The sequence below is a fragment of the Pan paniscus genome, chromosome 1, assembly GCF_029289425.2.
Source record: "Pan paniscus chromosome 1, NHGRI_mPanPan1-v2.0_pri, whole genome shotgun sequence".
NCBI lineage: Eukaryota > Metazoa > Chordata > Mammalia > Primates > Hominidae > Pan > Pan paniscus.
In genome coordinates this window covers 194,887,513-194,953,468 of record NC_073249.2, presented here as the reverse complement: position 1 = coordinate 194,953,468, position 65,956 = coordinate 194,887,513, and the positions used below count along the sequence as shown (strand labels likewise).

Below are 65,956 nucleotides of genomic sequence, written 5' to 3'. Positions count from 1 at the left end.
TTTCAACATGAATTTTGAAGGGGACAAACATCCCAGTCATAGCAAATACTAAACAACAGAAATCTGTTGAAATTAAATAAAGTTGAAATGAGGTTACAGAAGAAAATAGACTTTAAAGCCAAAATCATTTCATAATGGGAGAGGTCATTTCATAATGATAAAAATTTAATTAGCCAGAAAAATATAACAATTCTAAATTGGCATGTACCTAATAACATGCTTTTTATTTTATTATTATTATTATTTGAGGCAGAGTTTCACTCTTGTTGCCCAGGCTGGAGTGCAATGGCACGATGTCGGCTCACTGCAACCTATGTCTACTGGGTTCAAGCGATTCTCCTGCCTCGGCCTCCAGAGTAGCTGAGATTGCCGCCTGCCACCACACTCGGCTAATTTTTTTGTATTTTTAGTAGAGACAGGGTTTCACCATGTTGCCCAGGCTAGTCTCGAACGCCTGACCTCAGGTGATCCACCCACCTCAGCCTCCCAAATTGTTGGGATTACAGGCTTGAACCTCCGCACCCAGCTACAACATGCTTTTTAAAAGATATAAAGTAAAAAATTAAAAATGGCAGAATGACAAAGGGAAACAGATAAATCCATAAATCCATAATCATAGCAGGAAATGTTAACATATCTCTCTCCATTAGTTGCTAAAACAAGTAGACAAAAACAATCAGTAAGAACACAGAGGATTTAATGATTAACTAGCCTGACCTAGTAGACGTCTATAGAACACAGTATGCAACCACTGCAGAATCCACGTTGCTTCAGCACTCATGAAGTATTTCTAGAAATCAAATACATCCTGTATCCTTGGCCATTAAGCAAATCTGAACAAATGTCAAAGTATTAAAATGATACAGAATATGTTTTCAGACCACAATGCATATATGCTATAAATTAATAAAGAAAAGGTAATCATAAAATCCCCATGTATTTGGAAATTAAGATGTTTCTAAATAATCCATGTTATTCATTGACTACATAAAATCAAAATAATAATATCTCTTGGGGGTTAAAAAAAAGAAAAAACACACAGCGACAATAGTATATAAGCTGGAGACTGGTTAATGAAGTTAAAGTGTTCTGAGGTTGTTGCATAGTTCAGGGAAAGAAAAGGCATTGATTAATTTTAGACTTTGATAAGTCAGGAAGCAAGTTGAAATTACTAGGATAACTACTACAAGAATAGAAACAGAAAAGAGATCTTTTGAACTAGAGGAAAAAGAGAACAAGACAAAATAACAGACCTCTCTCATAATTGATGGAAGCAGCAGACAAAAATCTAAGCAGGGATTTATAAGATTTGAATATATGTGGACTTCCACATAGATGTTAAAAAGGCCGCTTCCAGCTATAGCTGGGACTGGCTGAGACTGGCTTAGTGTGCTAAGGTTTAGTTCACTAGTGGAATCTGGGCCCCAGGAGCATTGGTCCCAGGGTGGAGCCCCCACCATATCCCTCAAACCTCATCACTTCAGTCTGTTTCACTGAACTTTCATCTTCCAGTTTCTGTATCTCATTACCTGAAGGCAATTTTTTTGGCTTTTTTTTTTTTTTTTTTTTTTTTTTGAGACAGAGGCTCATTCTGTTGCCCAGGCTGGAGTGCAATGGCACGATCTCGGCTCACTGCAACCTCTGCCTCCCGGGTTCAACCGATTCTTGTGCCTCAGCCTTCCCAGTATCTGGGATTACAGGCGCCCGCCACCATGCCTGGCTAATTTTTTGTATTTTTAGCAGAGGCAGGCTTTCACCATGTTGCCCAGGCTGGTCTCAAACTCCTGAGCTCAAGCAATCCGCCTACCTCAGCCTCCCAAAGTGCTAGGATTATAGGCATGAGCCGCTGCACCCGGCCAAAGCTTTTTTCATTTTACTTTATATTTTATTTTTATATATTTTTTTGAGACAGAGACTCATGCTCTGTTGCACAGGCGAAAGTGCAGTGGCATGATCTCTGCTCACTACAGCCTCGACCTCTTGGGCCCCCGTGATCCTCCCACCTCAGCCCCCCACATAGCTGGGACTATAGGCATGATGAATGATGAGCCACCATGCGCAGCTAATTTTTGTGTGTATATATGTGTGTGTGTGTGTGTGTGTGTGTGTGTGTGTGTGTGTGTGTGTATTTATATCTATATAGATAGGTAGATTTTTTTTTAGTAGAGATGCAGTTTTGCCATGTTGCCCAGGCTAGCCTTGAACTCCTAGACTCAAGCGATCCATCCACCTCGGCCTCCCAAAGTGTTGAGATTACAGGTGTGAGCCACCGCTCCCAGCAGGCTTTTTTCAGAGCTACAAAAGACCTCTCTACCTGGAGAATGAATGGCAGGATAGGTGTATAAATACCCCAGCTCCCTCGCCCATCTGGGAAGAGGACCCTGAGGCTTTCTTCGGCTTCCCCATGGACTTTAGCTCTAGTTGCCCAAAGTGGTCTCTGGTGTGATAATACGCCCTTTACTGGGAGCCTTCCCTTTCTTGTACACTTCTCAGTCCTCTACTGGTGTTTCCTTTACTTCCTGAATTACTGTGCACTGAAGTCCATGTCTCAGGGTCTGCTTCTGGGGGAAGCAGACTTTTATTGACATGTCTCCTGTGCCACTTCCCAGGACCTGTATTAAAGAGAGGCAGTTCCCCAAGTGTCTATTAGACACAAGAGCCACCCCTGAGTGGCTGCTGCTCCAAGGGCTGTGTGCTTATGAAGGCCACGGTCCTGGGCCATGGGAGAATCTTCTCTGTTTTGCAGAGAAGCACAAGACTCAGCATTGGGCTGGCCAGCATCTAGGCCTCAGCTGGCAAGAAAGTCTGTAGGACCCGGTATGTGTCTCTTGGGGCTGAGAAGACGGCAGGCAAACCAGCAGCTCAAGACCATGTGGCCTCAGGCTGGGGTAACCCAGATCAAAGCTCCTCTGACCAGTCTCCAGGGAAGACTTTGTATCTTTGTTGCCAAGTACACAAACTTTCTTAAGGGGAAATGAGTCCGGGACTTTTTGGCTCCATTTAGGTTTCAAAAGAGCTAGATAGGGGACCTTTCAGGCCCCTTGGCCACCAATCCTTCCCATTCTGTGGCTGCAGCAGCACAAAGGGAATTTAGCAAACCTTATTTCAATAGTTGGAACCCAGCACAATTTGGAGGAAAGAGGATGGATTTTAGAACCAGGAAGAGCTCCATTCAAATCCCAACGTTGCCACTTGCTAGCTGGAGAATGTTGACAAGTGACTCAGCCTCTCCAAATTGCACTTTCCTCACCTGTAAACCAGGTATAATAAGTGTATTACCTTATAGGATCACTGTGGGGATTAAATTAAATAATGCTTGTAAAAAACTTAGTACAGTATCTGGTACATAGGAAATAATAAATGGTACCATTGTTACCATGTTTGCCACAGCTTGATTATAATAACAAAAAATTGAAACAACTTAAATTCTATCGATAGGCAATTGGTTAAATGAAAGTGTTGGCTGGGCATTCTGGCTCACACCTATAACCTCAGCACTTTGAGAGGCCAAGGCAGGTGGATCATTTGAGGTCAGGAGTTCAAGACCAGCCTGGCCAACGTGGTGAAGCCCCGTATTTCTCTACTAAAAATACAAAAATTAACCAGGCATGGTGCCACGTGCCTGTAGTCCCAGATACTCAGGAGGCTGAGGCAGGAGAATCACTTAAGTCAGGGAGGCAGAGGTTGCAGTGAGCAATGATCACTCCAGCCTGGACGACAGAGCCAGACTCTGTCTCAAAAAAAAAAAAAAAGGTGTTACATCCCTATATGCAGTAGGATGCTGTGCAGCCATTAAAAATTATAATGCGGGTTTATACCTGTTGATGTGGACAACTGTTCATGTATTTATTATTTAGTAGGAAAAAGCAGGTTACATATCAATATATACAGTGTGAACTTATTTTATGTTTAAATGCAAGTTTGGGCTGGGCACGGTGGCTCACGGCTGTAATCCCAGCACTTTGGGTGGCCGAGGCAGGTAGACCACCTGAGGTCAGGGGTTCGAGACAAGCCTGGCCAGCATGGCGAAATCCTGTCTCTACTAAAAATACAAAAATTAGCCAGGTGTGGTGGCACACACCTATAGTCCCAGCTACTCATGAGGCTGAGGTGGGAGGATCGCCCCCCACCACCGGGAGTTGGAAGTTGCAGTGAACCGAGATCTCGCCACTGCACCCCAGCCTGGGCAACAGAGCGAGACTCCCTCTCAAAAAAGCAATAATAATAAATGCAAGTTTGTATATGTGTATATTGATGTATGTATAATTATAGGTATAAATGCCTAGAAAAATATTTGGAATAAGATATACCAAACCATTAATGGTGCTTATCACTGCAGGGTGGTACGTGGGTAGATTTTTTTTATTTCTGCTTATCTGTATTATAACTTTTTAAAATAATGACCATGTGTGACATGTGTAATAAAAATAATAATAAAACATACGCTGGGCGCAGTGGCTCACGCCTGTAATCCCAGCACTTTGGGAGGCCAAGGCGGATGGATCATGAGGTCAGGAGTTTGAGACCAGCCTGACCAACATGATGAAATCCCATCTCTACTAAAAATACAAAAATTAGCTGGGCACCTGTAATCCCAGCTACTCAGGAGGCTGAGGCAGAAGAATTGCTTGAACCCAGGAGGGAGAGGTTGCAGTGAGCTGAGACCCAACCACCGCACTCCAGCCTGGGCTACAGAGTGAGACTCCGTCTCAAAAAAAAAAAAAAAAAAAACATGAAAATGTGTGGTCGAGAGCAAGATAGAGCTCCAGAAGAGATCTGCCCAACACAACACCAGCTGTGTGGCACACCTCTAACCCCAGGCAAATTACTAAAAACCTCTCAGCCTCAGTTTTCCTCTCTGTAAATTGGGTCATTGTAGATTAACTGAGATAATGCACATCAAATCCTCAGCTTGGTGCCCAGCACACAGTGAGCCACTGATCTTCAACAAGGCATTTGACCCAGGACTCCCAAGTCCAAGTTCATTACTATTCTCAGCCCATGGAACTGCCTCCAGCTAAGGATAAGGGCTGTTTCCTCAGTCACAGTGCTCCCTGCCATGTGGTGGAGACCTTATGTCTCTTCAAAGGTAATGACTGGCAAGACTGTTGTCGAGAGAGAGGGGAGAAAGAGAGAGAGAGAGACAGTGGCAGGGAGAGAGGAGAGGGAAAGAGAACTGTTAGGCAGAGGTGGAGAGAGTCCATATTCTTCTGAACTGTTTGAAAAAAAAAACAGACTTGTTCATGAATTTCTTTTCGGGTTTAAAGATATGGGAATAAAATTCTTTTTAACACTTTGAATTAACAAACTATTGAGTTACTCCTTCAGCAGGAAGTTCTTTTCCTTCTGCAGAGCAAGTTCATTTCACAAAGTATAGTCTGAGGACCATCTATATTAGGATCCTGGGCCCCACTCCGCCACCTCCTGCTCCAATGAATTAGACTTTCTGGGGCAGCAGAAGAGTGGGGAGCCTGCTTAGCCTCACTTTAATTAGCTCCCCAGGTAATTCTTAAGGACATCAAAGTTTAAGAACTACGACTTTATGAATCCATTGGCATATCAAGCACTTAGAAATGCTATCTTCCCTGCAGTCTATGAGATTATATCACAGTTCAGTAAGTCAAGTGAATCCACCTGTGACTTTGCCATTATTTACTGTGCAAACTAAAATTATTCACCCCCGTAATCTCATGATCCTACTAATATCACTGGTCAAATGCTGCCTCAACTGGTTAAGAAATTATAATGCAATACTGTGTAAATATAGAACAAGAATGAGGAGGCTTTTTCCATTGTACTGTGGACTAAGCTCTGAGCTATGTAAAGTGAAAAAAAATCAGTGTTCAACAATGTGTTTGGTCTGCAAGCACTTGTGTAAAAAGAACGCCCCCCACACACACATATAAGATATACACATATATATTTGTATATGCAAATCTTTGTATATGCAAATATCTGGAAGACTATTTAAGGAACTGGGGGTGGGGAGGAGTTGTGGTTACCTCTGAGGACAAGGGGTGGCTGAGGACATGAGAAAGATTTTTCACAGTACTGTACACCCACCCTTGCTTTTGAATTTTGAACCATCTGAATGCATTCCTTTTTCAAAAATAAATTAAACTCAAATGTAAAAATATGCTGCCTGGGTGTGCTATCTTTGAGCTGCTCTGAATGCAGGAGCCTCCTTCTTAACTCATCCCTGTGGCTCTCTGATACTCAGACTGTCTTTTCATCTAAGGCGCCCCTTCTACTAGTCAATCACTGACCTTGTCCATCCACAGACATATTTTGATCGGACTATTAAGCCAGACAACTCCTCTTGCACTTAACATTCCAGTCCAGAGGCAGTGAGAGCACACTTGCAAAAGATTCCATGATTTTAGACTTTGGCAAGAAGCAAGAGGTCAGTGTGCTTATGTAAGTCAACATTGCTTCTCAAAGGCGACGTGCTCAGGAAGGTAACGTGCATTCTCAGCCTAGCTCAGTCCACAGCAGCAACAGCAAGACTTGCACAGGATGAGAGGCAGCTTGGAGGGAGACAAGAGGGAGAGAGCTGAGTCCCCATCCTGCTGAGGGACCTTGACAGTCCCAAATTGATTGGCTTAAGTAAAAAGGAGAAATCTGTGATTAAGAATAGCATAAGGGTAGCCCGGCCGCAGTGGCTCACGCCTGTAATCCCAGCACTTTTGGAGGCCGAGGCAGGCAGATCACGAAATCAGGAGTTCAAGACCAGCCTGACCAACACGGTGAAACCCCGTCTCTACTAAAAATACAAAAATTAGTTGGGCATGGTGGCGCATGCCTATAATCCCAGCTACTCAGGAGGCTGAGGTAGGAGAATCGCTTGAACCCAGGAGGCAGAGGTTGCAGTGAGCCAAGATCACGCCACTGCATTCCAGCCTGGGCGACAGAGCGAGACTCTGTCTCAAAAGAAAACAAAAAAGAATAAACTAAAGGTAACATATGGTCCAGCCATTCCACTCCTAGATTTTTACACAAGAGAAAAAGAAATACCTATGTCCATACAAAGACGTGCACACACGTGTTCATAGCAGCTTTATTTGTAAAAACCCCAATCTGGGAACAGTCCAAATGCCCACCAATAGATAAGTGGATAAACAAATTATGGCATACCATACAATGGAAGAATCCTCAACAATAGAAACAAATAAACTATTGTTACATGTAACAACATGGATGATTCTAAAAATAATGATGCTGAGTGAAAAAAGCCAAAGAAGAGTGCATACTGTATGACTCCGTTTATAGAAAACCCTAGAAAATGTATGGCTGGGCATGGTGGCTCATGCCTGTAATCCCAGCACTTTGGGAGGCTGAGGCAGGCAGATCACGAGGTCAGGAGATCAAGACCATCCTGGCTAACACGGTGAAACCCCGTCTCTACTAAAAATACAAATAAATTAGCCGGGTGTGGTGGCGGGCACCTGTAGTCCCAGCTACTTGGGAGGCTGAGGCAGGAGAATGGCGTGAACCCAGGAGGTGGAGCTTGCAGTGAGCCAAGATCGTGCCACTGCACTTCAGCCTGGGCAACAGAGTGAGACTCCATCTCAAAAAAAAAAAAGAAAAAGAAAAAGAAAAGAAAACCCTAGAAAATATAAGCTAACCTATAGTAACAGAAAACACATTCATGGGTGCTCAAGATGGGGGGGCAAATAGGGCTGGGAGGGAAAGATTACAAAGGGGCAGGAGGAAACTCTTGGAGATGATGGATATGTTCATAATCTTGGTTGTGGTGGTGGATTCACGGTGTAGTCACATGCCAAAACTCATCAAATTACACACTTTGAATATATGCAGTTTGTTGCATGTCAATTATACCACAATAAAGCTGTTTTTTGTTTGTTTGTTTTTAATCTTGGGTTATCCCATAGAACTCAAGAAATAGGTTATGCTTCCTGGATTGAAGGAAATGTCCTGTCTCTTGGCTGTGGTGGTAGTTACACAACTACACATTTGTTAAAGCTCTTCCAACTGTGTGCTTAAGATCAGTTTTTTGGGGTTTTGTTTTGTTTGTTTTTTTGAGACAGGGTCTTCCTCTGTCACCCATTCTGGAGTGCAAGTGGTGCAATCACAGCTCATTGCAGCCTCAACCTCTCGGGCTCAAGTGATCCTCCCACCTCAGCCTCCCCAGTAGGTGGGACTACAGGAACACGCCACCACACCTAGATAATGTTTGTATTTTTTGTAGAGATGGGATCTCTAATGTTGCCCAGGCTGGTCTCAAACTCCTGGGCTCAAGTGATCCTCCCACCTCAGCCTCCCAAAATGCTGAGATTAGAGGCCGGATCCACCACAACCAGCCCATGGGGAAGGATTCTGATCGGCCCATTTGGGGTTAGGTATTAGGCCTTCATTCATGTGTTCCAAAGATACTGAGCAGCACTGACCAGCATCCTGTTGGGCCCTGGGACACTGTGGAGAGTGAGACAAATGAAGTCTCTGCCCCATAGTGGCTTAGTCTGCTCCCACTTCAAATCAAGATAAGCACTTTCAACAACAAAAAACAGAGTTAGGGGACAGAAAGCAACTTTGGGAAGGCAGTGATCCAGATGAGGGGGTCAGGAATAGTCTCTAAGGTGACCTGGAACAGACAAAAGGGGCCCACTCAGCGAAGACCAGGCTGCAGGGAAGTGGGCTCCAGGCAGAAGGAGGAACAGGTATAAAGCCCCTGAGGCAGGAACAGTGGCATGAGAGGCCAGGGTGGCTGAGCTCAGTGGGAAGGAGTTTGGGAGATGAGGCCAGATCCTACAGGGCTTTGCAGGGCAGGGAGAGGAATTTGCATTTTATTCCCAGTGTCTTGGGAAAACTCTGGAGAGCTGAGGCAGAATGGCTTGATGTAACTTTTTTTTTTTTTTAGATGGAGTTCAGCTCTTGTTGCCCAGGCTGGAGTGCAATGGCGTGATCTCAGCTCATCACAACCTCCACCTCCCAGGTTCAAGTGATTCTCCTGCCTCAGCCTCCTGAGTAGCTGGGATTACAGGCACCTGCCACCATGCCCTGCTAATTTTGTATTTTTAGTAGAGACGGGGTTTCTCCATGTTGGTCAGGCTGGTCTCGAACTCCCGACCTCAGATGATCTGCCCGCCTCGGCCTCCCAAAGTGCTGCGATTACAGGCGTGAGCCACCGCGCCCAGCCATAAATTTTTTTTAAAGCTCCTCTGGCTGCCATGAGAATAGACTGTAGTGGGACAAGAGTGGAGCAGAGAATGAGGAGAAGCCTACTGTGGTCGGTCACATATTCGGAGGGACAGCCAACAGGACTTGCTAATGGATCAGGTGTTGGGAGGATGGAGGTGAGAGATGGGGAAGAAGAAGGCCCCCAAAAGAGAAATAAATTGGATAAATGCAGCAGGGCAGGCAGAGTCTGGGTTACTAACAAGGCATCTTCCAGCTGATCACAAGGCTGAAGGTGGGCCTGGGGTGAACAAGCAGTCACTGTCATAGCTGCCGATTTTAAATTCCCTCTCTAGGCCGGGCATGGTGGCTCAGGCCTGTAATTCCAGAGCTTTGGGAGGCTAAGACAGGAGGATAGCTTGAGGTCAGGAGTTCAAGACCATTCTGGGCAACAGAACAAGATCCCCCCGCCACCAGTCTCTACAAAAACTGTTTAAAATTAGCCGGGCATGGTGGCACACACCTGTAATCCCAGCTGCTCCGGAGGCTGTGATGGGAGAATCGCTTAAGCCCAGGAGTTCAAGGTTGCAGTGAGCTCTGGTCACACCACTGCACTCCAGCCTGGGTGACAGAGCAGAAGTGGAGAGAGTATGTATTCTCCAGAACCTATCTCTGAAAAAAAAAAAAAAAAAAATCCTCTCTGAATCTCTCAGGAAACTGGTCGGGAAAAGAAGAGGGTTGGAGTAGTCTCAGTGGTTCTCAGTGGGGGTGGAACCACTCACTACAGCATACTGACATTTAGAGGAGGGGACTAAGGATGCTAGACATCTGGAAACGTGGGAAATCCCACCCAATAAAGAATGGTCCCATGTCCCACTTCCAAATATCCCACTAAACATTTATGAAGATGAAAAGCCTGTACATGCAAGTATGGTTGTTTAAAAATACTTCCCATGGCTGGGAGTGGTGGCTCACGCCTGTAATCCCAGCACTTTGGGAGGCCAAGGCGGGTGGATCACCTGAGATCGGGAGTTCAAGACCAGCCTGGCCAACAAGGTGAAACCCCGTCTCTACTAAAAATACAAAAATTAGCCAGGTGTGGTGGTGCCCACCTGTAATCCCAGCTACTCAGGTAGCTGAGGCAGGAGAATTGCTTGAACCTGGGAGGCAGAGGCTGCAGTGGGCCGAGATCACACCACTGCACTCCAGCCTAGGCAATAGAGCATGTCACCAATAACAACACTCATGGCTTTTGAGGTGCAATATAGTCGAACCAATATGAATTTATAGCTGTGACATCTGGGGTGATTCTATGCATAGGTGCAAACATCTATTTCAGTGTCTTCCTAGGGTAATCATGCCTAGATATTTACAAATTTAAAGTGCATTTATTATAAATTACTTTCCTTCTATTTCTCCTCTTTTGTACAGTTCAATTATAAGCCTAAGCATATTTTATATTTATATACATACACATACATTTAATCCTCAGACAATTCTATGAGGCAACACTGTCATTAGCTCCATTTTATAGATGAAGAAACTGAGGCACAGAGTGGTGCCAGAGCCCACAAGGCTGGTGAGCAGCTGAACAGGCATTTGAACCCAGGAAGTTTACTCCAAAACTCATATTGTCTAAAGCACTGTATCATATAGACTTCAGGTAGATTATTTTATCTATGAATTTTATTTCAGAATAGTAAGCTATTTACTAAATACTGGTCCGATAAAAATGAGATGCAATGGTCTCAAAGCTCTCTAGGCCTCTCCTACCTCTAAAATCCTTTTATTCTCGCTGTGTTCCTAAACACTCTTCTCATTCAAGTTAACCTGGAAGCAAGAGAACTTTCCTGAAGAGGCACCGTGTTATATCAAATTAGCGAGGCCATTTTGCTTTGTTTATTTATTTATTTTATTTATTTTTTTGAGACAGTGTCTCACTCTGTCACCCAGGCTGGAGTACACTGGCACGATCTCAGCTCACTACAACCTCTGCCTCCTGGGTTCAAGCGATTCTCTTCCTCAGCCTCCTGAGTAGCTGGGATTACAGGCATGCGCCACCACTCCCGGCTAATTTTGTACTCTCAGTAGAGACGGGGTTTCTCCATGTTGGTCAGGCTGGTCTCGAACTCCCGACCTTAGGTGACCCGCCCGCCTCGGCCTCCCAAAGTGCTGGGATTACAGGCGTGAGCCACCATGCCTGGCTGCTTTGTTTTTTAACCACGATACTCAAGTCTAGCAAAGATGCAATACAGGTTCTTAAACATTCGTGGAGGGAAGGCAATGAATGATCCCTTCTCAACATAAATTCAGCAACACGCCCCAAGAATTTATAAAATGCTCACATTCTTTGACTCTGGCTTCACTTCCGAAAATCTTTCTTAAGGAAATATTTGTTATTGTGGTAGAATATACATAACATAAAATTTACCATTTTAACCATTTTAAAGTCTGTGATTCGGTGGCATTCAGTACATTCACAATAGTGTACAACCATTACCACTATCTAGTTCCAAAACATTTCATCACCCAAAAAGGAAACCCCATGTCCATTAAACAGCCACTCCCCATCCCGCCTCCCTCGGACTCTGGCAACCACTCATCTGCTTTCTGTCTCTATGAATTTGCCTATTCTAGATACTTCATATAAATGGAATCACACAATATGTGACCTTCTCTGTCTGCTTCTTTCACTTCAGCAAAATGTTTTCAAGGTTCACCCACATGGTAGCATGCATCAATACTTCATTCTTTTTTGTTTTTCTTTTATTGACATAAAATTCACATAACATAAAATTAAATATTTTAAAGTGTACAAATCCATGACGTTTAGTACCTTCACAGTGCCCTGCAACTACCACCCTACTTCCAAAACATTTTCATCAGCCCAAAATAAAACCCCATATACATTAAGCAATTAATCCCCATTTTCCCCTCCCCTCATCCCCTAGCAACCACCAATCTACTTTTGTTCCCCTATAAAGTTAACTCTTCTGGATATTACTTATATAAACAGAATCACACGTTATGTGACTCTGTCCGGCTTCTTTCATTTAACATTAGGTTTTTGAGGCTCATCCACATTCTGACATATATCAGGACTTCAGGACTGCACATCTTTTTATGGCTGAGTAATATTTCTTTTTTTTTTTTTTTTTTTTTTAGATGGAGCCTTGCTCTGTCACCCAGGTTGGAGGGCGGTGGCACGATCTTGGCTCACTGCAACCTCTGTCTCCCAGGTTCAAGTGATTCATTCTCCTGCCTCAGCCTCCTGAGTAGCTGGGATTACAGGCACCCGCCACCGTCCCTGGCCAATTTTTGTATTTTTAGTACAGACAGGGTTTCACCATGTTAGCCAGACTGGTCTCAAACTCCTGACCTCAAGTGATCCACCCACCTCGGCCTCCCAAAGTGTTGGGATTATAGGCGTGAGCCACCGCGCCCAGTCTGGCTGAGTAATATTTCATTGTGTAGAGATACCACATTTTCTTTGTCCATCCATGGGTGGTCATTTCCACTTTTGGATTATTGTGAATAATGTTGCTATGAAGATTTGTGTACAGTTTTTATTTGAACACTTGTTTTCTTTTTGTTTTTCTTTTTTTTTTTTTTTTTTTTTTTTTTTTTGAGACGGAGTTTTGCTCTTGTTGCCCAGGCTGGAGTGCAATGGTGTGATCTCGGTTCACCGCAACCTCCGCCTCCCAGGTTCAAGCGATTCTCTTTCCTCAGCCTCCTGAGTAGCTGGGATTATAGGCATGTGCCACTACACCCAGCTAATTTTGTATTGTTAGTAGAGATGGAGTTTCTCCATGTTGGTCAGGCTGGTCTCGAACTCCTGACCTCGGTGATCCTCCCGCATCAGCCTCCCAAAATGCTGGGATTACAAGCGTGAGCCACCAATTGAACACTTGTTTTCAATTCTTCTGAGTATATACCTAGAAGTGGAACTGCTGGGTCAGACAGTATTCTATGAATTCTATGTTTAGCTTATTGAGGTCCTGCCAAATTGTTTTCACGGCAGCTGCACCATTTTACATTCCCACCAGCAATGTTCCAATTTCTCCTTCTCCACATCCTCGCCAACACTTGTTACTTTTCTTATTATAACCATCCTAGTGGGTATGAAGTGGTATCTCATTGTAGTTTTATTTGCATTAATCTAGTGATTAATGACATTGAGCATCTTTTCATGTGCTTTTGGCCATTTATATATATTATTTGGAGAAATGTCTACTCAAGTCTTTGCCCATTTTTAAATTGGGTTGTTTGTCTTTTTGTTGTTGAGTTGTGCCTAAGGAAGTAATTTTAAATTTTAAAAAATATAGCCGGCGTGGTGGCTCACGCCTGTATTCCTAGCACTTTGAGTGGCCGAGATGGGTGGATTACCTGAGCTCAGGAGTTCAAGACCAGCCTGGCCAACATGGTGAAATCCCGTCTCTACTAAAAATACAAAAATTTGCCAGGTGTGGTGGCGGGCGCCTGTAATCCCAGCTACTACACAGGAGGCTGAGGCAGGAGAATCGCTTGAACCTGGGAGGCAGAGGTCGCAGTGAGCTGAGATTGCGCCATTACACTCCACCCTGGCCAACAGAGCAAAACTCCATCTCAAAAAAAAAAAAAGAAGAAGAAGAAGAATATGATCAGGGAACTACAAACAGTTTTCTGGGCTGTGGTATAAGGTTCAGTGCAGACAAGCAGGAAGGAGCTGGAACTAGAAGGATTTTTTATGCTAAACCTTTACCTGAAAGCCCAGGGAGCTTCAGAAGGAGGTGCCATGATCAACCTATGTGTTGGAAAGATCACTCTGACACCCCATGGAGGATGCACTATGGTGGGGCCAGACTAGGGTCTACTCAGGAGGCTGCTGTGAGCAAAAGGAACTAAGACAGTCGCGGTGGGGGGGACAGGAAGTAAGACATTAACAACTGCAGCCCCATTAGACTGTGAGCCACACAAGGTCAGAAAGCAGATATGATTCCTGTATCAGAGTTCCTGCCTGTTACGGATTGAACGCTGTCTTAGTCCATTTGGGCTGCTATAACAGGGTGGCTTATAAACAACAGAATTTGTTACTCATAGTTCTGGAGGCTGGGATGTCCAAGATCAAGGCCCTGACAGCCTCAGTGTCTGGTGAGGGCCCACTTCCTGGTTCACAGATAGTGCCTTCTTACTATGTCCTCACATAGTAGAAGGGCCAGGCTAGCTCTCTGGGGTCTCTTTATAAGGGCACTAATCCCAATCATGAGTGTTCTGCCTTCCCAAAGACCCCACCTCCTAATACCATCACCTTAGGAGTTAGGATTTCAACATATGAATTTGAGGGGAACACAAACATTCCAACTATAGCAGAGTATGTCCCTCCAAAACTGCTATGTTGAAGTCCTAACCCCCAGTACCTCAGAATGTGACCTTATTTGGAAATAGAGTCATTGTAGATGTAATTAGTTAAGAAGAGATCACACTAGAGTAGGGTGGACACTTAATTCACTATAACTGTTGTCCTTATAAGAAGACAGTCATCAAGAGTTTGAGATCAGCCTGGCCAACACGGTGAAACCCCGTCTCTACTAAAAATACAAAAATTAGATGGGTGTGGTGGCACACGCCTGTAATCCCAGCTATGTGGGAGGCTGAGGCAAGAGAATTGCTTGAACCCAGGAGACAGAAGTTGCAGTGAGCCAAGATCGCACCACTGCACTCCAGCCTGGATGACAGAGTGAGACTCTGTCAAAAATAAAAAAAAAAACCCTGAAACACAGAGTGGGCAAGCAAATTTCCCAAGGTTACAAAGCTAGTTAAATGGCAGAGCCAGGATCTGATGCCTGGCAGGCTGACTTCGGGCTCCAGTGCTCTTACCCAATGTACTATGCAGCTGTTCTATTAAATATTTGCTGGAAAGTTCAACAGATGGATAAATGAATGACTGGATCAATCTGGATTTGGTACCAGAGTAAAAAGTGAAGATGGGTGGGGTGTGGTGGCTCATGCCTGCAATCCCAGCACTTTGGGAGGCTAAGGTGGGAGGATTACTTGAGGCCAGGAGTTCAAGACCATCCTGGGCAACATGGCAAGGCCCCATCTCTATAAAAAATAAAACAATTAGCTGGGCATGATGCCCTGAACCTGTAGTCCCAGCTACTCGGGAGGCTGAGGTGGGCGGATCACTTGAGTCTGGAGGGATCGAGGCTGCATTGAACCAGGATCAGGACACTGCATGGTTTCGATGGCTCACGCCTGTAATCCCAACACTTTGGAAGGCCGAGATGGGTGGATTGCTTGAGTCCAGGAGCTCAAGACCAGCCTGGGCAACATGGAGAAACCCAATCTCTACAAAAATACAAAAATTAGCCGGGTGCTGGTGGTGTGTGCCTGTAGTCCCAGGTACTCGGGAGGCTGAGGTGGGAGGATCACTTGAGCCCAGAGGCAGAGGCTGCAGTAAGCTGAGACCTGTGCCGCAGCACTCCAGCCTAGGCAACAGAGTTAGACCCCACCTCAAAAAAAAAAAAAACAAAAAAGTAAGGATGACTCCCAGGTGTCTGGCTCAGATGACTTAGTAGGCAAGGTATCTCCATTTAGTGAGACAGGAAAAAGAGAGGCGACATCAGATTTGTGAGGTGGAGGTTGGAGTCTGGGGAAACAACAAATATGTTCTTAAAATGCTGAGTTTGAATTACCAAGAAGACAAACAAGTGATGTCCAATAGACTGCTGGACACATGGGTCTGGAACTCCAGAGAGGCGCGTGGGTTAGAATTATAGACTTGGGAGCCATCAGTATGCTTAATGTCAGGGTTTGAATGAGATCACCAAAGCACAGTGTATAGAAAGAGAAAGCAGATGACCCAAGACAGAGCCCTGAGGACACTGGAATTCACAGGGCAAGTGAAAGAAAAGGATCCTTTACTTCCTAGCAAAGGCTCTGTCGTGGAAACAACAAATCAGGTTGTGGTGGCTTGAGGAATGAATAGAAAATGAATCACAGGGAAAATGTATGTGTTACAGGTGAGAAAGTGACAGATGGATTGATGGGCTGTGGCAGAGAATCAGTGTGGAAATGACTGACTAGACACGGTGGTTTGTTGGTTGGAGCCAGCTTGCATCAAATGAGAGCTGATTATTAAATTTCAGAAATGTTGCAAGCTGGTTGTTAGATATAGCTTTTTTTGAGATGGAGTTTCGCTGTTGTTGCCCAGGCTGGCGTGCAATGGCGCGATCTCGGCTCACTGCAATCTCTGTCTCCCAGGTTCAAGCGATTCTCCTGCCTCAGCCTCCTGAGTAGCTGGGATTATAGGCATGCACCACCATGCCCAGCTAATTTTGTATTTTTAGTAGAAATGGGGTTTCTCCATGTTGGTCAGGCTGGTCTCGAACTCCCAACCTCAGGTGATCTGCCTGCCTTGGCCTCCCAAAATGTTAAGATTATAGGCGTGAGCCACTGTGCCCAGCCAATACAGTCATTATTAAAAAATTAGTTGAAGAGATTTACAATTAAATATAAATTAAATTAATAACAAAGGTCATAAATTCTTAAAACTCATCACTTCCTAGTTATTTTACTAGGCTTTATTATCCATGCTCTTATACTTACTGTATCTGTATGGTGGAAATGCCATAATGATGTGCCACTGCACCTCGTTTCCCAGCTCTGTGTTCAGTGATGTCAGTTGGTAGCTTGAAACTAACCATGGAAATTACCAAATGCTATAAGTCAGAACTTGATTTATTTATTGTTTTATTGATTGTTTAGACTTACGAAAGTAAAGGAGAAAATGTTAGTAATGCGGCTTTTACTTAAAAGTGTATCATGTCTGTAGCCATCACATTGTAAACAGAATTTTTAAAAACTGAAGAAATAGTCTTCCAGTATTCAAAAGCAATTATCTGGCCAGGTGCGGTGGCTCATTCCTATAATCCCAGCACTTTGGGAGACCAAGGCTGAAGAGTCATTTGAGACTGGAAGTTCAAGATCAGCTTAGGCAACATAGAGATGCTCTGTCTCTACAAATAAATTGGCCAGGCATTTGACACACGACTGTAGTCCTAGCTACTCAGAAGGCTGAGATGGGAGGATCCCTTAAGCTCAGGAGTTCGAGGGTACATTGAGCTATAATTGTGCCACTGTACTCCAGCCTGTGCAACAGAGCAAGACCCTGTCTGTAGATGAATGAATTAATAAAATAAAACTATTATCCAATTCCTCAAAGAAGTCACTCATATCACTAATGAATGAGTGAAGTTTTGACATATGTCTTCATTGTTTAACTTTCAAGTCCTTTACATAAAGGCAAATATCAACCAATATTTATGTTGGGTTTGTCAATTGTAACCACAGGTTGCCCAGGACATAAAAGTTTGGCAAAAATCAACAAAAGCAATCTGTGAAAATCAATTGTCTATATGGAATTTATAATACAATTTAATTATGTGTTACATATCCATTATGTCACTAAAATGTAAACTAATGTGTATGTATGTATATATGTACACATATACACATATATCTATGTATGTACACATATACACATATATCTATGTATATACACACACACAAATGTTTTTCCCCCCAGACATTATTCAACCTCCTGATGACGTAAGAGGCAGAACAGTCCCACTGCCATGGGAATAGGTCATTGGAGTTAAAGTAGTAAAGGCCTTCAGCACTGAGAGGGCTGGAAGAGGCACTGAATTCATGCAGGATAAAAGAATGACTAAGGGATGTGGGTCTGTAAGGCCCAAGAAACTCCACGCATTGAGTGACGAGAGAACTCCATGCATTGAGAGAACGGTAGCAATGAGGATGAGTAGTTGTAACAGCCTGACAATAACTATCTCAAGCTGGTACTACCCAAGAACAATGGTCTGGATGTGGCTGCAGGGGGCTGACTCCTTGGTTCTCACTGGCCTGTAGTATATGGAGAATGAGTAGTCCCCATTTATTAGGTTACAGAAAAATAAGTGTCCTCAGGAGACAACCTGGTTTCAGTTCATAATAATAGCTTCCATTTATTGAATGCACGGGGACCGTGGTACAGCGGTGTGATCAGAGCTTCTGAGTTAGACATTTCAGGTTAGAATTCAGGCTCAGCCACTTACTATACATGTGAGACTGGGCAGGCTACTTACCTTCTCTGAGCTTTCATGTCCTAGTGTGTAAAATGGAGAAAACGTCATTTACCATGCAAAAGATAGTACACTTAAAAAGTAAGCATACAAGGGCTGGGCACGGTGGCTCACGCCTGTAATCCCAGCACTTTGGGAGGCCGAGGTGGGCAGATCACAAGGTCAGGAGATCGAGACCATCCTGGCTGGCATGGTGAAACCCCGTCTCTACTAAAAATACAAAAAAATTAGCCAGGCGTGGTGGTGGGCGCCTGTAGTCCCAGCTATTCGGGAGGCTGAGGCAGGAGAATGGTGTGAACCCAGGAGGCAGAGCTTTCAGTGAGCAGAGATCGCACCACTGCACTCCAGCCTGGGTGACAGAGCGAGACTCCCTCTCTAAAAAAAAAAAAAAAAAAAGTAAGCATACAAGATAAAATAAAAGGCATCCAAATAGGAAAATTTCTAATTCCAAATAAGAAATTTCCTTTCTTTGCTGACAATATGATTTTATACCTAGAAAACCCTAAAGACTCCACCAAAAGGCTCCTGGAACTGACAACTTTAGTAAAGTTTCAGGATACAAAATCAATGTACAAAAATCAGTAGCATTTATATATACCAATAATGTTCAAGCTGAGAGTCAAATCAAGAACCCAATCCCAGTTACAATAGCCATGAAAAAATTGAAATGCCTAGGAAAACAGCTAACCAAAAAGGTGAAAGATCTCTAGAAAGAGAACTACGAAACATTGCTGAAAGAACTCAGGGACAACACAAATAAATGGAAAAATATTACATGCTCATGGATTGGAAGAATCAGTATCTTTAAAATGGCCATACTGCCCAAAGCAATTTACATATTTAACACTATTCCTATCAAACTACCAATGTCATTTTTCACAGAATCAGAAAAAACTATTCTAAAATTCACATACAACCAAAAAAGAGCCCAAATAGCCAAAACAATCCCAAGCAAAAAAAAAAAAAAAAAAAAAGCCAGAGACATCACACTATCTGACTTCAAACTATACTATAAGGCTAGAGTAAATAAAACAGTATGGTACTGGTACAAAAACAGACGCATAGACCAGTGGAACAGAATAGAGAACCCAGAAATAAAGCCATACACCTACAACCATCTGATCTTTGACAGAGTAGACAAAAACAAGCAATGGAGAATGGGCTCCCTATTCAATAAATGGTGCTTGGATCACTGGCTAGCCATATACAGAAGAATGAAACTGAAACCCCATCTTTCACCATATACAAAAATCAACTCAAGATAGATTAAAGATTTAAATGTAAGACCTCAAACTACAAAATCCTTGAAGAAAACCCAGGAAATATCCTTCTCAACATCAGCCTTGGCAAAGAATTTTTGGCTAAGTCCTCACAAGCAATTGCAACAAAAACAAAAATTGGCAAGTGGAACCTAATTAAACTAAGGAGGTTCTGCCCAGCAAAAGAAACTTACAACAGACAACTTACAAAATGGGAGAAAATATTCGCAAACTATGCATCCAACAAATATCCAGAATCTGTAAGGAACTTAACAAGCAAAAAACAAATAACCCCACTAAAAAAATGGGCAAAGGGGCCAGGCACAATGGCTCACACCTGTAATTTCATTACTTTGGGAGGCCAAAGTGGGAGGATTGCTTAAGACCAGGAGTTCAAGACTAGCCTGGGCAACAGGGCAAGGCTCTGTCTCTAGAAAACATTTAAAAATTAGCAGGGCATGGTGGTGTGCACCTGTGGTCCCAACTACTTGAGAGGCTGAGGCAGGAGGATCACTTGAGCCCAGGAGGTCAAGGCTGCAATAAGCCATGTTCATGCTACTGCACTCAAGCCTGGGTGAAAGAGTGAGACCCTGTCTCAAGAAAAAAAAAAAAAGAGGGGGGCAAAGGACATGAATAGGTACTTCTCAAAAGAAGACATACAAGTGGCCAACAAACATGAAAAATTGCTCATCACCACTAATCATCAGAGAAATGCAAATCAAAACCACAATGAGATACCATCTCACACCAGTCAGAATGGCTATTATTAAAAAGTCAAATAATAACAGATGCTGGTGAGGCTGCAGAGAAAAGGGAATGCTTATACACTATTGGTGAGAATCTAAATTAGTTCAGTCACTGTGAAAAGCAGTTTGGAGATTTCTCAGATAACTTAAAACAGAGCTGTCATTCAACCCAGCAATCCCATTTCTGGGTATATAGCCAAAAGAAAATAAATTATTCTACCAAAAAGACACATGCACTCACATGTTCATCACAGCACTGTTCACAATAGCAAAGACATGGAATCAACCTAGGTGCCCATCAACAGTGGATTGGATAAAGAAAGGTAGTACATAGAAACCATAGAATACTATGCAGCTATAAAAAAGAACAAAATCATGTCCTTTGCAGCAACATAGATACAGCTGGAGGCCAATATCCTAAGCAAATGAATGCAGGAAAAGGAAACCAAATACCACATGTTCTCGCTTATAAGTGGGAGCTAAATACTGAGTACTCATGAACATAAAGATGAGAACAGGCTGGGCACAGTGGTTCACGCTTGTAATCCCAGCACTTTGGGAGACCCAGGCAGGCGGAGCACCTGAGGTCAGGAGTTCGAGACCAGCCTGGCCAACATGGTGAAAACCCATGTCTACTAAAAATACAAAAAATTAGCTGAGCATGGTGGTGCACGCCTGTAGTCCCAACTACTTGGGAGGCTGAGACACGAGAATCACTTGAACCAGGAGGGCGGAGGTTGCAGTGAGCCCATATTGTGCCATCACACTCCAGCCTGGGTGACAAAGTGAGATTCTGTCTCAACAAAATATTTTTTTTAATAATAACAAAGACGAGAACAACAGGGTGGGTGCAGTGACTGACACCTGTAATCCCAGCACTTTGGGAGGCCTAGGCGGGCAGATCACAAGGTCAGGACTTTGAGACCAGCCTGGCCAACATGGTGAAACCCCGTCTCTACTAAAAATACAAAAATTAGCTGGGTGTAGTGGCGGGCACCTGTAGTCCCAGCTACTTGGGATGCTGAGGCATGAGAATCACTTGAACCCAGGAGGCGAAGGTTGCAGTGAGCCGATATCTCGCCACTGCACTCCAGCCTGGGTGACAGAGTGAGACTCCATCTCAAAAAGAAAAAACAAAATAGTGCTGTCTCCGAACATGAAATAATTAGAAAGTCTCCTGTAGTACAAACACACATAACACCTGGGCAAATTATTGCAAAAGGTAGAAAAAATACAAGTTTAGCCCATCCTTCATCACCGATAAAAAAAATTGGTAAGTTCAAAGGCCATCTCCTCTTCTCTATTTTCTGTCTCATCCCATGATTTTTAGATTTCAAGAGGACTTGTAGTAATGAATATAGGTGCTATAAATTAATCTAAACATGATTCAAATCTTTATGTATTCATGAAAATTTTACCTGTTCTCAATCTCAGGGTTCCAGGTGTTAATGGCAATTCTAAATGAAAGTCAAATATAATCATTTGCATAAAAGCATTAAAGATGATTAATTAGTATTTTCATGCAGCTGTGATCTATTCTGTGCTTTTAGAGCTGAAAATTTTTTACCAAAAACATTTACCTATGCTAATCTACAGGAAATTGCAGAACATTCTCTAGTTTTCTGTGTACTCAGCCACATTTATAGCATTTTCATAACTGGGATCATATTTCATATTTTCTGACTTTAAAAGGCATCAAAATTCTACACCCTTGAAAATTAGGTTGATTTCCACACCATTCCTTGAATATTTATGTGTTCAGTTCCAAAAGGATGATAGTGATTAAATGTACTCATGTTAACAAATTCCCATTTTTGTGTTTTGCATGATTTGGAGAATATATATATTCCAGTTTCAAGGGGCCTAAACTTGAGGTGCCCTTAAAACTCAGTCACAAGACTTAGGTAGAAAAGTGTTTTCAGAGAAATGATTTATCTGTGCTGAATAAAAGCTGTAGCACTGGCAGCTCAGATCCAGTTGCGATTGCTAAAGCATGTCCAGGCTGGTTATCTAATGCCTCTGCAGGAATTTAGGCCACACATTAATGCACTGAAGATAAAATCAATTTGAAAATTTCTTAAATCAAATGCCAATCCTGGCATAATACTCTATGTGCAGGAGAACCAGCCAACAATAATAGGAAGCCAATTATAGACTATAAACCACTCTGCTCAAACATCCTGGTTTGTTACTGACAGGGCCCATTACACACAGTTTGCGTAAGTTAAATCCACTGATGAGATAGAACTGCTATACACACACATGCATGGGTGCGTGTCCCCGCTGCACCTAACATAAAGATGCAACTCAATTAACAGGAATGCTTATCGAGTGCAAAACCTCACAGCAACATCCTGAACATGAGATCCCCAAGAAACACCTTCTCATTCCTCCACAGCAGTGCAACTGAGCAGCGAAGCACTGGTTTTAAAATCAGCCCTAGATTCTTTTTTCTTTTTTTCTTTTTCTTTTTTTTTGAGATGGAGTTTCGCTCTGTGGTCCAGGCTGGAGTGCAGTGTGGTAATCTCAGCTCACTGCAACCTCCGCTCCCAGGTTCAAGTGATTCTCCTGACTCAGCCCCCAGAGTAGCTGGGATTACAGGTGCCTGCCACCATGCCCAGATAATTTTTTGTATTTTTAGTACAGACAGGGTTTCATCATTTTGGCCAGGCTGGTCTCGAACTCCTGACCTTAGGTGATCCACCTGCCTCGGCCTCCCAAAGTGCTGAGATTACAGGTGTGAGCCACCGCGCCCGGCCCAGGCCCAGATTCTAATACTGCCCCTGCCACCAGCTTGCTATTACTTCACCTCCTGATTTTCTCATTTATAAAATGGGATTAGCAATGATGAAGCCTATGTAGTAGCCTATGAAGATTAAATTAGATCATGCACATGAAATTCTGAGCACAGTAGTACTCAACAGATGATGGCCAGTATCATCATTTTATTTCTCTATCTTCCTGACTGCCAGACCCCAAAACAGCAAAGGAAACAGAAGTAACATGGCTAATATCACACTTCTGTTAACCTGTTTGCGGTGGTTAGCAGTGTTGCAAGTAGTGAAGAGGATTCTATTTACTTTCATTTGCAAGTGTGATCTGTGGAGAAAATAAGAGGTAGGGGCGGTTTTACAAATCTTTCCCATGGCCAGATATCCCTGTAAATTAATCCTTTGAAATTAGCATGTAGGCCGGGTGCGGTGGCTCACTCCTGTAATCCCAGCACTTTGGGAGGCCGAGGCAGGCAGATCACGAGGTCAGGAGATCGAGACCACCCTGGCTAACATGGTGAAACCCAGTCTCTACTGAAAATACAAAAACTTAGCCGGGTGTGGTGGCAGGCGCCTGTAGTCTCAGCTACTTGGGAGGCTGAGGCAGGAGAATGGCGTGAACCCGGGAGGCAGAGCTTGCAGTGAGCCGAGATCGCGCCACTGCACTCCAGCCTGGGTGACAGAGCGAGACTCCGTCTCAAAAAAAAAAATAAAATAAAATAAAATAAATAAAAAAAAATAAAAAAAAAAAGAAACAAAGAAAGAAATTAGCATGTAGATATGCTGGATACCTTTTCATGTAGATCTGGGATCTGGTGGCTAAAAGGAAAGAATCTTCTATCCCATCCATCCGCTGCTCCCTTAGTTAAGGCCCCAAAACTTCTGTCCTGAACTGCTGCAACTATCATCCACCCACCATCCATAAATGTCTCTCAGCTTCTAGTCTCTCCAATTCATTCTCATTCATTCAGCTGATATTTGTTGCATGCATAGTACAAATCAGGAACTGGGTTTACATAACAGGTACGGTCTCTGATTTAAGGAGCTCCTTGAATAACTTTCTGAGCATAGATCTGACCACGTAGCTGCTGTGCTTACCAACCTTCATGGCTCCCCACCGCCCAAAGCGGATTCACAACTAGAGACTGATTCAGAATGATCTGGGTGGTACCTGGACGTGGACATTTTTAATAAACCACATAGTTGAATCTGATGTCTTCTCCAGATTGAGAAATGATCGATAAAGTTTCAAATTTCTTTCTTTCTGCCACCTCTGCCTCCTGGGCTCAGGCAATCCTCCCACCTCAGCCTCCCAAGTAGTTGGGACTACAGGTATGCACCACCATGCCGGGCTAATTTTTGTATTTTCTGTAGAGATGGGGTTTCACCATGTTAGCCAGGCTGGTCTCAAACTCCTGAGCTCAAGCGACCCACCCCGCGTCAGCCTCCCAAAGTGCTGGGATTACAGGTGTGAGCCACCGTGCCCGGCCTCAACTTTCTTAATATGATACATAAGTCTCTGCAATATGACCCCAACAACCTTCCCAGCCTCACCAAATCAACACAATTTGGTCTCTAAGTTTATTCTTCACTCCTCGCTATGCTCCAACCATAAAACCCTTCCTTGAACGCACCAAGCTTATTCTTTCAACTTTGCACATACTGCTACACATACTGCGTGGGAAGTGCCTCCAGTATCTTCTCATAGCATCTGCACACAGCAGGCTCCTTTACCTTCCACAGACTTTCCCCGACCGCTCCTGTCATGTATAACCCCAATCACTATCCCTTTACCTGCTTTATTTTCTTCCTATCTTTGTTGCACTGATCACTATCTGAAAATAGATTACTAATTTGTGTACCTGTTTATTCTCTGTCTTCTCCAGTAGAATGTAAGCCCTACCAGGGCAGAGCGTGTTTCTTGTTTCCCACTATATCCTCAGTGCCTAGAATAGTGTATAGGATGTAGCATAAATCACCAGTCTACCTATAGGAGCTTCAGTCACAGCATTTAACATGCTATTTGTATAATCCCTTCTAGTCAAGGCTGTCTTGGTTATTAAGAAACTGACTCAAGCTATTTTAAACAAGGGGCGAGGGAAGGGACAGAAACCATCGAAAGGACTTCAGGGGACGACGTGCAGCTGGGCTTTATGAAAAAGAACTCTGAATTCAGGGGCATTGCTCCCCTAATCCCAGGCCACAGTCTCTTCTCTCTGCTCCCCTGGGCTGCTTCTCCGTCCTCCTTCATCTGTCCTTTGTCTACTCGTCTCACATATGACCCAACATACACATGGCCCTACTGGCCCCTCACATCCAAGAGTCTACCTCAGTTGAAATTGAGAATCTGGGCTGGGCGCGGTGGCTCACGCCTGTAATCTCAGTACTCTAGGAGGCTGAGGCAGGTGGATCACTTGAGGTCAGGAGTTCGAGACCAGCCTGGCCAACATGGTGAAACTTCATCTCTACTAAAAATACAAAAATTACCCAGGCCTGGTGGCATACACCTGTAGTCCCAGCTACTTGGGAGGCTGAGGCAGGAGAATTGCTTGAACCTGGGAGGCAGAGGTTGCAGTGAGCAGAGATCACACCACTGCACTCCCGCCTGGGCAGCAGAGCAACACTACATCTCAAAAAAAAAAAAAATCGAGAATCTGCTGGCCAATGTCAGCAGTTGAGTCAACTGTCTATCCCTGATCCAATCATCTATGGCCTCGGGGGTAGACGGGGAGGTACAAGGAAGGGGTGTCTAGTACCTCTTCTACTCTGATGACAACCAAACCTGCCTAGCACAAATCCAAACCCTCCAGAGAGACCAAATCTTGCCCCTTCTCCCAAAAATACCATGCTCTTTCATACTTCCACTGCCTTGTATTATTTCCTCAACCTGAAATGTACTGTCCCCACATCAACCTTTTTTTGTAAGTGTACAACTTAGCAGCATTTAATGCAGTCACACTATTATGCAACCATCACCACTGTCTAATCCCAGAACACTTTTATCACCACAGAAAGAAACCCTGTCCCCACCCTAGCCCATGTAACCGTAATGTCTTCATTTCCCTTGTATATATGTAGAATTGAAAATTGTACATATTGGAATTGCTGGGTCATATGGCAAGTGTTTAACTTTTTGAGAAACTGCCAAACTGTTTTTCAAAAGTGACTGCACCATCGCTTTATATTATTACCAGCAATGTATAAAGGTTCCAATTTCTTCATACCCTTCCCAAGACTCGTTATGGTCCATCTTTTTTATGATAGCCATTCAGATGGATGGAACATGCTATCTCATTGTGTATCAACCTTTTCTATCTCATCCTTCAAAATCCAGCTCAAACATGCCCACTGCAGCATCTCCTGATGTGCTCCAGGGCAGTTTTAGTTACCCCCTAGTATCATAGTACCATAATTTGTCTATGTCTCTATCCATACCCATTCATTCAGTATCCACTGAGCACCTGCTGCATGCCAAGCTCTATTTGAGGTGCTGAAGATACGGTGAACGAAACACAAAACAAAAAACAGCTATGCCTTTGTTGAGCTTATATTTTGATGGGGGAAACAAATAATTAAAATGTCGAGGCCGGGTGCAGTGGCTCACACCTGTCTGCAATCCCAGCACTTTGGGAGGCCGAGGCAGGCGTATCACCTGAGGTTGGGAGTTTGAGACCGGCCTGATCAACATGGAGAAACCCTGTCTCTACTAAAAATACAAAATTAGCCAGACATGGTGGAACATGCCTGTAATCCCAGCTACTTGGGAGGCTGAGGCAGGAGAATTGCTTGAACCCAGGAGGCGGAGTTTGCAGTAAGCCGAGATTGCACCATCGCACTCCAGCCTGGGCAACAAGAGTGAAACTTTAAAAAAAAAAAAAAAAAAAAAAGAAGCTTGTGAGATGGTGGTAAGTATTACAGAGGACACTAAAGCTTAGTGGGACAAATAGGGTGGCCATGGAAAGCTTCACTCAAGCTAACATTTGAGCAAGAATTAAAGTTAAGTTTCCACTATGACACATCAGTGAGAGATGAGAGGGAGGTATTGGATATGGGTCTAGAATCCAGAGAATAGAGTCCAGAGAGATAGAACAGAAGTGTAGAAGCTAATGAGGAACCAGAAACCGAAACTGAGGTGTGGCAACTAAACTAGGTGAAAACTCAGGAGTGTGGTGTTCTAGAGGCAAAAACCTGTATTCGTTTTCTATTGGTGCTATAATAAATTATCACAAACATTGTGGCTGAAAACAACACAGATTTACCCTACAGTTCTGTAGAAATCCTACATGCAACCAAAATCAAGGTGTTAGCAGGCTAAGTTCCTTCTTGGAGGCTGTTGGGCGAATCTGTTTCCTTGCCTTCTCCAGGTTCAAGGCTGCCATCACTCCTTGGCTCCTGGCCCCTTCCCTCCACCTTCAAATAAATCTCTGATCCTTCTATCCTAGACACATCTCCCTCTGACCTCAGCTAGGAAAGGTTCTCTGCTTTTCGGATCCATGCTATTAGATCAGGCCTACCAAGATAATCCAAGATATTCTTCCCATCTCAAAATTCCGAACTTAATCACACCCACAAAGTCCCTTTGACATGTAGGATAACATTCACAGGTTCCAGGGACTTAGAACCTGGACATTTGAGGGGGGGTTAGGGGAGAAGGGCATTATTTTCCTACATGCAAATGAAGCATTTCAAAGCGGAAGTGGTCAACTGTACCATATGCTGACATGTCAAAGAAGTTATGAAGGTGGGCACAGTGGCTCATGCTCATCATCTCAGCGCTCTGGGAAGCGGAGGCAGGGGGATCATTTGAGACCAGGAGCTCAAGACCAGCCTGGGCAACATAAAAAGACTATGTTTTGGCCAGGCACGGTAGCTCATGCCTGTAATCCCAGCACTTTGGGAGGCCGAGGTGGAGGGATCACTTGAGGTCAGGAGTTCAAGACCAGCCTGGCCAACATGGTGAAACTCCATCTCTACTAAAAATACAAAAATTAGCTGGGCGTGGTGGCACGTGCCTGTAGTCCCAGCTACTTGGGAGGCTGAGGCAGGAGAATTGCTTAAACCCAGGAGGTAGAGATTGCAGTGAGCCGAGATCGCACCACTGCACTCCAGCCTGGGCCACAGAGCAAGACTCCATGTACAAAATAAATAAATAAATAAAGGCTATGAAGACTATGTCTCTCCAAAAAAAAAAAAAAAAAAATTTTTTTTTTTTTGAGACAGAGTTTCGCTCGTCACCCAGGCTGGAGTGCAATGGCACGATTCTCCTGCCTCAGCCTCCCGAGTAGCTGGGACTACAGGCATGCATCACCATGCCTGGCTAATTTTGTATTTTTAGAAGAGACGGGGTTTCGCCATGTTGGCCAGGCTGGTCTCGAACCCCTGGCCTCAGGTGATCCGCCCACCTCGGCCTCCCAAAGTGCTGGGATTACAGGTGTGAGCCACCACACCCAACCAAAAAATTTTAATTAGCTGGGCACAGTGACATGCACGTGTAGTCCTAGCTACTCAGGAGGCTGAGGTAGGATCGTTTGAGCCCGAGTTCAAGGTTACGGTGAGCTATGATCATGCCACTACACTCCAGCCTGGGTGACAAAACAAGACCCTCAAAAAAAAGTTATGAGAATTGACCATCGGGGTGATCTTTTTTTTTTTTTTTTTTTTTTGAGACAGTCTTACTCTGTTGACCAGGTAGGAGCACAGAAGCATAATTTTGGCTCACTGCAACCTCTGCCTCCCAGGTTCAAGCGATTCTCGTGCCTCAGCCACCCAGAGTAGCTGGGATTACAGGCGTGTGCCACCACATCCAGCTAATTTTGTATTTTCAGTAGAGACGGGGTTTCACCATGTTGGGAGGCTGGTCTTGAACTCCTGGCCTCATGTGATCTGTCTGCCTTGGCCTCCCAAAGTGCAGGCATGAGCCACTGCACCCAGCCTCTGGTGATCTTTAACACGGGCTGTTCTGTGGAGTCAAAATCCTCATTGGTGCAAGCTCAAAGGAGAGAAGTAGAGAGCATAGATAGATAACTCTCAACTTGTACTAGAGAAGAGCAAAGAAGCGGGATGACAGCTGAAGGGGCAGATGCGGGGTCAAACATTTTTTTAAAATATGGAATACTAGCATGTTTATAAGCTCATGGGAATGATCTAGTAGGGGGAAAAGTTAATGAGCAGGACAGAGAAGGAAAATGGCTACACCTCTGGGCCCTTTGAACAGGTTAAGGGATGGAATTTAGCACACAAGTGGAAAAGCTTGCCTTAAATAATAGGGCAAGGACAGGCCAGGCAGTGGCTCATGCCTGTAATCCCAGCACTTTGGGAGGCCAAGGTAGGCAGATCATGAGGTCAGGAGTTTGAGACCAGCCTGACCAATATGGTGAAACCCCGTCTCTACTAAAAATACAAAAATTAGCTGGGCTTGGTGGCATGTGCCTGTAATCCCTGCTACTCAGGATGCTGAGGCAGGAGAATCGCTTGCTCCCGGGAGGCGGAAGTTGCAGTGAGCTGAGATTGCGCCACTGTACTCCAGCCTGGGTGACAGAGCAAGACTCAGTCTCAAAAAAAAAAAAAAAAAAAAAATTGGGCAAGGACAGTCTGCCTATAGTAACTAAAAGAAAGACAGTAGCACAGATGCAGGTGGGTGAGTAGATGTGATGGAAGGAGCTTGTGAAAATTTTATAAGTTTTAAAAAGTCATAAGCTGAGAGGATGGCAAAGGTGTTAAAAATTTAAGAGAAAGTGTAAATGGGATAGAGAAATGTACTAGGATTGAGAGGTTTTGAGGCTCATGTGAGGTCATAGCTTTAGTTTTCAAGACAGGGTCTCACTATGTTGCCCAGGATGGAGTGCAGTGGCTGTTCACGGGCACAATCATTTCACAATGTAGCCTCAAAACTCCTGGGCTCAAGTGATTCTCTTGCCTCAGCCTCCTGACTGAGACTTAACAGGCGCGTACCACCTGGCCCGGGGAGGTCATGACCTTGGAGAGACTGAATCAGCATGTTCAGTTGTGTAAGTACTTAAGTGCACAGAAAGTGGAGTACTGAACTTAACCAAAAATGGATTTTAGCCAGGGAAGTACAATGAAACAAGAGATGGGGCAAGGCTGAAAAGCTGATTGTCACAGTGCATCACAGAACCTGAGCTAGGTAATGGACATGAAGAAGTGAAAAGAGGTGAAGAGAAGTGGCAGGATCAATGAATTCTGAGACTCGTCTCGCTGTCACCCAGGATGAAGTGCAGTGGCACAGTATCAGATCACTGCAACCTCAGCCTCCCATGTTCAAGCAATCCTCTCACTTCAGCCTCCCAAGTAGCTGGGACTGTAGTCCAGATGGTAGTGCGCCACGACACCCAGTTAGTTTTTGTATTTTTTGTCAAGTTGGGGTTTGGCCATGTTGCCCAGGCTGTGGATCAATGATCTATAAATAGTACTATAACCACCCACTGTAACTGTTTTATGTCTACATATCTGACACCCCCTCCAGACTGAGGTACTCCAAAGTGAAATGAGTGTCGTATCTTTCCCTAGTATCTGAGCATGTTGTTAGCTGGGTGGATGGATGCTTACCCATAGTGAAAGGGAAATTCCACACTCCCAAATCCTGATATATTAATACAGAGCTGTTATTTCCTCATTGTTCTTTAATACGAATTCAAGTACAAAGTTGCAATGCTTCACCAAAACCTATGGTATAAATAAGCTGGGTGCAGTGAGAGACTACTCAGAATGGCCATAGTATGCGATTATTGACTCTGTGAATAGCCACTGCACTCCAGCCTGGGAAGCACTGCACGACTCTGTCTCTAAAAAATAATAATCTATGGTATAAACCAAGCCTTTGACAAGATGCTGAATTCCTACAGGGTTGTATACAAGAACTGAACCAGAAAATGTACTAGATGTATCCCAGCTATGGTTAAGTTGGCTCTTACTGAACACCTCAGTGACATAAAATCTTTGAATTTCCAAGCCTCTATTTTACCTTCTTGCAGTAAACTAGCAGGACCCAAAACAGTCCTTGAAAATAGCAGGCAAAGAAAGGGGAACAGATGTAAGTGAAATTTTGGTTTTGTTGTTGTTGTTTTGGGACAGGGTGTCTGTCACCAAGGCTGGAGTATAGTGGCATGATCACAGCTCACTACAGCCTCAACCTCTTGGGCTCAAGTGTTCCTCTCACCTCAGCCTCCCAAGTAGCTGAGACTGCAAGCACACACCACCATGCCCAGCTAATTATTAAACATTTTTTTTTGTAGAGATGGACTCACCACATTACCCAGGCTGGTCTTGAACTCCTGGGCTCAAGTGATCCGCCTGCCTTGGCCTTCCGAAGTGCTGGGATTATAGGCATGAGCCACTGCACCCAGCTTAAACTCCGCTTTATAAGCACAGACATAAACTCTTGAGGATGGAGGAAAAAAATGCACAAAGAGCGTGTAAAATATGTTTTATTGTTCTTTAAAAGGGTTCAGGGTTTGGTTTTAAATCAGGCTGCACACCTTTCAAATCAATCTGACATCTCTCTATGTCAAACTGGCTTCAGCTAGCAATACTTCATTAAATCGAAAAGAAAAAAATTGCTTTAATTTTAAGGAAAAAAATCCAGTTTTAAGAACAATTAACATTAGTCTTTAAAATAAAAGGAGGGCTAATGTTTCATGTTGCTTTATACATCCTTCTCCTCAATACAGAACCAGGAATGTAATTTTCCTAACTCAGGCAGGCACTGATACTGATGGACACTGCGCGTGCGCGCGTGCACACACACACACACACACACACACACACACACACACACACCCTCCCCCCAAACAACAAAATTCAGAGTATGTCAAAGGAAAAAGGTTTGTTATTGTATTGATCAAAACCCAGTGGAATCAACACCATCTATCTTAGCTTAGCAGGTATGCTGTTTTGATCTTGAGTCTATATTAATGGAATCTATTGTTGCATTCTGAAATAAAGAATTTTGGATATACCATTATGTTTTAAAGTCCTAGAAACAATTTCAAAAAGCATTATTTTGTTTTGTTTTCTGGGATGGGAGAGGAGAGAATCTACAGATTTGCGTTTAGTTAAAAATCAAAACTCCAGCAATAGGAAATAGGCAGTTCACATAGCCGGTCAACATTTGAGGTATCACCAGTGTGAGACAAGGTCCCGGTCTGTTCCTACTGGCCTAGCTGACGCTAACAAAATGGGAGGCTTATGGCTCTGCACAGCAAATTCCAGCAGGACAAGATGACTTTAAGCCCGTATTCAGAGCCCTAGAAGCAGGGCACTACTAAGTATGTAATATTTAGAGGTGAAAATAGTGCAAGAGCCCCTGATGGTGCCCCTCTACCTGCTTTGTCCATGCAGCCTGATCATAACTGCCTTCCACAAAGGAGCAGAAAAACAGCTTTTCTAGATCAGTACACTAAACCCAGCCAAGAATCTGCAAAAATGCTACTACACCGCTTCACAAGCAACACAGTCCCTTCACTACTCATTGGGTTGCACGATGTCTCTCTTCTACCCTGTTATGGCCTGTGGACATATACTCACTAGGCATCATTGTTGGTTTTAAACCAGGGATTTTTTTTTTTTTTTAATCTCAAAAAAACTAGTAATAACAAGGCAATCAGTGGTTAAACTGAACTTTACATATAGGGGGCAGTTTGGAAAACACATACCACAAGCATTTCTCAAGTCGAAAATATGTGAATTTGCTGCTGCTCCTTTGACGGTTCCTGAAAATTCAGAGTACAAGTCCTAAAATAAAAATTTTAAGCTACCAGCATTCTCTGATACTAGACAGAAAATCAGAGTAACGCTACAGCCCACAATTCTACAGGGTGTAAAAAGTACGCTCACTGCCTGGACATCTTTATTGATGGCCTGGAGTCCTCCCTTTTAGAAGACAAGTTTCTGGGATATCCACTTAGCTTCATTGGTTAGGGAAGAGAAGAATTCGACTCTCAGGTAAGTTGAGAAGAGACTCCTCTTAAAATGCCATTTCTCCACTAATTTATCAAAATAAAAACAAAAGGCTCTTGGCTACTTTGCCGAGTATTAGATAGGGTTTTGAGGAAACTAACATGAACACCCTTTCATCAGTAAAGACTAAAAACCACCTGGATCATATTTTTATTTATATATATATATATATATATATATATATATATATATATATATATAATCACTGCTGTTTTTTTGGTGTTTTTTTTTTTGTTTTTTTGTTTTTTATCTAAAAGTGCCCAGGTGGGCTTAAGGCTGCCAGACTGCACACACATCTACAGCAACAAGGGCTTCTATTCCATCTACAACTTGGATCGGGGGAAAAGGGAGGTGTAGGAGAGGAAGGAAAAAAGAGGGGAAAAATATACCACCAACCCTCCCCCACAAAAAAAGGGAAAAAAAAAATCCCACCACAGGGAGATCTATGTGCCAAGCATAATGGAAGAGTGTGCTCCCCAAACAGATGGTTTTGCACAGGCTAATGTTCTGCTGGTTTTCCTTAGAGACCTATTTTGAAAAAGTTTAAAAAGACAGGAGATTTCAAAATAATTCAATCCTGGCAGAAATTCAAACTCCAAAACTAGGAGCAAAATCATCCTTCACTGAATTAATTCCTTTTCTCTTTCTCTTTTCTTAAACATTTTATTCATTTTATAGAGAGATTTCTTTTTTGTTTGCTTTTGTTCCAATCATTAGGAGAGTGGTTGAGGAGTACTGAATCCATCACTACTTTGATGACACAGGTAATATTCCAGATTCACATTTCCAGGTACCAAGAGTTCCCTCTAAATGGCACAATCAAGTCAGCCTTTGTTTACATTTCCTTCTACTGAACACAGCAATGCCCATTGGTATCTCTGAAGCGTAATCGCATCTTAGGTCGGTATTTCTCCAAATAAAGCAGCTGTTTGGAATTGAACGCTCCCCTTCTTTTTCTGAAAATACAAGAATGGCAAACTTTATCATGTAAAAAAAGAGCTGTCTGATTCACTGAAATGCATTATTTACATCCTAAAGCCTTTCTAATTCCACACAGCTGAAAACCAGCATATTTCCCATACTACAACAATTCTTAAAGAGCTAAGTTGCAACATCAACTTTCTAAGCCCTCCTAGAAGGAATAGAAAAATTTTTCTTGCTGACTGTCATTATAGTCTATTAACCATTTAATAAAGATCAGAATAGTTTCTACTTTCGTTTTCTTTTTTTAAAGGAAGGGTTGAAAGGGAAAGGGCAAGACAAAAATTGTCAAAGAATTCTGGATAACAAAATAGCACGATTCGTTATTCCAGATCAATGTCAAGATCCTGTCTGTGCACTACCATCCTGATTTTGTCCCTGAATAGATCACTTAAGAGTCCCAGGTGAGGCCAGGCGTGGTGGCTCACGCCTGTAATCCCAGCACTTTGGGAGGCCGAGGTGGGCGGATCACGAGATCAGGAGATTGAGATCATCCTGGCCAACATGGTGAAACCCCGTCTACTAAAAATACAAAAATTAGCTGGGCGTGGTGGTGCGTGCCTGTAGTCCCAGCTACTTGGGAGGCTGAGGCAGTAGAATCGCTTGAACCCAGGAGGCAGAGGTTGCAGTGAGCCGAGATTGAGCCACTGCACTCCAGCTTGAGCAACAGAGCAAGACTCCATCTCAAAAAAAAAAGAGTCTCAGGTGATTAACTGCTCCTCTACACATTCTTCTTGCCTCCTCCTAACAGAGAATTATATTTGGAAGGTATATGGAATCTATTAAAAGGGGCATTTTTGAGATTCCTAGATACTCAAAACAATATACTGGACACAGTCTATAATGTCCAAATTAGAAAACTTTTGAATCTGGAAACCAGCTGTACTGAGTCTCTATCACTTGCTCTAAATTTTTTACATCTTCAAATAATACTTCAAGCCAAAAAAAGCAAATTATCCCATACTATAAATGAATATCCCTTCCATAATTCCTTCCTCATGCATGATCTTGCTTTCTGTGTTTCTGAACACAAAACTTCATACTCACTGTCTTATAAACTGAACTGCATCTTCGTACTTCATTCCACATTCAATCAAAGCAAGTGCAACCAGCACAGGTGCCCTGCAGAAAGAAACCTGTATGTAAGTATCCATAAGTCTTGGAGTGAAAGGATTTTTAAAAACCTGTAACTGCATATTACCAATGCAACGCATGAGCTTTCTTTTTCCTGTATACTAAAGTAGCTGGTATCTGCCTAATACAGTAAATATATCTCATCATCATTAATTCTATGATTTTTTTTTTTTTGGCGGGGCAGGGGACAGGGTCTCGCTCTATCACCCAGGCCAGAGTGCAGTGGCACAATCACGGCTCACCGCAGCCTCAACCTCCCAAAGCTCAGGTTATCCTCCTGCCTCAGTTCCTCAAATAGCTGGGACTATAGGTGCCCGCCACCATGCCCAGCTAATTTTTGATTTTTAGTAGTTAGTAGAGATGGGGTTTCTCCGTGTTACCCAGTCTGCTCTTGAACTCCTAGGCTCAAGCAATCTGCCTGCCTCCGCCTCCCAAAGTGCTGGGATTACAGGAGTGAACCATAGCGCCCAGCCTGATTATCTACTTTTAGTAAAGCACTAAATTCTAAACCTTAAGAAATCTTTACTCTTTAAAACATCACATTATACATTAAATTTTCTCATCACTAGATATGATCAAAAATCCTTCATTGGCCTTTAGCCATTATCACAGTAAAATAAATGACCAAACATATTACTTATCTCCAATGTGTCAGAATTTTCATTACCAATTGATTTTAATATTTCCTTATCAAATGCTAAAAAGGTGCTAGACTTTTTCAAGAAAGTCCTTTTGATGAGCTAGGAAAATGCCCAAGAATTGATGACTAGAAGAAGTTCTATCTTTTTAAAAAAATTTAACAAAGGAAATGATGTTTTTATAAAGCCCATTACAGGGCACCAATTTTGGGCTACCTAAAACTAGGATAGCTACTAGTTATAAAACTGCCAAGTCAAGTTACAACATTATCTTCAACCTTCAGGATAAGGACTAAAACTTCTAACCTTATGAACAAACAGTACCACACTACAAAAAAGGAAATAGCAAACAAAAGGGCAGAGCAGAACTAACAGCTTGAGTCACCACCACCTTGAGGCAATGGCAGCCTACACTAATGTTTTGAGTCAAAGTGTGCATCCTAAATTGGCATTTAATCTGCTGCTGATGACAGCGTTGCAACACCATTCTAAGCAATGCTCAGGGGAAAAGGTTTTAAGATCAAAGTCCATTCTTGTCCATACATCTTCTTTCAAGAGTTTAAAGTTCAGATATCTGCTCTCTATCTATTAACTTCCCATTCATCTCAGTCCAAAATTAACCATGTATAGATTCATCAAACTCTAAAATTATTTTAATTTTGTTGCCAATTTCAGTGACCTGAACTTTTGATTACTTGAAATAGGGAGAAAAATAAAACACCCACTAAATCCAGGCTGGCATCAGAATCAGACAACCAGATGAAATGAACAGGCTCTTTTGAGAAATCATTACACTAGTTTTTCCTCTCATTTCCTTTCCTTTCAGGTAATTTAATGTTATTTAGTATAATATATGCAAATGTCTACCAAAGTGAAACTTCCAACTAACTTAGGCATGGTAATGAATTCAGACAAAAAGGGTAATAAAGGTAAGAGTTTACCTTCCCAATCCTGCAACACAATGCACTGCAACACAGCAACCTGGCTCTTCACGAAATTTGGTTTTTAACAGGTTTAACCAATCATCTACTATCTGATTAGGGGGTGGAGCTCCATCATCAAATGGCCAATCCTGAAAAGAAATGACCTTTTACATTAAATTGATATTTTCTCCATGATTAACATCCTAATACAGAATACCTGCACACAGTACACACGGCAGGCCTAACTGAACTAACTGCACTATATATACCTACTGTTAGCACAATTCTGATCATTGCTGTAAAATGATCCAGGATTGAAATTAAAGTTTGCCAAATAAATTAGCCTTCTCAATGCAGTGTCGCACACATCTGAATTTACAAAAACGTACAGAAATCTCTATCAGAGTCATAAGAGCTAGTGTTCTCCCAAAAATGATATCTGAATAGAGTAGTAATTAGACATAATAGACAAAACTGTAATTAAAGCCAAGACAAAGTAACAGAGGACACAGCACATGTCAACATGGTTTAAAAGTCCATTCTGGCAAAGCATACCAACTGGTGTCTCATTGGTCACTACAGATAATTGAAGATTATAATTCAAGATAACTAAGTTATGACATCTTTAGAGAAAGGTTATCTGATAACAAATCTCCAATAGTTAGTAAATCATAACAGAAACAAACTACCATCTTTGTGCTTATTAAAAGGCAAGCAGTAAGTATTTTTAAAGTGCTTACTAAATTATATATGTCCCCATTTAACAAGGACAGTGCTGCATGACAGGGTCCTGGGCAAATGGAGACCATTTTGTCAAGTATCCCTTTCTCTTTCTGTATTCACCTATTTGGGCTATCTTTCAATTAAGACTAATCCCACGAGCATTCACAGTATAGGCAGGGGTTTATCTTCCTCACTACTTAGCAAGAGGTCCTAAGAAACCAACACAAATGGGGAGTGGAGGAGGGGGACTGGGGGCTGACATTTTACAAGCCTTCCCTCCTGCCATCTAAGCTTCAAAGATAGAAATGCAAAAACACTGTTAGGAATTTTTTTAAAAACATAAGGCTATTCTAATGAGATTGGATAAGGACACTTTAAGATATTAGGGGAGGAAAAAGAGAAAAGTGACAGAGCATTAAATTGATTCTGCATTCATTATTGGCACCACTAGAACACTTCATGTAGCCCATTAGCCAAAACAGTACGTTTGAGTTGACAACTACGCCCCATAATTAAAGGACTGTCTGTGTTATTATAAATGTCACTAGAGAGTTTAACTGTAAATAGCAATAAAACCAGTATCTTAGTCAAGAGCTTACTTCCTCTAATACTCCCTAAAATGCACCTAGTTAAGAAACAATATAAAACATGCTTCACTTACTCATATAGTGTCTATTTTTTTAAAAAATCATTAATCATTTAGAAACATCTGAACCTCAAATTGATACAGCTAAAACCACCATTAGTCTATTCCAATGTGTGTCTGGTTTGCAAGAGCATTCAGAGGACTGACAGGCCTTATTTGGGGATATCCTCTTACCATGAAATGTTCCAAAACCCTCTTCACCTAGCAAAATTAGATTAACTCTTAAAATCTCTGTCTGGGAAAAGGAAATTCCAAGCTTAAGGCTAAATGCCCTTGTTTTTTCAAGTGTAAGTTAAACCTTTCATTTTATCTGATCATAGCTATTTATTTGTTTGTTTGTTTTTAATGACTTATTTTCCTCTGGGTAGATACCCAGTAATGGGATTGCTGGATCAAATGATAGTTCTACTTTTAGTTCTTTAAGGAATCTCCACGCTGTTTTCTATAGTGGTTGTACTAGTTTACATTCCCACCAGCAGTGTACAAGTGTTCCCTTTTCACCACATCCCTGACAACATCTATTTTTTTTTTTTAATTTTTTGATTACGGCCATTCTTACAGGAGTAAGGTGGTATCATATTGTGCTTTTGATTTGCATTTCCCAGATCACAGCTATTTAAAACAAAACAAAAACCTAAATTTAAAGGCCTGGAATAAATCTTAGGCCTACCATTATCTTCCTCAAACTAGTTCAAGTTCTTTAGTTCATTTCTATTTCACAAAGATGTTTACCAACATTACTGACTCAAACAGACTATGGTCAATCCAGTCATTTTCTCACTCTGCCATCTGTCAAAACAAGTTGATTTTTGCTCACTAGAGAACATATTCATAATGCAGCAAAATAAACTTGTATGCAGCTTATTTTCGGAAGTTTAAATTTTATTACTACTTTTTAAACACAGGGCTGCATTTGACATGTTTCCACTCATTCCCAGTGATTTCCAGCAGTGGACAGTAAAGTCATTTAGAAATTTGACTGCAAGCAAATTATTACCATGCCAAACTATTAAAACACATTATTGACTGATTGACTGACAAGGTCTCTGTCACCCAAGCTGAAGCACAGCAGCACAATCATGGCTCACTGCAGCCTTGACCTCCCGGGTTCAGGTGATCCTCCCACCTCAACCTCCCAAGTAGCTGGGACTATAGGTGCATGCCATCACGTCCAGCTAATTTTTGTATTTTTCGGAGAGACAGGGTTTCACCATGTTGCCCCACTAGTCTTGGAACTCCTGGACTCAAGTGATCCACCCACCTTGGCCTCCCAGAGTGGTGGGAACAGGCATGAGCCACCACACAGGGCCCTAAAACACATTTTTTTAAAACACATTTGGCTATTTAGTTTTTATTTTCACCAAAATGGACAGGAGGAAACTATGGATCAGATATAAGAGGACTGCCTTACCAATAGGTCATTATTCTTTTTGCATCAACTGCCTTCCCAACCACTGACCAATATAATAAAGACTACAGAACTACCTCTCAATAAGAAGCAGGAACATAACCTTAAACCAGTATCTTCCTTATTATGTTCTTCCTACCTAACTACTTATAAAATCTCCAGTTCTCTTCCTACTACATAACCTTCCCACAATCAAACCAACAGCTCAAAGACATCTAAAACTACAAGATCATTTCATTACGTGCTCCTAAAAGCTGCTCCTACAACTTAGACAACTACTTAAGGAAGAAAGAATAAAATGTTAACTAATCTGATGCTCCCATTTGCTATAAGGAAACAGCCTATTTTGATGCTAAAAAGGAACTTAATTTAAAATAATTTCAATCACTTTGTGCTCAAATTGAGCTAGACAAGAAATCTAATCATACTAAAGCTCCTCAGAAACCTAACAAAAAGTATCAGAAACTATGCTGATTACTCTGGAGGAGGATGCCTTCTACCTCTCCTCATCCTCTTATCCCACCTTTTTGCCTCCTACAAGTTATCCACAAAATATTAAGTAACTAATCTTGTACTTGCAAAGTGGCAGAGTTCCATATGGACTTAAGAATGTCTGATGGAAATTACTTTCATTATATTCAAATTAGTAGCCTAGAAACAAAAGCTAAATATTGCATTAATTTCCTAAAAAATAAAACTTGCAAATTTACTTGTTAAAATAAGAGCACACTAAATTTTGCTTTTTATTAGTTGAAAATACTATGATTTGTAGGCCTTAAGAGCACAAATGAACAAAACTGCCAATTTGTTAATCCAAAAGAATTTGAAAGATTGCTATCAATAATGTATTTTCCACTACAACCTTAAAAAAATCCAAAAGTATTACTGCCAGGGTTTTTTTGTTTTTGTTTTTGAGACAAGGTCTTACTCTCATCCAGGCTGGAGTGCAGTGGCATAATCAAGGCTCACTGCAACCTTGACCTCCCAGGCTCAGGCGATCCTCTCACTTCAGCCTCCCAAGTAGCTGGGACTACAGATGTGTGCCACCGTGCCCACCTAATACCAAGTTTTTAATTTTTTTTTTTTTTTTTTGAGACGGGGTTTCCCTCTGTCACCCAGGCTGGAATGTGGTGGCGTGGCCACAGCTCACTGCAGTCTCAACCACCTGGGCTCAAGTGATTCCCTCACCTCAAAAACCCAAGTAGCTGGGACCACAGGTGTGCACCAACATGCCCCACCAGTTTTTTAATTATCTGTACAGATGAGATCTCGCCACATTGCCCAGGCTGGTCTTGAACTCCTGGGTTCAAGTGATCTTCCCACAATATTGGGATTATAGGTGTGAGCCAGTGCACCTGGCCTAGTTTTATAAATATTTATGTTTGAAAGATACAACTTGTTTTGAAAAATTTAAATACTACACACTCACTAGAACGTGGATGCCTTCTTTTTCAACTGGAGCTTTATCATATGTAGCATCACAAACTCGAACCAAAGTCGTCACTCCATACTTCTTAAGTTCCTTTAAAAAAAAAAAAAATTATAATGGAACTTGTGTTTTTGAAACCTACAGCCAAAAATGTAGAAATGTACTATTATAGGCCGGGCGGGGTGGTTCACGCCTATAATCCCAGCACTTTGGGAGGCCTGAGGCGGGCATATCACAAGGTAAGGAGTTCGAGACCAGCCTGACCAACATAGTGAAACCCCGTCTCTATTAAAAATACAAAGATCAGCTGAGTGTGGTGGTGCGGGCCTGTAATCCCAGCTACTCAGGAGGCTGAGGCAGGAGAATCGCTTGAACCCAGGAGGCAGATATTGCAGTGAGCCGAGATCGTGCCACTGCACTCCAGCCTGGGCGACAGAGCGAGACTCTGTCTCCAAAAAAAAAGAAATGTACTATTATAAATTAAAACAATGAGATATCATTTTTAGACAAAGATCAGAATTGTTCTCACTGTGGTTATATATTCAATGGACACTCATGAAATCTCAGTGGCAGTGTAAGACTCACCTTTCTAAAGGGCAATTTGGTAGCATAACGTGAAAACTTACACAAAAGTTCACATACACTGCAACCTAAAAATTCTACTTCTGGGAGTTTATACAAAAGAAGTAATTAAAGACATATACAAAGATTTAGGTAACAGCACGTTCACCACAAACTGGAATGGTGAAAAATTAGAAACCACATTAATGGTCCAAGAATAAGGGAATGATTAAAGAAGTATGGCACATCCATATAGTGAACACTATGACAGCTATAAAAACAATACCAAGGAGGATGGGGAAAGATTTTAAAAAATATATAGTGTGATCCTATCTGTATGTGTATTTATGAATACACACAGATATATGCAGAGAAAAACATCTAGAAGCCAGTTATTAACAATTAAATGTTGTTAAATTCTTTTTGCTTGTCTGTATCTTTATATTTTTATGAAATAAACATGCTTTTTTTAAAGAAATAAAATTCTGAAATTAAGAAAAAAAGTGGTATATTAAAAAGACAGCTAATGCAGTTATAGCCAGAAGCCTTGCTCCTTTAAAACTCTCCCTACGGTGAATCCCTAACCCAGTGACTACCTATCTTCAAGGGGCTACCAATATCTTTTTTATAGTTGCAGGAGGACAGTGGCCTGTGCCACTTCTGGAGACTATGGCCAAGGAATCCACAGGTTGAAAATAGTACCACATAATTCAGCCAGGCTTAAAGGTGACTGAACAATCTGAGGGCATACAGGCCTAGAATCAACTTGTACGCTGTGTATACAAAGTTAAGAAGCTCAGGGAATTATAAGTATAAATAAGCAGGCACAGTGATATCCTATAAGAAGGGTCCATCATTTAGTTATCTAAAGTGTAAAATTATTTTAATTGCTAAAGGACTTCATTTTTCACAAAAAGGCCTTCTTATAATACAGACTCAAGAAAGGTAGAAGTATTGTCAGGAATTTTAAAAATGTTTCAAAATACAAATAAAATCCCATTAAAATAAACTCTGTAATAGCCATTCATTGAAAAGTTGCGATAACATTTTTTATGGTATTTGTGACCTTAAGCAAGTCAAATCCTCTTTTGGTCTCAGTTTTCCCATCTATAAAATGAAAATCACTAAGAGTTCACCCACCTTTCTAACTCTACTCCATAAATACAGCAAGAAAAATCATTTAAACTCAACAACCCAAGAATGATTAAAAAGCTTATGTTCTGGTCAGGCACAGTGGCTCACGCCTGTAATCCCAGCATTTTGGGAGGCCGAGGCAGGCGGATCACGAGGTCAAGAGATCGAGACCATCCTGGCCAACACGGTGAAACTTCGTCTCTACTAAAAATACAAAAATTAGCTGGGTGTGGTGGCGCGCACCTGTAGTCCCAGCTACTTGGGAGCTGAGGCAGGAGAATCACTTAAACCTGGGAGGTGCAGGTTGCAGTGAGCCAAGATCGTGCCACTGCACTCCGTCTCAAAAAAAAAAAAAAAAAAAGGGCTGGGCACGGTGGCTCATGCCTGTAATCCCAGCACTTTGGGAGGCCGAGGTGACAGATCACAAGGTCAGGAGATCAAGACCATCCTGGCTAACATGGTGAAATCCCGTCTCTACTAGAAATACAAAAAATTAGCCGGGAGTGGTGGCAGGTGCCTGTAGTCCCAGCTATCAGGGAGGCTGAGGCAGGAGAATGGCGTGAACCCGGGAGGCGGAACTTGCAGTGAGCCGAGATAGTGCCACTGCACTCCAGCCTGGCGAAGAGCGAGACTCCGTCTCCCAAAAAAAAAAAAAAAGCTTATGTTCAAATGCTTGCTCAAAGAAGTACAAAGAGTTTTTTCTCCTACCAATAGAAAAAATATTAAGGATCTGACATAAAAATACTACCTCTACCACCTTTCCTTCACCCAAGTTTCTGGACCCTTGTATACGATTATTACAACGAAGTAGTCTGGGGGTGCCTTTTCATCAAAGGTGGTTAGAATATCTGAAGTACATACAGAATGGTTTTTAGTGTCAGACACCTAGGCAAGTACATTAGTTCCACCACATACTATGTGCCATTAGGCAAATTACTAAATGGCTCTGAACCTGTTTCCTCATTGGTAAGAGGGAAATAATGGTATCTACACCTCATAGGGTTTTTGTATTTGCAATAAACATTGCTCATTGCATAATGTGTAACATTGTTTATTATAATGCTAGGTGCATATCGTGGTCAATAAATGTTAATTATCATTACTGAATGTTTGACCAAAAAAACCTGTCAATAAATGTAGAAAGAACACAGAGAAAACAGTACTAGATATCTCTACAGTCCCCAAATTTCACAAAATGTTCTTGAAAAAATCTGCTGTAACTAACCCAACCCAATTCAAACCAGGATTGGCAGGATGACTCCAAATACAGAAATAAATGGCTTTGTGCTAAGAGAATTTTTTAATGGGATTTTACCTAGAAATCAATCCAAAAAGTAGACCATGCTACAATCTTACCTCTGTGAACTTGTTGAGAGTAGCATTGGTAGGGTTGTGAGTTATCAGAAAACGCATGTTCTCATAGGAGATCTCCACAGGGGCTGGACGGTTCATTATGGCAAATAAAAAGTGTGAGCGTGCGTGTGAGTGTGATGGGGAAAGTGAAAAAAAAATCAATAAATCTTGAAATGTTTCACAGCAGAAAACATTAAAAAGACCACTAAAATGCCTATTATCAATCAGTGTTTTCTCTATTCAACTTGTTTATTCCTTATGAAGCTTCTCTCTTCAAGATAAGCAAAGTATTTAGAATCCACTTGAATCCAAATTCAATTTAGGCCTCAATTTCTGCAGATGGATACCTTCGGACTCCAAAAAATCCAACTACATACAAAACTTAAGCAGCCTTTACTACATTTAGGCACTAGTGAGACAAGTTAAAAGTGTAGGTCACTTTCCACTTGTTTACTTGATGCTTAATTTTACTGGAGTCATTAAAAGAAATATGCTTGCAATTAAAAAAAAAAAAAGCCAACTATTTCTGAGGCCAGTCTCGGTGTCCAGGAGTCTTCAAGGCAATGTTAATTATGGCACATAGAACCTCCAAGCTCACTTGTCAGCGAAAATGCTGTGCTGAGCCTGGCAGAAGTCTGCCCTCACACTCAGAATCGCCATAAATGTGCAACGTATATTCCAACGAAAAACCTGGAGAAGAAAAGAATAAGTAAAATGAACTAGAGGCTGATGGCACAGTAAACACAAATGTCTGAAGTCAAAATACATTCTTTATAAGCCCAAAGCGATGTGAAATGTCACCAATTATACGTTATTACCATCTATGAAGAATTGGATAAAGGGGTATTATGAAGAGTTTTAAAAATCAGAGACTCGAGCCGGGTGTGGTGGCTGATGCCTGTAATCCTAGCACTTTGGGAGGCTGAGGCAGGCAGATCACCTGAGGTTGGGAGTTTGAGACCAGCCTGATCAACATGGAGAAACCCCGTCACTACTAAAAATACACAATTAGCCAGGTGTGGTGGTGCATGCCTGTAATCCCAGCTACTCAGGAGGCTGAGGCAGGAGAATCGCTTGAACCCGGGAGGTAGAGGTTGTGATGAGCCAAGATGGCACCACTGCACTCCAGCCTGGGCAACAAGAGCAAAACTCTGCCTCAAAAAAAAAAAAAAAAAAAAAAAAAATCAGAGACTTGAGCCAGGTGTGGTGGCTGATGCCTGTAATCCTAGCACTTTGGGAGGCTGAGGCAGGCAGATCACCTGAGGTCGGGAGCTCGAGACCAGCCTGGCCAACATGGAGAAACCCCGTCTCTACTAAAAATACAAAATTAGCCAGGCATGGTGGCGCATGCCTGTAATCCCAGCTACTTGGGAGGCTGAGGCAGGAGAATTGCTTGAACCTGGGAGGTGGAGGTTGCAGTGAGCTGAGATTGTGCCACTGTACTCCAGTCTGGACAATGAGAACAAAACTCTGTCTCAAAAAACAAAACAAAAAAAATTTCAGAGACTCGATTACTTTTAACTCAAATAATTTTTAAATGATTACTAGATACTTAAAACTTCCATGAACTTTTTTTTTTTTTTTTTTTGAGACGGAGCCTTGCTCTGTCACCCAGGCTGAAGTGCAATGGCGAGATCTCAGCTCACTGCAACCTCCGCCCCCCAGGTTCAAGCTATTTTCCTGCCTCAGCCTCCCAAGTAGCTGGGATTACAGGTGCCCACCACCACACCTGGCTAATTTTTGTATTTTTGGTAGAGACGGGGCTTCACCACGTTGACCAGGCTCATCTCGAACTCCTGACCTCAGGTGATTCGCTTGCCTAGGCCTCCCAAAGTGCTGGGATTACAGGCGTGAACTACTGCGCCTGGCCCATGAACTCTTCATAAACTTCACAAAGATCTCCTTATTTTTCTGCTTTGATGGTTAGGTCCTTCAGATATACTCTTTGGTTAAAATAAGGTGTACCTATAAATGGGTAGAGGATATTAATCAAAATTTCACTTTGAGGATTTTATTCTTTCTATCCAAAGTATATGTGTTGGCCCTCAATGATGAGACTAACTCATAAGGCATTCTCAAAAAATCCTGTGATCCAACACTGTACTGACAGTACTTTCCTATATGATACTGTAATGTTTCACACAATGCAGTGGACATAACCAACTTGTTACGTAAATAAAGAATTGATTTTTTAAAAATCATTTCCCCTTTTCCTCACAAGTCTTGAGTAGTTGTTACAACATATAAGGAATGAGGAAAGAAGATCAGAAAAATGAAGTGACTTGCCTAATATCACACAATGGAAGTTTTTAACTGAGCCCAAATTCAAACTCAAGTCTTCTGTTAGTCCCGTTTTTTCCAATGTACCACAAATGCCTGCTGACTCAACTAATGTATAAACCTCATCCTCTCCTTTCTATTTCAGTTTACCTTTTTATTATTTGTCACACCATAATTGCCTCAAGAATACAAAATTATTTGAAGGTCACTGATTCACACAGACTTCTCCCGAAACATTAATCCCTACCAAAAAAAACAAAGCAAGAAGTGACAGAATTTTTATTATTATTTTTAGGCCTGCTGCTTTGAAACACAGTACTCTTTACAGCTGGCTCAGTCAGAGAACATCAACATAATCATAAATTCCTCTGGAAAAAGGGACAAAGCTTAAGTTCTTTCACTTGCCTTTTCCCTAAGTTACCAATAAAGGCTTATTTAGAAGTCTCTAAAAAATAGCTGTAACCAAACAGAAATAGGTATGAAAGATAATGACTACGGAACCATTTTCAGGAAGAAACTGAAATATATAGGTAAGTAGCTAGGCCTACAAAGCTTCAACACTATTCATCTATCCTCAAGCTTTTTTTATGATACTCTTATGGCATTTTATTGTGTAAATTGCATACTTGTGATTATATAACCACGGACACAAACATAAAACTAAAATAATATAAAAGACACAAATGAAATTCAAAATGGCATTCTAAGAACTTCAATAACACTACAGCAGAATGAGTTACTCGCTACAGTAAAAACACAAAATGTCTACCCTCAAAACTAAAAACAAAAATACACTCCATCGCTCTTCCTACCTCAAAATTCTAACTGTAACCCCAAAACATAGCCACCTTAGATTACAGAGGAAAACATTTCATAAAGTACTCCTTGTACAGTCAAGAAATTTTAGAACCAACAGAAACATCAACTACCCTGACCTTTTAAAAAATAAAAAAGTTGGCCGGGCGTGGTGGCTCACGCCTGTATCTCAGCATTTTGGGAGGCCAAGGCAGGCAGATCACCTGAGGTCAGGAGTTCAAGACCAGCCTGATCAACATGGAGAAACCCCATCTCTACTAAAAATACAAAATTAGTTGGGCGTGGTGGCACATGCCTGTATTCCCAGCTACTCGGGAGGCTGAGGCAGGAGAATTGCTTGAACCTGGGAGACAGAGGTTGCAGTGAGCCAAGATTGTGCCACTGCACTCCAGCCTGGGCAACAAGAGCGAAACTCTGTCTTAAAAAAAAATTTAAAACAAAGTTTGGGGCTCAGAGAGGTTAAAATGGCTTAAGTATGATCGCACTGCTAACTGGTAGCAGCTTAAGAACAAAACCCCAGGTTTCTTTCTTTCTTTCTTTCTTTTATTTTGAGACAGGTTTTCACTCTGTCACCCAGGCTGAGGGCAGTGGCGCGATCATGGCTCACCGCAGCCTCAACCTCCTGTCTCAAGCGATCCTCCCACCTCAGGCTCCTGAGGAGCTGGGAACACAGGTGCACACCACCAGGCTAATTTTTGATTTTCTGTAGCAACAAGGTCTCACTATGTTGCCCAGGCTGATCTCGAATTCCTGGATGCAAACCAACCTCCTGCCTCGGCCTCCCAAAGTGGTGGGATTACAGGCATGAGTCACCGTGCCCGGCCCAAATACTTTTTATCTTTTTTTTTTTTTTGAGACAGAGTCTTACTCTGCTGCCCAGGCTGGAGTTAAGTGGCACGATCTCAGCTCACTGCAACCTCCGCCTCCTGGGTTCAAGCAATTCTCCTGCCTCAGCCTCCCAAGTAGCTGTGATTACAGGCATATTTTTGTATTTTTAGTAGAGACAGGGTTTCACCAAAGGCCAGGCTGGTCTTGAAGGCCTGACCTCGTGATCTGCCCACCTTGGCCTCCCAAAGTGCTGGGATTACAGACGTGAGCCACCACACCCAGCCTCTTCTTTTCTTTTCAGAGACAGGGTCTTGCTCTATTGCCCAGGCTGGAATGCAGTGGTGCAATCATAGCTCACGGCAACCTCAAACTTCTGGGCACAAGTGATCCTCCTGCCTCAACCTCTTGAGTAGCTGGGACTACAGGTGCATGCCACTGCGCCCAGCTAATATTTTTAAAGTATTTTTGGAGAGACGGGGGCCTTGCTATGTTGCCCAGGCTGGTCTAAAACTCTTGGGCTCAAGCGATCCTCCAGCTTTGGCCTCCTAAAGCACAGGGATTACAGGCCTCGTGAGCCACTAAGTCCAGCCCCACATATTTTTCAAGTTGCAATCTTCCATACAAGTATAATTTTTTTTCCAAATATCTGCTTGGATGTTCATCTCCAACTCTGCGACCTTAAAATAAGGTGGGAGACTGGGTGGAGTTTATTAAAGTAACTACTCAAAGAACAATAGTTTGCACGCAATGCAGAGCAAAACACAAGGAAATTCTAACCTATTTGAATCCCTTTGGTTCAATGACGTTATCACTGCAAATGTGTGTCAGCTGAGTAAAGGCACTGAAAGACCTGCATTGTAGTGACAGCCAGGCTTAAAGGCTACAGCTCCAGCATTAAGTTTTCTACCTAGTCTCCAGTGTGTGTCTGCTCAGCAAACAGAACAAGCTTTATCCCATCTTACTCTCCCAACCTCATTTTGGAAAGACCATTTCCAGGAATAAAGATAGTTCATTATTAAGATTTTCAATTCTTAATACTGAGAACCCAGCAAAGGAATTTCTGCCAAAAGAAACAGTATGTTCTAGCACTTTTAACAGATACATGATAAAAACAAGCTTCTGTTCCCTCCCCCTCCATCAAAAGTTCAACTACACATCAACAGTTACATTTTTGCACCTGTCAATTCAGATAAACTAATGTTAATTCCTGTGACACACTTAAGAATGCAAAGCAAACAGTGTGTAAAAAATCATAAACAACCTATCACAGCTAGAAAGTACTCAAAAGTTGCAGAACCCTATGTTTTAACATAAATTCAGTGCATGTACACCATACAGGAAAATTCTCCTAAAGTTGTCTCTCTGACATTAATTCTGCTCTATGTACTTAAATAAATTATTGTTTTAACTTACCAAGTGATGAAAAAGGCTAGTTTACTTGACATATAACAGTGGTAAATTCAAATATACACCCAAATACTCTCTCTCCATTTAATTTTATCATAAAACCTAACTTTTAAAATGTTGAATTTGGGATATTTCCATTTCCTAGGCAACATTTCCATTTTTAACAAAAGAATACAACTTCAATGAAGGATGAGAAAGGATAGTCTGTGACAGAGCAGTCCTTTTAAATTAAGAAAGGAGGGAGATAAGGGATAAAAAAGAAAGAAAAAACTATCCAGAGGTTAAAAAGAAAACATCTGTATGAACTGATATGAAATGACAGCTAAAAGACACTAATAAGTAAAAAAAGGCACAGTACATGACAGTATGAACAGTGTGCTTAGAAATATGTGTGAGTACTGTATGCATTCATGTACATGGGATATCTGGAAGATTACAAAGATAAGAGGTAACAGTGGTTTCCTAGGGTTGGGGCAGGGCCAGGAACACAGGACTGAAGGCTGGAGGTCAACAGCACGATTTACTACACCCTAACATATACCTTTTGAACTGTTTTAACTTTTCCCATGTACATATGGTATTACCTTTAAAAAAAATTCTAAGGTGATAAGAACCCTATAATGATTTACAATCAAACTACGTTCTTAACAGTTCTATAATCATAGGATTAGAAAGAGGCTCCAGAGGGCTAGTCCTCTGTCCCAGGCAGGTCTGTACCTACACAATTCCATAAAGTGTTTTCTTTCCTGTTAAAGAGGCTAAATGAGTAAAATTCACGTCCTTGCCTTGGCAACTGTAATTCTAACTACAAATAAAGTGAATTTAGAGGCCGGGCGCCGTGGCTCACGCCTATAATCCCAGCACTTTGGGGAGGCCGAGTTGGGCAGATCACGAACGAGGTCAGGAGATAAGAGACCATCCTGGCTAACACGGTGAAACCCCGTCTCCACTAAAAATACAAAAAAATTAGTCGGGTGTGGTGGTGGGCGCCTGTGGTCCCAGCTACTTGGCAGGCTGAGGCAGGAGAATGGCGTGAACCCGGGAGGCAGAGCTTGCAGTGACCCAAGATCGCACCACTGCACTCCAGCCTGGGCGACAGAGCAAGACTCCGTCTCAAAAAAAAAAAAAAGGTGAATTTAGAAGTATAACGGAATTTTATAAAAGCAGCCTCATTTAATTTAACCCAATTTTACCGGGCATCCTTTTAAAATTCCTATCAATTGGCGGGCACAGTGGCTCATGCCTGTAATCCCAGCACTCTGGGAGGCCACGGTGAGTGGATCACGAAGTCAGGAGATCGAAGCCATACTGGCCCATCTCTACTAAAAATACAAAAATTAGCTGGGCGTGGCGGCGCATGCCTGTAATCCCAGCTACTCGGGAGGCTGAGGCAAGAGAATCGCTTGAACCCAGGAGGCGGAGGTTGCAGTGAGCTGAGATTGCGCCACTGCACTCCAGCCTGGCCACAGAGCTAGAGTCCGTTTCAAAAAATTTAAAAAATATATATATATATATATATTTATCTCTCCTATCAATCCACTCACATCAGGATTTCTAAGAAATCATCCCTTTACATTTCCAAATTAAATGATACCATAAACCCTCTAATTTGGTGAGCTACGCCAGTATTCACCAAATTAAAACAGCACATTAAAATATAAAGGTACAATAAAAGAATTCTAGATTTAAGGAAATACAGTCTAAAAGCAAAGGTCTAAAAAAAACGAGTATGCATATATTTACTGCTACTTTTCTAACCAGAAATTTTACAGGAAGTAATGCAAATTTGAGTCAGCTTGGTTTCAACAATCAGTCAACATGAAAGCCTAATAATGTAATATACAACTAACACCTTGCAACATTTTTTTCCTAAAGCAAATTCCCTTCATGTCAATAGCCACTTTTATTTCCCCTTAAAATAAGTATAAAAAATCTAATCTGTCAACAGTAAAGAATTTATCCTCCTGAAGAGCTAGGCATTTTCCTCAAATTCTTTCATTAATTCAAATATTTACAGAACATGTACTATGGGTCACATACTCTTACAGGTGCAAGAGCAATAAGCAAAACAAAAATTTCTGTTGGGATGGATCTTACACTTTACTGGGCAGAAAAAAAGAAATAAAAATGTCACCGCTCTGGAGAAAAATTAGAAGTAGGGGAATTAGCAGTGCCAGAGGGAGGGGGGTTCCAATTTTAAATAAGGCTAACAGGAAAGGCCTCACTGAAAAAAGTGACTTTTTATCCAAGAGCTGAGAGTGTGAGCCAAACAGGTATTTGGGGAGCATTTTAGGCAGAGGATTAACTGCTGCAAAGGTTATGAGGTGGGGACAAGCTTAGAGTATGCTAGGAACAAGGGAACCAATGCTACTGGAACAGAGAGGACAATGGAATGAATAGAGTCAGAGAAATAAAAGAGAGCCTTATAGGCCACTAAAAGCATTTGACTTTTATTCAGAAAATGATGCCTCTCCAAATGAAGCCAATGAAGGGTTTCACTCAAGAGTGACAACTCAAAGCCATAAAAAATAATGAAATCATGTCCTTTGCAGCAACATGGATGCAGCTGGAGGCCATTATCCTAAGCGAATTAACGCAGGAACAGAAAACCAAATACCGCATGTTCTCACTTATAAGTGGGAGCTAAACACTGAGTACACATAGACTCAAAGAGGAGAACAACAGACACTGGGGGCCACTTGAGGGTGGAGGGTGAGAGGAGAGTGGGGGTTGAAAAACTACTTATCAGGTACTATGCTTGCTAACTGGTGACGAGGTGACAAAATTGTACGCCAAACCCGAGCGACATTCAATTTACCCACGTAACAAACCTGCACATGTACACACTGAACCTAACATAAAAGCTGAAAAAGGAGAGAAAAAAAGAGTGATAACTTAGGTTTTACAAAGGATCACTCTATCTGCTATGTGGAAACATTACAAAAATGGTAAGGGTGGAAGCAAGGAGACAAGTAGATATAATGGTAGCTTAGACCAGGGTAACAGCAGTAGGGAAGATAAGAAGGGGTCAGTTTCAAGATACACTTTGACGTGGGATTTGTCCACAGACTGGATATAGAGTTTATGAAAAACAGTCAAGGCTCTGAGTAACTACAGAACTTTGTGGAGTCCAACTTAATATTCAGAGGCTATTCAGACAATAGATTGTAAAATCTTCTCAACCATCAAAGTAGTAGGGAAAGTCCTCTGTAAAATGCTACTGTACCTATTGTATTTTGACCACTTGGGGGAAAAAAGTGTCTGAAAACTTGTAAACTAAAAAACCTCACCTTTAATTAGTAAAGTGTTTAATTAGTAAACACTCATCTTCTGATTAACTGGTCTCAAACTGAAAATTTATTCATCTCTTATAACCTACTCCCAAATCAAGTAGATAGAACAACAGTTCTATCTATCCTCTGCACTACCTACCTTTGTTTATCCCTCTACTGTTCCATTTATCAAACTAAAATAGAATAATCTAGTCCTTGAAACTTAGAAGATTTAAATTAATATTATATATAACAAATATATATTATAACATATATTTATATATTATAATATATAAATATAATAAAATATATAGCATAATATATACAATATAATATTAATATTAATATCCCTCCTTACCCACAATAACTACAGTCCTAGGAAGTTGATAAAGAGGTATCAATTCAATTCTACACAAATAAGGATCCAAAATGTCAGTGAATAAGCCAAAAATAAGATGCTTTTTTTTACTGTTAAAAAAAATTTTTTGGCCGGGCGCGATGGCTTACGCCTGTAATCCCAGCACTTTGGAAGGCCAAGATGGGCGGATCACCTGAGGTCAGGAGTTCAAGACCAGCCTGGCCAACATGGCAAAACCCTGTCTCTACCAAAAATACAAAAACTAGCCAGGTATTGTGGCGCATGGCTGTAGTCCCAGCTCAGGTGTCTGAAGCAGGAGAATTGCTTGAACCTGGGAGGCGGAAGTTGCAGTGAGCCAAGATCGTGCCACTGTACTCCAGCCTGGGTGACAGAGTGAAACTCTGTCTCAAAAAAAAAAAAAAAAAAAAAATTTTCATAGTTACTCCCTTGGTTATTCCCACTTTTCCACTTCCTCATTTAAGGAGGGAACTTGAGACTCAAGTCCCAGTACAGAAATCAATAATCAGTTCTATAAAAAGAAATCATGACCTTGATGGTGGGAAAATGTCTTAACATTTCAAAACCAGTAGAAGATACATGGCCAGCCACTCAGAAAGATAAGGGAAGCAATTAGTCAACAATCGCACCTGCTTCTGAGAACAGTGACAGTTATTCACTGAAGTCCTGTGGGCCCTGTTCCCACCAAAATGAAAAGGGAGTGGTTTTAGATGTGCATGTACCCCGGTGATTAACGGTTGTCCTTTTCTAGTAATTTCTACCTCTACAAATAACTATAAGACAAAAATTGCATTAAATATTTTCAGGCCACACTTAAAAATATTTACTTTACAATTTTGTACTCCATTTTTCCTCTAAAGATTTCCAATTCTCAAAATGAATCTCTTATCTAAAATTGGTATTTTTCCTTTCATAAATAAAATTTAAATGCAGGTTAACAGCACTATGGCCAACGCCGACTTTCTCTTTAAAAAGTATTGGAATAGCACTGGTAATAACATTAAAAAATCCTAACAGCACAATCCTTATATTGAGTATTAATCTAATTGTTTTCAGTTAATCTTTTAAAAATTACATTAAATAGTTTTACTAAATGGATTCTATTCATCCATACTTTTGTGACAAAAGTATCATGGCTATCTTTTCTATGGGGTTTATGTTTAAAGACTTTAGTTTATGTGCATTTTAAGGCTCCCAAGCCCCTTTATTATAAAGTTTAAGCACATTCTTTTCCTAAATAACTTTGGTAACCTTCTTAAGAATAGGAACTATCTCCAATTCAGTTGCTTCCCCAGAAAGTTAAATCCTAACATTTGTTTTATTTCCTCCTCCCATCCTTCCTTCTTTAATCTCAAAAGGCTAATTTTTCCAGAGAACAATTTAAGTCTTAATCATTTTAATTTAGTTTCCAACATCACTGTATGTACATTAACCCAAGAACCATTGAATCAATAATTTCATTAATAAATAATTTAAGATTCTGAACTTCAATTGTAATAAAGCAAATTCAGTAGTAAAAATCCAAAAGAACACCTGGATTCAGCCTGTCAACACCACATTGAAATGTTTTCTGAGCTATATCAGGACAGTTAAAATGACTGTAACAGCTGCAAGTTCCCTGAGGTTGCAAAATAGATACTTGGGAAAGGTTATTTGAATCACCTTTCAAAATAACCTACAGCACAGGAGTAGCATGCAAAGCAAAAACTTTCAGGCTACTGTTCACATTATCTAAAATATACCATCTCGGGCCGGGCGTGGTGGCTCACGCCTGTAATCCCAGCACTTTGGGAGGCCGAGGCGGGCGGATCACGAGGTCAGCAGATCGAGACCATCCTGGCTAACACGGTGAAACCCCGTCTCTACTAAAAATACAAAAAATTAGCCGGGCGAGGTGGCGGGCGCCCGTAGTTCCAGCTACTAGGGAGGCTGAGGCAGGAGAATGGCGTGAACCCCGGGGGGCGGAGCCTGCAGTGAGCCGAGATTGTGCCACTGCACTCCAACCTGGGCGACAGTGAGACTCCATCTCAAAAAAAAAAAAAAAAATACCATCTCTCAGAACTTAGTAGTTTATGGGTCAACTTAACTCTTCTCATTTCCCCATTTTGTCAAATGTATTGAGCGTATTTAAAGGTCCTGTTCCAGTATTAATCCCCAAAGAGAGGGAGGGAAACTCTCTATGGACAAGACACAGAATAAAAACATCCCAAAATACATCTTGTCAACATAAATTATTTTGTTTGAGCCCCAGAAATGTTTCTGCTGTTCAGGCACTCTGATCCAAGTTTCCCCTATAACTGGGTAAGTTACACTTCACTTCCTCTCCTAAACTTGCTTCTTATAAATTACATTATACTTCACAGACATATGTTTGTGTACTGAGTACAATACAAGATAAACAGTCAAGAATCCAAATCATTCTATTTGAAGCTGCTGGTGGCCTTTTAAAATGTACTGTCTATCCACTAATTGTCCAATAATGGCATCCTTTCACAAAACACAGTAACATTACGATCTTTAAAAACCACACAGTGAAAGTAAATATTTCATACTACATATTAACGTGAAATAAAAATGGTGAAATAACTCTATAATGCCATGTCAAGAAATTATTCTTTACTCACTAGCTCAGCTCAACATGGATTCACCTTCCTTTTCTTCCCAATTAAAGAATGCAAAATTCAATCTTTCTCGTCCTCTTCCTCCAAATGTTTACTGAGATGAGGGACAATATGTCACCTCCCAATTATACCAAAATGCAGCACAGCCAATCTTCGAACAAGCATTTGCAGAGACGTGTGCACATCATACAAACACTATCCAGGATCAAGCTCCTAGAAGAATCAACGTGGGTAAAAAATGCTTGATTGGTATTAAGTTTTCATATTACCACCACAAATTTTAAAGATACAAAGTAAGCGTCAGAAGAATGGAGTAGGATTAAGACTTCTGAACAAAGGTAAAACTTTTATAATAGAAAACTGGTAGAAACAGTGAAGGAACCATGGTAGTGTGACTTGAGAAAGGTGCTTAGTCCTTGGTTAGATAACTCTGGAGAAGCCTTGACCGGGCTGAGAATTTCAGACCAATTCAAATGCAATAAAAGCTCTTAGGAATTTCAAAGCAGAGTAGTGGTAAGAGAGCAACTCTTTGCTCACTGAGAAAAAGAGCAAATATTGCCATATTTATGGGCCTCCCCTGATCTACTGAGCAAGCAGCTCCGTAATTACCAAAAAGCTTAACAAAAATTTTCTTTCAACTTACTAAATCATAGTCAACAGATAACGAGTTTAACTAAATTCTACCTGTTGATGACCTCCAAATGAAGATCCAATCTAAGAAAACAATTGAGAATATAGCCTGTGACTTATAAAGTACTTTTCACCCAGAAAGACCCAATTTGCATAATTTAAACTAATCACCAAAGGAAACTTGTTTGTAACCACACATGTGGAATGAAAATAATGTCACTAGAATCTATTGTTTCTCCATCATATCCTTCTCTATTTGCTGACAAATCCTGCTGGTGACTCATATCCTTCTGCACTAACCAGTCACTCCATTCCCTAATGAAAGGCTTTTCACCAATAATGGAAAATACAATACACAACAATTTGTTCTGCTACTAAAAACAACAAATATCAACATTTGTATATAAATCCAATTTACAAATACTGTGGTGATACAACCTAGTGAATGTTTCCTGTAAAACGGTGGGGAAAATAAAAAGTTGGTCAAATTTAAACAAAAACTAAAGGACAACTGGAAGAAAACAGACCTGATTGTGAATTTGAATTCCTGTCAAACAATACATTAGTTAACAGCCAACATATCTCGCCACTGCAGAAATAAAAATATAAAGTAATTTATCTGATCTGCTAAAACAAATATATCATGTGTACATTTTATGCCAAAAGAATTAATGTCTTGAGAAGACTAAAAGTTCAAATAAAAAATACTATGAGAGGAATTAAATACACCACTTCTCTAAAGGTAAAGACTGTTCTAAATGTTCAAAATATTTTTTCAAACCAGGCTCAACTAGCAAAGAAAGGGTCACAAAAAAGCCTAATCTTAAAATTCTCAAGAATTTAAAAAGCCAACATTGTGTAAGGTAAATTTATATTCAAATGATGAAATTTAGTTTAGGCCACTTAAAATGAAGTGGATGCTGTGTTAACATAATCTGTGGGCAAGAAAATCAGTATAGGCAAACAAAAACCGTCTATATTCAAGTCACATAAAAAATATCTGTATAATCTGTCAACTCCTCACAGTCATTTTTCTGGGAAAGATTTCTGTGTCCTGTAAATCTACACTGACTGAACAAACAGTGCAGGAAACGAGTCATTCTCTCACCTAAGTCCTGGTAACTCCACAATGGGGAACTGTGGAAAGCAGACAGCCAGCATTGCTGTGCGGCTTCTTTCATGGAGGTGCTAGGGTAGTGACAGTTTCTGGTTGAGCCTAGACCTCTACCACTCCAAAGAGCAAAAAGATTTTCACACAATATGCACCTCAGCTCTACACTAAGCAACCTAAAAGGCTTCAAGTGCCAAGACAGTGGCCAGGGAGTCAAGGGAGCCCATAGAATGAGGTTCAGCCAATAAAACAAAGGATAATGAGAGAAAGCTAACTGACACCTCTATACGTAGTTAATAGTTCAAAAGATGAAAATGGTGAAAAGATTTTTTCTTTTTTTTTTTGAGACAGAGTCTCCCTCTGTCTCCCAGGCTAGACTGTAGTGGCATAGTCTCGGCTCACTTCAGCCTTGACCTCCCAGGCTCCAGTGATCCTTCCACTTCAGCCTCCTGAGTAGCTGGAACTACAGGTTCATACCACTATGCCTGGCTAGTTTTTGTATTTTTTGTAGAGATGGTGTCTCTATGTTGCCCAGGCTGGTCTCGAACTCCTGGCCTCAAGTGATCCTCCCGTGTCTGCCTCCCAGAATGAGCCACTGTGCCTAGCCAAGACTTTTCTAATATTTCACAGATTAAGAGACTCAAATCACCATCTCCCAAAGTAATTATAACTGGTGGTATCCACTGTTCAACAGAGATTTAAGTACTTTAAGCCCCTAAAAGGAAAAAAAAAATTATTCACTATCTATTTATTGATAATCTTTAACTTAGATTCTAAAACCTGGGATTTAATAATCAAATCCCAGTACTTTGGGAGGCTGAGGCCAGCAACTCACGCCTGAGCTCAGGGGTTCGGGACCAGCCTGGGCAACATAGCGAAACCCTGTCTCTACTAAAAATACAAAAATTAGCTGGGCGTGGTGGCGCACGCCTATAATACCAGCTGAGGCAGGACAATCGCTTAAACCTAGGAGGTGGAGGCTGCAGTGAGCTGAGGTTGCACCACTGCACTCCAGCCTGGGCAACAGAGTAAGACTCTGTCTGGAAGAAAAGAAAACAAAAAACAAAACCCAACAACAATCAATCTATAAATAAATTTCCTTATCTGTAAAGCTAAAAGAATACTACTTACAGGATTATTGAGTTTCAAATGAGACAATACATGATTTGGCGTAAGAAAGGAATGTGGAAACCTAAACCCTGAAAGGGTAATATTGAACTTTACCAGTACCCCAAGATCTCTACCATCACCCTATTCAATAAACATAACTAAGTCCACCATGTTAAAACTATGGATCCTGGGCCGCGCGGTGGCTCATGCCTGTAATCCCTGCACTTTGGGAGGCCGAGGCAGGTAGATCACCTCAAGTCAGGAGTTCAAGACCAGCCTGGCCAACATTATGAAACCTCATCTCCACTAAAAATACAAAAAATTAGCTGGGCATGGTGGCGTGTGCCGGTAATCCAGCTACTCAGGAGGCTGAGGCAGGAGAATCGCTTGAACCCAGGAGGCACAGGCTGCAGTGAGCCAAGATTGCACCACTGCACTCCAGCCTGGGCAACAAGGGCAAAACTCCGTCTTAAAAAAAACCAAAACAAAAAAAACTATGGATCCTGATTCTTACGCAAAATTTTAAAGATCCCATCTTCTATTCAACAAATATAGTTGATGGAATAGCACCCAAATAAATCAACCAAACTTAGTTTCAGAAAAACTTAAGCTTCATTCTTCCAAGACCAAGAGCAACAGCTAAAAATGTATGCACCTGCTCCTCTCCATCTTATTTGTAAATACATTCGTTTTCTAGGCTTCAGTGGTTACCAACCCCCACATTACAACAAAAAGGAAAAAGTATAGTCAAATCCTGTAAAATAAATCCCTACTAAATTTCAACTTTGTGTCTGAAAATTGTAAAGTGTTCCTTAATTACTGCATAAGGAAATACTACCTTTATAGGACAAAATGAATAAAAAGTTAATTCTAAAGAAAAATAAATCCAATTTACCTTGTTTGAAACTTTTTTCAAGTCAACTATATATGGGGCTCTCATACTGTTTTTTAAAGCTATACACAAAAGTATTCAAACATTTACTCTTCCTAGTGCTACAAAGTTCAATGATGTTGTAAATGGTTTCTGCCTATAAATTTGGTTCGTTCAAATTAAATTTTACTTGACTGACTCACAGAGGGAGTGGCCTGACTTTTGCTGTTCTGAGTCAGAAAATACCCCGTTCAGCAGTTCAAAACTATTTTTCATCTATAAAGGTGTTCTAAAATGCCAGCCTTTTCCAGCTACAAAATCTGTTGCCTTAGTAGAAAGATCTTAGTGGTAATAATACTTTGAATCTGTAGTTCAATTTATAATTAACAAAGTGCTTTCACGTGTATTTTCTCACTTCTTCTGATTTAAGTGTCCCACACAGCTCAACAGAGAAACTTTGATACAGTGGTTAAGTTCTAGTTCACTCTTGGCCCCAATAAATATACTCTCCTCTTTTTCCAAAAAATAAAAAACATAAGACGCTGCTGCATTTCTTTAATCAGACTTCCCTCACGCAGACATATCCCAGGTGCCTCATAAAAACTGTCTCAAAGCACACACCCCGGGGCCCCAAGAGAGTTTCAAGGCAGCATCTCCTCCCACATAAAAGCCTAGCTTAGGCCCCAAAGAGCCTCCAGTCAGCATCTCCTAAATGATCCCCTTGCCTCCAGCCTTCTCCATTAGTTTCAACAGCTCTCCTAAGTACAAGCTGCTAGGCCATCATGTTGATGAGAAACCTCAATATAAGAGGAGCTACTGAGAGAGTAGTATGACGTATTGGAAAAATCAAGGGCTTTAGAGTCAAAGACCTGGATTTTTAATCCAGCACTAATTATTATCTGTGTGACCTGGGACAAGTTACTTAACCTTTTGAGTTTCTGTATCTCTTCTTCTCACCACTGTAAATCCATGGGAGCTCATCGCTGTATCCCTAGTGCCTGGCAAATAGAAGTGATTCAAAATAAGCTAAATGGATGCAAATGAAGATACCACCTTTCTTGTAGTTGTGAGAATTAAATGAATATAAAAAGCACCTGTAGCACAGGAGAAAATTAATACTAATTAATTCCTTCCCTCACTGAATAGTAACAATACTATTTACTATTTCTTTCTTCTTATTTTTTTTGAGAGAGGGTCTCACTGGCTCACTGCAGCCTTGACTTCCTGGACTCACAAGATCCTCTCACCTCAGCCTCCGGGATAGCTGGAACTACAGGCACACACTACCACGCCTAACTTTTGTATTTTCTGTAGAAATGGAGTCACCATGTTACCCAGGCTGGTCTCGAACTCCTGGGCTCAAGCGATCCTCCTGCCTCAGCCTCCCAAAGTGCTAGGATTACAGGTATGAGCCAGCTTGCCCAGCCGAAAAATATAATTTCTAACTTTTAATTACACATCAGTGATTTTGCCTGTAATTCTATTATGTTCACTATCAAAAGGACCACCCTCACGCCTGTTAATCCCAGCACTTTGGGAGGCCAAGGCAGGTGGATCACTGGAGGTCAGGAGTTCGAGACCAGCCTGGCCAACATGGTGAAACCCCATCTCTACTAAAAATATGAAAATTAGCCGGGTGTGGTGGCACACACTTGTATTCTCAGCTACTTGGGAGGCTGAGGCGGGAAGATCATTTGAACCTGGGAAGCCTGGGCAACAAACAGAGCGAGACTCCATCTCAAAAACAAACAAACAAAAAAACAAAAGGACCATACTACTCTTTGCTTATACTGAAAGACTACCAACTTCTATCGCTTCTCGGCCTTTTGGCTAAGATCAAGTGAAAGACTACCAACTTCTAGGAGACATTATTTTTAAGATAACATCATTTTTAAGATTATATCAATGTGTAAAATCCCTATCAAGGTACTACTCTTCAAGAATCCCTACTTTTACAACACAAGAATGGGAAAAGTCCATGACAATAATTAGTCCATTCATTATGAAACTTAAAAATGCCAAGATCAGAATACCAGCAAAAAACTTCTCACCATCTTCACCAATACAATGGTGTGCTGGCAAGTGATTCTGAAGCCCCGATAATGTGTCATTCTGTATCCTTAATCTCCTTTTGCACACTCAGCAAGGCATAACTTCACTCACTTCCCTCTGAAACTACTCTCTATTACAGAGCATGACAGCAAGTACCATATTCCAATTCAGCAGTGGTTGTAGTTTGGTGACTCCGGACAGACAAACATTTGCTGAATGCCTACAGTGACACTAGAATTGCTAGTCACTGCTAATTTCTTGACAAATTCCAGGAAATAAAAAACCAGACTACAGTTCAATTGACCTAACAATAAAATACTCTTCACCTGAAAAACTAGCAGTACTTTACAAAAGTTTATGCTCCTGAACACTCTACAGGCCAGAGTGTAGGATTTTGGGCAACAGACAAACTTCTTTTCGTTAGCTCTCAGGGGCCCCAGACTAGGATAGGATAGCATCATTGACAAATTTGAAAATTTACTTTGAAGTCATGAATCGTGGGAGAAAAAAAATGCATAGAACAACAACAAAAAAACACATCACATCCTTTCTGGGGGGAAAAAATTAAAATCCCAGAGCCAGAAGATCATAGTGCCGCTGGAAGAGACTTATACCCCCTTTCCTCATACTTGAACCTGAAGACCCAGGGACAAGATGCTCCCGGAAAGAACTCCCCAACCCAACACACCAGGGTTCACTATCGCCACACACAAAGACCAAGGGGAAGGGCCTCCAGGATGCCTGCTCACACACTGGACACACGCCGGCACACCCTGCCACACTCCCGCCTCTGCCACGCACCTTCTCACCGACACACACCATGTTCTCCCCCCACACTCACCCGCTCTTTACCACACTCTCAACTCTCTCCTCCCCCATTTACTCACTCATTCTACCACCACCCCTCATGCCCACACGCTCCCCACACACCCATACCCTCCCCTGCCCTCACCCACATTCCCCCAACATCGACACTGCCTCCCGACGCGCTCCCACTCCCCCCACCTCCTCGCACGGACACTCAGCCCTGTCCCCCACTCACACGCCCTCCCTTCACCAACTCACTCTCCCCCACGCTCGCACAGCTCTCTCCCTTCCACACACACGAGCCCGCCCCTCGCTCACCCACCCTCGCTCCCCCGCCCCGGCCCGGCCCGGCCCTCCTTCCGGGGACGTGTCTCCGGCCTGCACTAATGGCTGCGGCGCCTCCCGCCCTCCCCTTCCCCGAGGCCCCCGGCGCCGGCGCGGGGGCCGCCCGGGAGGGGCGCACTCACGCTGGCGAGCTGGGGACTGGGCATTGAAGTCCGGCGGTGGCGGGAGCGAGGAGGCGCCTCTCTCCTCAGTCACCTCGGCGGCGGCGGCGGCGGCGGTAGCGGTGGCGGCGGCGGCGACGACTCCCCCCCAGCCTCGGCGCGCGACACCCGGCCCGGCCCGGCGGCGGCGGCGGCGGCGCGTCTCCACGAGTCCGTCTTGCTGCTGCTGCTGCGGCCGCCGCTGCGTCTCCTGCTGCCGCCGCTGCCTCCGCTGCCTCCGCTGCCGCCGCTGCCCTGTGGCGTCGCCTCGCGCCGTGCCCGGCCGCCGCTGCCGCTCCAGCCGCTCCCGGACAGACGACGGTTACAGCCCGGCCGATCGCGCCGCCGCCACCACCGCTGCGCGCGCAGCCGGAACCAGCTCCCGCCGCCGCCCCTCAGGGGGCGCTGCGGGGCGCGGCGCGCGGGGCCACCAGCCCGCCCTCCGCGTTCGCTGACTGGCTGGCTGGCCGGCTCGCGGGCAGTTGGGCCCGCCCACCTGCCCCGCGGGGCGCTGACCCACTGCCCTGGGCGCCTCCCCCGCTCCTCCTCCTCGTGGTTCGTTCCGCTCCGCACTCCCGGCTACGGAAGGCGAGTCCATGTGATCGGGGAGGGAAGGCAGAACGTGGCCTGGGGATTCGCTCGCCCACGCTGCGCCCCGCCCATCCGCACCTGGGCTGGGTTGAGGGCCTGCAGCCGAGGTGTGACCTGCAAGGTCGAAGGGTTCTTTCTCGCTCCTAGGCCCTCAGGCCTGGGGTCAGATTCTGATGGAACGGGGTGGCCGCCACGTCCTGGGCTTGGGGATTTCCAACTCAGAAGTGGGAACCTGGGCAGCTCAGTTCTCGGCTGCCCTTCCTGAGGCCCCAAATGAATGGCGTGTGCATCTTCGTCGAAGATACTAATACGCCACCCCCAGCTCTGCCCACAAGACACACACCCACCCTAAGAACTGTCCCTGACAAGCCAAAATTCAGACTCAGGATGTAGGATCTTGGGCAAGTGATTCCAAGTATTATCAACTATTAAATGGAAATAATAATCAGCTACCTCATGGGCTCTTTCACGTATCGATAACAACGTATGAAAACGCTTGAGAAGGGCCAGGCGCGGTGGCTCATGCCTGTAATCCCAGCACTTTGGGAGGCCGAGGAGGGTAGATCACAAGGTCAGGAGTTCGAGACCAGCCTGGCCAACATAGTGAAACCCTGTGTCTGCTAAAAATACAAAAATTAGCTGGGCATGGTGGCGCCCGCCCGGAAGGAGGGCCGTAATCCCAGCTACTCGGGAGGTTGAGGCAGGAGACTCACTTGAACCCGGGAGGCGGAGTTTGCAGTGAGCCGAGATCGTGCCACTGCACTCCAACCTGGGCGACAGAGTGAGACTCCGTCTCAAAAAAAAAAAGAAAAAGAAAAAAGAAAGAAAAAGAAAACGCTTGAGTTGAGAAAGTGAGAAAGAAGAGACCCTGAATTTCAAGCTTTCCGACTTAATGTCACCTTTAACGACGCAGATTATCGTAGAGATTCTCAAGTGGAAAGGTTTTTGCCTCTTGCATTTGGAAGCTAGCCAGAAATTCTTTGCCAGATCATGCGTCCTGAGTTTTGGTTTGGAAAATGTGGTCACTAGCGAGCTAGGAGGCTGGTTTGGGCCACGACCAGATGGCAAAGTGCGGCATTGGAGGCTGGCTTGGGAGGGAGATGTCTCCCCCTGGGAATTGCGGGTTGGGGAGGGTCTGTTCTTTCTGTCCACCCCTGGGAAGTCTTGCCTGCCCAGAACTGGCGCCTATATAGGAAGAAATGAAGATGCTCCCGTGGGTGCTTCTCCCCCACCTCGCCACCACATCCATGCTCATCCAGCCCTGCGGGGAGAAGCAGTGATCTGTCGTCATTAGACCTTCCCCACAAGGTAGACTTGGGGCATTGCTTCTGACCAGAAGGCTTCCATTAGCGCTTAGCAGTAAAAAGAAAGGTCTTATGACTCAGCCGCATCAAGCCACAGCACAGAGTCCAGGATGTTCACCACCAGGTGGCCCAGGAGGGGGTATTCTAGGGCAAGGCTGGCTAGCAGGGCTGTGTGGGAGTTGAGAGAGGCCTTGAGGAGCAAGAGGGGCTGCAGATCAGTAGCAAGGCCCTTAGGTGAGGAGCACAGACTGGGCTCACTTGCATTCTGTCTGCCTCCAGCAAGCAGTATTTTCTACTTCCTGGAAACATACACTGATTTGAAAGAAAGAGCTACCACCTCTGCAAAACTTTTGCTGCGTCTGTGAGTTATTGATTCTTCCGATAAAGTTGCAAAACACCTTGTGCAATACTCTACCATAGTACTTAACATGGTATTGTAATTGCCTGTTATCAGATTCTCCCCTGCTTAGATGGATCTATTTGGGGCAATCTAGCAGATTGTTTGCTTGTTTGTTTTCATCTAGTAGATTGTCTGACCAAGTGAATGACCCTTCCCTCCACCTAGCTCTCCTTCTGGCCCTGAAATAAAATAATGTAATAGCAACATTAACAACATAAGGATAAGAATAGTGGCTCCAATAGTAGTTACCTTTACCGCCCCCCCCCTTTTTTTTTTTGAGACAGAGTCTCGCTCTGTCACCCAGGCTGGAGTGCAGTGGCGTGATCTCAGCTCACTGCAAGGTCCACCTCCTGGGTTTACACCATTCTCCTGGCTTAGCCTCCTGAGTAGCTGTGACTACAGGCGCCCACCACCACGCCCAGCTAATTTTTTGTATTTTTAGTAGAGCTGGGGTTTCACTGTGTTAGCCAGGATGGTCTCGATCTCCTGACCTCATGATCTGCCCGCCTCGGCCTCCAGAAGTGCTGGGATTACAGGCATGAGCCACTGCGCCTGGCCATTTTTTTTTTTTTTAAGACAGGGTCTCACTTTGTCACCCCAGAGGGAATGCAGTAGTGCAAACATGGCTCACTGCAGCCTCAACCTCCTAGGCTCAAGCAATCCTCCCACCTCAGCCTCCCAAGTAGGTGGGTGGGACCATGGGCCCATGCCACCATGCCCAGCTAATTATTTTTTTTTATTTTTGTAGAGATGGAGGTCTTGCCATGTTGCCTAGGCTGGTCTTGAACTCCTGGGCTCAAGCAACCTTCCCACTTTGGCCTCCCAGTGTTGGGATTATAGGCATGAACCACTGCACCCAGCCATAGTTACCTTTTATTAAGCATCTACTCTTTTTCAAGTCCTGATTGAAACATTTTAAAATGTTATCAAGGCCCGGCACAGTGGCTCATGCCTGTAATCCCAACACTTTGGGAGGTCGAGGCGGGTGGATCACCTGAGGTCAGGAGTTTGACACCAGCCTGGCCAACATGGTGAAACCCTATCTCTACTAAAAATACAA

At 42.5% G+C, this 65,956-nt stretch overlaps 2 protein-coding genes across 4 annotated transcripts; both read right to left on the bottom strand.

Annotated features, from left to right (window-relative positions):
- Nucleotides 1-31,456: 31,456 nt before the first annotated feature.
- PTP4A2 (protein tyrosine phosphatase 4A2) lies at nt 31,457-44,070 on the bottom strand. 3 transcript variants are annotated; one of them, XM_034960115.4, is made up of 5 exons: nt 43,939-44,070; nt 40,888-40,980; nt 36,700-36,830; nt 35,034-35,108; nt 31,457-33,961 (listed from the first exon to the last, which is right to left on the bottom strand). In XM_034960115.4, the coding sequence occupies exons 1-5, from the start codon at nt 44,032-44,034 to the stop codon at nt 33,853-33,855; spliced, it is 504 nt and encodes a 167-aa protein (XP_034816006.1). In that variant the 5' UTR covers nt 44,035-44,070; the 3' UTR covers nt 31,457-33,852. The 3 variants fall into 3 exon arrangements, with proteins under 3 accessions (XP_034816006.1, XP_054959189.1, XP_054959193.1); XM_055103214.3 differs by lacking the exon at nt 35,034-35,108; XM_055103218.3 differs by lacking the exon at nt 40,888-40,980.
- A 459-nt stretch (nt 44,071-44,529) lies between these two features.
- On the bottom strand, nt 44,530-44,595 carry LOC130540999 (uncharacterized). The gene has a single exon (XM_057300531.2). It carries the CDS (start codon nt 44,593-44,595, stop codon nt 44,530-44,532), a length of 66 nt encoding a protein of 21 aa, XP_057156514.1.
- Nucleotides 44,596-65,956: the final 21,361 nt, after the last annotated feature.

Coding starts and splice junctions, on each gene's coding strand:
- PTP4A2 (XM_034960115.4), bottom strand. CDS start 44,034: ATGAACCGTCCAGCCCCTGTGGAGATCTCCTATGAGAACATGCGTTTT. Junction 40,981..43,938: donor CTCTCAACAAGTTCACAGAG/GTAAGATTGTAG, acceptor TTTTTTTTAAAG/GAACTTAAGAAGTATGGAGT. Junction 33,962..35,033: donor GCAGTTCAGTTTATAAGACA/GTGAGTATGAAG, acceptor TTGTATTTTCAG/AAAAAGAAGGGGAGCGTTCA.